General features: G+C 43.0%; 1 protein-coding gene across 2 annotated transcripts; it reads left to right on the forward strand.

The window, feature by feature from the left end:
* Window positions 1–29,926: 29,926 nt before the first annotated feature.
* Window positions 29,927–54,681, forward strand: LOC130090227 (tumor necrosis factor receptor superfamily member 11B-like). Of its 2 annotated transcripts, XM_056257712.1 has the most exons (5): window positions 29,930–30,042; window positions 40,252–40,615; window positions 43,148–43,363; window positions 52,602–52,826; window positions 53,968–54,681. In XM_056257712.1, the coding sequence occupies exons 1-5, from the start codon at window positions 29,932–29,934 to the stop codon at window positions 54,357–54,359; spliced, it is 1,308 nt and encodes a 435-aa protein (XP_056113687.1). In that variant the 5' UTR covers window positions 29,930–29,931; the 3' UTR covers window positions 54,360–54,681. The 2 variants fall into 2 exon arrangements, with proteins under 2 accessions (XP_056113688.1, XP_056113687.1); XM_056257713.1 differs by lacking the exon at window positions 52,602–52,826 and having other exon boundaries at window positions 29,927–30,042.
* The last annotated feature ends 17,408 nt before the right edge of the window (window positions 54,682–72,089 follow it).

Below are 72,089 nucleotides of genomic sequence, written 5' to 3' on the forward strand. Positions count from 1 at the left end.
GTAATGTCACGGTTCGCAGGTTCACTTGCTCATTCTGTGTGCAGATCAGTCACAGGTGAGTCCTATATGTTGTGTTTGTCATGTTCAGTGTCAGATCGTTGTTTCCCTGGTCCTGTTCGGGTCTCATGTTTGTTTGCAGTCTCGTTCTCAGTTCCTGTTCTCACGGATCCCTGCATCTCTCTGCCAGCCTGTTTGGACTGATTCAGTGGATTATCTGGTTCGTGTTGTTCTCACTCTGCTTCAGTGGATTATCTGGTTCGTGTCGTTCTCACTCTGCTTCAGTGGATTATCTGGTTCGTGTCAGTCTTACTGGTTTCCTGGACCACGCTTCACCCACTGCAGTCACCTACGCTGCCAAGGCTCTGTTGTCTGACCAAGGACTTCACCAACCTTCCTGTTTTGCTGTTCACTCAGTTAACTAATAAATACTTTTACTTGCATTTGGATCCTGTGATTCTTACCCTGACAAACAGAGATTGTTTTGGCTTTATAGCGATTTTTGAATAATGTTATTTCCAGCTAAAGTTAGTTTTGATTGATTCACTTCCAGCAAAATTATCATTTGTTATTACATTAGGGGCCACTAAGACGACGGCGTTCTCTCTAAACAGACTTTAAACGCGAACCTGTGACCTGATGGCGTTCACATGCGCATTAAAAATGGATTCTGTAGTTATATTCGTTTGAATATATGTGCGCAGGTTTGTAATTTCCCTACAAACCATGTCTAAACAAACTACTTGTCTTGCCTATACATTTGATAAAGAATTTTGTTTTATTTTATCACTTCGGGGTACGCCAACCGGATTTTCAACAACGTTTTATCTGTAGAGTGGGAAAGGGATCCTCCATAGGGAGAGGATAGTTGACACTTCAGCATTGCATTGTCATCGGGTCCAGGCGAATCTCCTTCGTCAGATCTGGATACGGCCTGGATCCAGCCGGCTGCGGGAAAACCTCTGGATAAACAAAGACACTAAAGTTAGCGTAGATGCCGTTCTTCTTATGATGTAACAAGTACATCAGGATTTAAGGGAAGTGTTCCCAGTTCCGGCTGACCTAATCTATGCAGCCTAACATTGAATTATAGAAGTCTATAATGTATTATGTGTATGCTAGGTCAAAGAGATGTGTTTTTAGTCTAGCTTTGAACTGACAGAGTGTGTCTGCTTCCCGGACAGTGGTAGGAAGACTGTTCCAAAGTTTTGGTGCTAAATAAAAGGATCTACCGCCAGCAGTCAATTTTGATATTCTAGGTATTATCAACTGGCCGGAATTTTGAGATCGCAATAGACATGAAGGTCTATAATGCTTTAAAAGCTCGCTCAAGTACTGCGGAGCTAAACCATTTAGTGCTTTGTAAGTAATCAACAATATTTTAAAATTTATACGATGTTTAATAGGGAGCCAATGCAGTGTTGACAGAACCGGGCTAATATGGTCATATTTCCTGGTTCTGGTAAGAACTCGAGCTGCTGCGTTTTGAACTAGCTGTAGTTTGTTTATTAAGCGTGCAGGGCAACCACCCAGTAGAGCATTACAATAATCTAATCTTGATGTCATGAACGCATGAACTAATTGTTCTGCATTTGTTAATGAGAGCATATGGCGTAATTTAGATATGTTTTTAAGATGGAAAAATGCAGTTTTACAGATACTAGACACGTGACTTTCAAATGAAAGATTGGTATCAAAGAGCACACCCAGGTTCCTAACCGACGACGAAGACTTAACAGAGCAGCCATCAAGCGTTAGACAGTATTCTAGGTTATTACATGTGGAAGTTTTTTGTCCAATAATTAGAATCTCTGTTTTTTCAGAATTTAGTAGTAGGAAATTACCAGTCATCCAATTTTTTATATCAGCTATGCATTCCGTTAATTTTGTGAATTGGTAAGTTTCGTTAGGTTTTGAAGAAATATACAGCTGAGTATCATCGGCATAACAGTGAAAACTAATTCCATGTTCCCTAATGATATCTCCTAATGGTAGCATGTACAGAGTGAACAGCAACGGTCCTAGTACTGAGCCTTGTGGTACGCCATACTGAACTTGTGATCGATAAGACATATCTTCATTTATTGCAACAAACTGATAGCGGTCAGATAAGTATGATTTAAACCATGCTAATGCAATTCCACTAATGCCAACATAATTTTCAAGTCTATTTAAAAGAATGTTGTGGTCAATAGTATCAAATGCAGCACTAAGATCAAGTAACACTAATAGAGAGATACAACCGCGATCGTATGATAAGAGCAAATCATTTGTGACTCTGATGAGAGCTGTCTCGGTACTATGGTACGGTCTGAATCCTGACTGAAAATCCTTGCAGATATAATTTCTTTCTAAAAAGGAACACAGTTGTGAGGATACTGCTTTTTCTAATATCTTTGATAGAAAAGGCAGATTCGAGATCGGCCTGTAATTAACTAATTTTGTATGATCAAGTTGCGGTTTTTTAACAAGTGGTTTTATCATAGCCAGCTTAAAGGTTTTTGGTACATATCAAAAAGACAAAGACGAATTAATGATAGTAAGAAGAGTATCTATGACATCTGGAAGCATCTCTTTCAGTAGCTTAGTCGGTATAGGGTCTAACATACAAGTTGTCAATTTAGATGAATTAACGAGTTTAGAAAATTCTTCCTCTCCTATGGCAACAAATGAATAAATTTTTTCCTCAGGGAGACTACAATGCACTGCCTGATGCGATACTGTGGTAGACGGTTGCATAGTTATAATTTTGTCCCTGATATTATCGATCTTATAAGTGAAGAAGTTCATAAAGTCATTACTGCTGTGTTGCTTGGACACTTCTGGGGTTGAAGCTTTATTTTTCATTAGTTTAGCCACTGTTTCAAATAAATACCTAGGATTATGTTTATTTTCTTCTAATAGGGTTGAAAAATAAGCAGATCTAGCAGCTTTTAAGGCCTCTCTGTAAGCAATCGAGCTCTCTTTCCATGAAATCCGAAATACCTCTAGTTTAGTTTTCTTCCAGTTGCGCTCCATTTTTCTGGCTGCTCTCTTAAGGGCCTGGGTGTGCTCGTTGTACCACGGCGTTGGACTATTTTCTTTAATCTTCTTTAAGCGCAACGGAGCAACTGCGTCTAAAGTGCTGGAAAAGAGAGAGTTAAAAGTTTCTGTTGCAATATCGAGTTCTTCTAAGCTATCTGGGATGCTGAGATGATGAAACTGATTAGGAAGATTATTGATAAAGCAATCTTTAGTGGCAGAAGTGATAGGTCTAACGTATTTATAACACGGAGTCGGCTTTGCAGCCTTGGCTAAATGTAATTTACATGAGACTAGATAATGATCTGAGATGTCATCGCTCTGCTGCAGAATTTTAACGGCATCAACATCTATTCCATGTGATAATATTAGATCTAGAGTATGATTACAACAATGAGTAGGTCCCGACACGTGTTGTCTAACTCCAATTGAGTTTACAATGTCTTTAAATGCCAATCCCAATTCATCTTTTTTATTATCTACATGTATATTAAAATCACCAACAATTAGTACTTTATCTGCAGCCAATACTAATTCTGATAGAAAGTCCGCAAATTCTTTGATAAAATCTTTATGGTGCCCTGGTGGCCTGTATATAGTAGCCAGCATAATTCTCACATGTGATTTATCGTTTACACTATATATTAGATTAGATTTCTTAGTGGTTTTGAAAATATTACTATAAATTACAGCAACACCTCCCCCTTTGCCTTTCAGATGAGGTTCATGTTTATAACTGTAATCTTGTGGGGTTGACTCATTTAAAGTAATATAATCGTTTGGTTTTAACCAGATTTCTGTCAAACACAGCACATCTAGATTATAATCTGAAATCATATCATTAACTATAAGTGATTTTGGAGTAAGGGATCGAATATTCAGCAACCCAAGCTTTATCATTTGCTCATCTGTATTATATCTGTTTTTTATTTGTTGAACATCAATTAAATTTTTAACCTTTTTTGGATTTCCAAATTCGGGGAACAGACACAGTCTCTATATGATGATATCTAGGTGAAAGAGGCTCTATGTGATGGGATTTATCTGACCTTGGTGACGTGAGGCCGCTAGCAGATGGTCGGTTTAGCCAGTCTGTCTGCTTCCTGACCTGAGCCCCAGATTGTCATGTTTTAGCTCTAAGACTATGAGCCAAATTACTAGAGAGAAGAGCAGCACCAGCCCAGGAGGGATGAATACCATCTCTTTTTAACAGGTCAGGCTTGCCCCAAAAACTTTTCCAATTGTCTATGAATTCTACATTATTACGCAGACACCACTCGGACAACCAACCATTAAGCGAACACAATCTACTAACCATCTCATCACTCCTTCGAACAGGAAGGGGGCCAGAGCAAATTACAGTGCCTGACATCGTACTTGCGAGTTCACACACCTCTTTAATATTAATTTTGGTGATCTCCGACTGGCGGAGTCGAACATCATTAGTGCCGACATGAATAATGATCTTAGAGAATTTACGATTAGCATTACCCAGCACTTTTAAATTTGCTTTGATGTCAGGCGCTCTGGCTCCCGGCAAACATGTAACTATGGTGGCTGGTGTCTCTATTTTCACGTTCCGTGTGATCGAATCACCAATTACCAGGAAACAATCAACAGAATTCTCAGTGGGTGTTTCACTGAGTGGGGCAAACCGATTTGTTATGGTAATCGGAACGGAAGAGTGTTTTTTTGATCCGTGACTAGAGCGGCGATCCCTAACTGTCACCCATCTGCCCTGCTGCACGGGCTCTACTTCAGCCGGAACCGAATCATGTAAAGAGTTCACTATGCTAGGCGCATCCAAAACACTATCTAAAGATCTAGCATTCTTACCATCCTCAATTAAAGTTTGGATGCGTGTCTCTAGTTCTGAAATCTTCTCCGTCAGCCTGACTGTCTCCTTGCATTTATCACATATAAATCCTATATTGCCATCGGAGAAGGCTATACTAAACATATGACACGTGACACAGGTGACAATAACAGGACAAGAAGACATTACTCACCGTGTTTGTTGACTGATTCTTACTTACCTGGACTTTATGAACTCAAAGGTGCGGGCGCGCAAGAGAAAATAAATAAATAAATGAGCGCACGGGTGGCACGTTAGCGAGTTACTAGCGTGCTGTGTTAACAATAACGGAAGCTAGAGATGTAAGGTTAATCTGAGATGTTGGGTAAGCTGTATTTAGTAGTATAAACAACTAGAAATGATAGTAAATGATGGTTCAAAGCATAAAGAAATACGAGGCTCAGGTGGAGCTTACAACCTCGAAGCAAACAAACACACAGCAGGCAGCGAGGCAGACAGGAGCAATCGATCAGCCAAGAAAATCAAGGATTGTCCAAGTACATCCAAGTACATTGGATGTTATACAATTTGCATGCATACTGTCACGGGAGGTGTATGCAGAGGAGGACGAGAAGTCGAATTTCCAATAACAATAAACTTTACTTATAATAATAAACTCAAAGGGTACAACAGGCAGAAGATAAACACTCTGGTAATAACAACTCGTAACAGACACCTTACATAAACGAGAACCGACCAAGACTAACTGAACAGAAGGAAACTAAATACAGATACCAATGAACAATAATGAGGTGAGGACAGGTGACACGGATGATGATGACAAAGAACAGGTTGGTGATTGAGGGAGTGAGTTCAGGTGTGGAGACAAGAAGGATTCTGGGAAGTGTAGTGAAGACGAAGACAGAATGGTGCAGACGACGACTGTGACACATACAAAATTTGTGGAAATTTTTTTTCAAGATGTATCCAGCCTATTTGAACAGGATTTGTTTCAAGGTATGACTGTGTACTCAAAATGTGCCTTTGACCTTTATTTATATTTTGGATTATATTGTTAACTATATTCTAAATAAACTACAAAACAATATATATACCGTATAAATTTATTTTGTCCTCACATTCTTTCTTGTAGTTCCCTCTCACATGCCTGACTGACAGGCTCATTACACGGCTCATTATACAGGTCATTGTCTTCTCAGGTGTGAATCACAGCATTATCCAGGATTATTCACTCCTCCACACATATTGCCTTTCTAAACAAAAAGTGTCTTACAAAATTTAAATCAATATATTGTTTTATGTGAACTGGTGAGTAGGCAGGATGATTTTCACATCATTTTGAAGCAAACACTCTAGGCTACAACATCCATTTGTCAAAGGTCTTGTGGACACATATTTAGTATGTGTTTTGTGGCCTTATTTCTGAGACTTACATTTATTTAATTTTTTTCAATAACCATGCATAAACGTTATTCTCTCAAAAATACAAAAATGTACATACTTGTTGCTCACATATTATGGTAGCCTTGTTTGTGCTGAATAGAGTGTAATGACACTTTTGCCATTAATATGTTTATAAGCAACTGAAAAAAGCACAAATGTGGGCATGTCAAAATATTTCAAGGGCCCCAAAAACAGATTGTACCCCTAAGGGTTAACAAAGTTCGGGAAGAGCACGTTCAAATCGTCATCAGCAATTACCACGTCTTTCCTATCAACTCGTCTATCCTGTCGACCTACTTTCGTCGACAGTTTTCAGCATCTGGCCCCGCCCTACGTTCCCAACATGTCCGAAATTGAGCTCTTCCCATCCAAAATCTTCTGTCCTTGAGGAATCTTCGCCACAATCCTCTGGCCTAAGGAGCGAATATCCTCCCCCTAGCACCGCCGCTGATACATGCATTCAGATCGCATGCAAAGTCACACACAGAATCATTAAGATCTTATTGTCAACGCTGTCCTGCAATTTATCAACAAATCAATTAGAAACTGAAAGTTATATAGCATATATGTGTTTCTGTTTTGAAGGTTTACCCACAGCTTCACTATTGGTAAAGACACGCCGCACAGACTGGTAGGACAAATTCATTCACACTAATGCATTCAAATAAATTTAAAGTCCCTGTAAAGACAATTCTAATAAAAAATTCTAAACACATTATAAATGTTAGAAATGTATTGCTAAAACATATTACAAAGACTGTGAACTGTGAAGTACTGAATTGTGGAGTTAGACCGTTAAACAGTTTTTCACCATTGCTATTTTCCGGATTTTTTGGGCGGGGCTAAAACGGGGCTCGATGACGCACTGGAGCCCCTGAGCTCGTGGACACACCCCCTACTTGATGACGCACTGAGGCCACTGAGGCTGGCTCCTTCCCTAACAATAGAGCACATTCGCATCAGTTTGGCGCTCAATCGCGAGTTACTGTCAGCACTATTAGTACAGCCTACAGTTTGCTCGCTAGCTATGCCTTCGACACGGAAATGCGTAGGCTACTACCTGGATGCGATCATGTACAAAACAGATCGATGTCTTTATTTTAATTTCCTAAAAACGATCACATCACATCCACACATCAAGGTGGATTCATTTTGTGAAGAGCCAATCTTGATGGAAAGCTGAGGATCACCACCAACACCCGCCTCTGTAGTGATCATTTTACACGGGATAGTTTTATAAACTTTCGTCGGAGACAACTGGGATTCACTGATAATCCGCTGTTACTGGTGAATGGGGCCGAACCGACTATCTCCTGCCTCGGCCTTCATCCTCCCGTCGCGAAAGCAGTATCATCACCTAATATCAGAGTCGGCAGCTTTCCCACGAGTGGGCGTGGTTTCAGCGCAGCCAGCAGACACGCCCCCAGCGTTTGAGAGCAGAGAATAATGCTCATTTTTTCAAGATTTTTATAGCTTATTTTATGTACTTGCCGGCTTTTTTATCATTCAAATTTGGCTGGGTGGCTAATAACACATTTTTCTGTGGTGTGACAAACTCAGAACACATACTTAATTTTGACTTTACAGGGACTTTAATCTTACCGTTCCACTTCATCTGTATCTGATTTTGAACAAACAGAAATCGGCAAGTAATGTACCCATAAAGTACCCATAGACGTATAACTGATGAAAATAAACTATGTTGAGGCTGGGTTCCTACACAGTTTGGAAAAGTATGGAATTTGTATTTGAGTAATTGTTTAGTGATCCTTTAGTGATTGTTGAACACAATTGAATTAATTCAAGGCACACATTTTATTATGCAAAGCTCTTTGTCTTTTACCATAAGGGAGTCTCTTTTGAACTTCACTGAATGTGTGCCACTCAAACTAGCAACAGATAAAGGAACAAACGATCATCTAAATCAGACTGTAGGGAACACTTTACAATAAGGTTCATTAGTTAACTACCTTAGTTAACATGAACTAAGAATGAACAATACTTAATCTTAGGTAATATTAATTTCAACATTCACTAATACATTATTAAAATCAAATGTTGTATTTGTTAACATTAGTTAATGCTCTGTGAACTAACATGAACAAATATTGAACAGCTGTATTTTTATTAACTAACATTAGCAAAGATTAACTAATATAGTTACAAATCTATTGCTCATTTTAATACATTAACTAATGTTAACTAATGAACCTTATTGTAAAGTGTTAACAACTGACTTTGCTGTTTGATGATCATCCAACATCAAACAATGAATACATTATCAAACTGAAATGTCAGAGGTGATTTTTTTTTTCTTCTTTTTCCTTGGCCTTGGCCTACAGCTCTAGCTGCGGACCCTAGTATGAGCCTGCCTCCATTAGCGGCGCAGGCCCAGATGGCCTATTTTCCACCCCAGACACTTTTCCAGCCATTTGTGTCTAATTTGCAGGTATGTATAGAATCGCCAATAACTAGGGCACTTTCAACAGGTTTCTCAGTGGGTGCGCCACTAAGTGGGGAGAACCTGTTTAATGTTTTGAACGGAATGAAACAGCTGTGTTTTGTCACGATGTATGATGTAGGATTTTGGAGTAGCGTAAGCTTTGACGTTATTTTAGTTTATAAAGTTTTAAATATGGATATTTTCTTCACAAACACATTGCTCCCCCGCCCGCCATCTCCCTTTGTTTATGATGGATGGATGCACTTTTTGGGGGCCTCAAAGTCAGGACCGCCATTCACTACCATTATAAAGCTTGGAAGAGCCAGAATAATTTTTTATATAAATCCAATTGTATTCATCTGAAAGAAGAAAGCCATATACACCTAGGCTTGAGGTTGAACTATCCCTTTAAGCTTACAGTTGGGAATTGATCTCAGTAAGTCTATTTTTCACCGCTCCCCAGCACAGAAATGTACTGATGGCAGCCAACTTTCAGTTAAAGTTCCTGTTCTTTTATTTATGGAATCAGTTATGGAAATCAATTGAGTTTTGAGGTACTCAATGTTATCAGTAAACTCATTCAATAGAGGAAGATCTCTATATCAATCTACAGTGTATGTAAATTAACTGGCTTTTTGGACTCACAGCTGCTCATGGTAAATCTGTTTACTTGTGTCAAATTTGCAAAATGGGGATACTTTAGGAATTAGTCAGAGTGCTGACAACTGAAAAAGCTCTGACAAGAGTTTTGCATGTGAATGGCAGAACACAGTTGAACATTATTTACCCCACCACAAGTAACACATATATTAGTCATTCAATATATGCTATTCTCCAAAAAGAGGTGTAGGTTAAAGGAGAACTCCGGCGCAAAATGAACCTTTGGTCTAATAAAACATTGGTACCTAGTCAACTGTTCTCTGAGATTTGTTTTCATGATAATCGAATGTAAAGAGTTTTATCTCTAAAAACTGTTTAGCGTATAACGCTAGTAATGGGGGCATATAATAAGTAAAAAGAAATCGCTAGTTTATACCACTAACAAGGCTCAAAATAGCCCCACACGAACACAGTAACATAATGAGGGTCCCTACATGCAAAACGAAGCATTGAGAACTTTGTAAGTGTACAGACCGTTTAATAAGAAGATAAAGATAAAGACAGTCCACTTCGTGTATACAGACAGGAGCCATCTTTGGAAAACAGTCTCGACTAATCAAACCACGAACGCCATTCATACAGTTCAGAAGTTCACTGAAATTCATACAGTTCAGCTCACTTAGCACGTCGTTCGTGGTTTGATTAGTCGAGACTGTTTTCCAAAGATGGCTCCTGTCTGTATACACGAAGTGGACTGTCTTTATCTTTATCTTCTTATTAAACGGTCTGTACACTTACAAATTTCTCAATGCTTCGTTTTGCATGTAGGGACCCTCATTATGTTACTGTGTTCGTGTGGGGCTATTTTGAGCCTTGTTAGTGTTATTAACTAGCGATTTCTTTTTACTTATTAAATGCCCCCATTACTAGCGTTATATGCTAAACAGTTTTTAGAGATAAAACTCTTTACATTCGATTATCATGAAAACAAATCTCAGAGAACGGTTGACTAGGTACCAATGTTTTATTAGACCAAAGGTTCATTTTGCGCCGGAGTTCTGCTTTAATGTTCCAGAATGATTTTTTGGTGAAAATGTCACCGGGGTGACAAAGGCAGGCGGAACCTTTTAATCACGGCCGGGTTTCCGAGGGGAGGGATTTCCGGTGTGGGACCCGGAAGACTCCAGTTCCGGAAAACTCCGAGCAGAGACGGAGGATGATTAGTTGATACAAAACAGGTGCGGGAGAGAATGATTGCGATCGCGATTGGGACGCGTTGTCAGTTGGGAAGGATAAAAGGACATTTCATCTTCAACAAAGGGAAGGAAGGAGAGAGGAATAGCGGCGGGAGATATTCGGGTGAATCTGGAGATGTGGAGATGCGGGGAGGAGAACTGTGGTGGATAAGAGATAAGTGCTGTTGATGTTTGGATTGAGAAATGAGAAATCTGGTGGAGGACGTGATGAGAGGATAAGTGCTGTTGATGTTTGGACTGTGATATGAGAAATCTGTTTGGAGGATGTGATGAGGCTGCATGAAGTGTAATTTTGTCTTTTTGGAGGAAGTTAAATGTCCCACGCTCCATTGGAAGAAGTCCAAGAGATTGTGAGAGGTGCAGTGGACCAGACCCCCTGTCTCCGCCCTAGTTTGTGAGTGACGAGACTTTGCAGTGTTGTTCATTAATGTAAACACGTGTGCAGATTTGTGCGAGTTGCAGTTGAGCACGAGTGGAAGTGTAATGCAGTGACATTGGGGAAGCGGTCCTGGCTGTGGAGACATCGTCCGCGACTCATTGGATGGAGACCATTGGAAGAAGTCATCTAGTGGTGAAATTCTCCTTTTCTCCTCTTTAATCGTTACGGGGCATTGTGAAGTGTTAGTTTGCTGTGGAATCCTCATCTCCTCTCTGTCTGAGCCCTGTGAATAGAGACAGCTTTGCTGTGGAATCCTCATCTTCTCTCTGTCTGAGCCCTGTGAATGGAGCTAGCTTTGCTGTGGAATCCTCATCTTCTCTCTCTGTCTGCCGGAGCCTTGTGAGTAGAACCAGCTTCGCTGTTGAATCCTCATCTTCTCTGTCTGAGCCCTGTGAATGGAACTAGCTTTGCTGTGGAAACCTCATCTTCTCTCTGTCTGAGCCCTGTGAATGGAACTAGCTTTGCTGTGGAAACCTCATCTTCTCTCTGTCCGAGCCCTGTGAATGGAGCTAGCTTTGCTGTGGAATCCTCATCTTCTCTCTCTGTCTGCCGGAGCCTTGTGAGTAGAACCAGCTTCGCTGTTGAATCCTCATCTTCTCTCTGTCTGAGCCCTGTGAATGGAACTAGCTTTGCTGTGGAAACCTCATCTTCTCTCTGTCTGAGCCCTGTGAATGGAACTAGCTTTGCTGTGGAAACCTCATCTTCTCTCTGTCTGAGCCCTGTGAATGGAGCTAGCTTTGCTGTGGAATCCTCATCTTCTCTCTCTGTCTGCCGGAGCCTTGTGAGTAGAACCAGCTTCGCTGTTGAATCCTCATCTTCTCTCTGTCTGAGCCCTGTGAATGGAACTAGCTTTGCTGTGGAAACCTCATCTTCTCTCTGTTTGCCTGAGCCCTGTGAATAGAGCCAGCTTCGCTGTAGAAACTTCATCCTCTCTCTCTCCGCCTGAGCCCTGTGCATAGAGCCAACTTTGCTGTTGAACCTTCATCTTCCCTCTGTCTGCCCGGGCCTTGTGAAGAGAGCCAGCCTTGCTGTCAAATCCTTATTCCTTTCCATCCATCTGGATCCTGTGAGTAAAGTCGTTATACTATTGCACGCCCACCTGTGTCCGCTGTCCGCCGGTGCCCTGGGAAGCGAGCCAGCTCTGTTGCTGATTCCGTACTCCTCTCCGTCCATCCGAATCCTGTGAAGAGAGAAACAGTTCTGCTGTGAATCCGAGAGAAACAGTTCCGCTGATAACTCTTACCGGTTCTCTGCCTGCCTGTGCCCTGAGAAGAGAGCCAGCTCTGTTGCTGATTCCGTACTCCTCTCCGTCCATCCGAATCCTGTGAAGAGAGAGACAGTTCTGCTGTGAATCCGAGCGAAACAGTTCTGCTGATAATTCTTACCTGTCCTCTTCCTGTCTGAGCCCCGAGAAGGGAGCCAGCTCTGTTGCTGATTCCGTATTCCTCTTCGTCATCCAAATCCTGTGAAGAGAGAGACAGGCCTGCGTTGAATGTGAGAGAAACAGTTCCGCTGATAATTCTTACCTGTTCTCTGCCTGTCTGAGCCCCGAGAAGAGAGCCAGTTCTGTGGCTGATTCCGTACTCTTCCCCGTCCATCCGAATCCTGGGAAGAGAGAGACAGTTCTGCTGTGAATTCCGAGAGAAACAGTTCCGCTGATAATTCTTACCTGTTCTCTGCCTGTCTGAGCCCCGAGAAGAGGGCCAGTTCTGTGGCTGATTCCGTACTCCTCTTCGTCATCCGAATCCTGTAACAAGAGAGACAGTTCTGCTGTGAATCCGAGAGGAACAGTTCCGCTGATAATTCTTACCTGTTCCTTGCCTGCCCGAGTCCTGAGAAGGACCAGTTATACGGCTGAAACCTCACCTTCCTCCAGTTGGCTTGAGGTTGTTTTTACTTAATTTATTCAATAAAGATTCTGTGTTTTTCTACATTACTTTGCCTCTGTGTCCTCTGTGGTGTTGGCTCCTCGCGGTGGTACGTGAGTCGGGGGCTGGGACGGCCGGTCATCTGGCGTCCACTCCTCCCCCGACCCGGTGACAAAAACAAACTTATTAACTGTAGATGGGCAGAAATTATGCTGTAGTATATAGACCACACACCACCTCAACACATGTAACAGTTTATGTCATAAATGTGCCATTAGTTAAAGTCATTGAACGGTTGAACAGTTTAGTTATAATCTTTTGGGGCTGTTTTACAGAAATTTCTTGTTTTAGTAATGTTCTATATCCTAAGTGAAATTGCCATGGTTACTGAACAGATAGGATATGATTATGAGTTAGGATGTTTCTGCAATACAGCCCCTGGTCCCTTGTTTGTTTTACTGACCTTTTACTGTAGTTTGTGTGGTCAGTAGTATAAAACCGAAAATACAGTAGCCTTCAATGATTCCAAAGCATTGTCATTTTATGAGTGTTTCGGTAAGGGCTTTGAAATGGTTTGTTGACTGGCCACATGGAAGCACTGATGGTTGACCTCTTAACACCCACATCATGTCTGGGTATATATTGGTGAAGAATTCCACAATGCTTCACCACAGGTCGGGCAGCCGATCCACGCGTCACTGATGGCGTTGAGAGCTACGTCTGTCTTATGCCGAGTTCAGACTGCACGATTTTAGCCCCGATTTTGGCTCGCCGACAGGTTTTGAGAAATCGCCGACAAATGCCCGAAATCACAGGCAAATCGGTGCTCGTTCACGCGAGTGACAATCACGCAGTGTGAATGAGCAAAGACGTGATCTGAGAGAATCACAGACGAGTCGCCGACGCCCGTGAGATATTTGGCATGCTAAATATCTGGACCTGTCGGCGATTCAAAATCCTGCTGTGTGAAAAGTGTTATGACTGAAAACTACATCGGCGATGACCGACAGCCAATGAGAGAGCAAGATACAGGACAGCAGGATGTTCGGGGAGGAGTTATAGACCAGAATATCAGTATTTTAATAGATAGCCCTTTACAATTATATCAAACAGAAACAAAGCACAAACATTTGCATGACCAGCAGCAACAGCAGGACATTTGCTAAATTATTTATTTACCCCCAACTCTCTTTGCACAGTCCTTGCTCCCCTCGTCTTCCCAACCATTTCCTCCTGCATAAACTGTTTATTTTTCTCATTTTCGCTACAAATCAGCGCACATACAATTTGGATCGCAATCTTCTTGTAGGCTATCATTTTTAATAACAAATTAAGTGTCGCGCGAGAACTCCGGTCTCACGCACGCGTGATCTTCCATTATTTCCCTATCACTTCTCGTGTTTGTTTGGTTGTGAAACGTAGTTTGCGGACCAGGCAGAAGTTGTCGGCGATTCTTTCTTTTGTAAAGTCATGCAGTGTGAAACCTCCTGTCGCCGATCCATCGTGCAGTGTGAACACAGCAGCAACTGAATGTTACCCCAGATAGTCATGCAGTGTGAAAACAACAGTGACCCGATTATTTTGAAAATCGTGCAGTCTGAACTCGGCATTAGACAACCTACATGCTGTGGTGTGTCTTCTCCCACAACCTTACGAGGTGTGGTCTATATTGGTCCAACTGTTGAAGTAATGAACCACCCACTTACGTCCGTTAAAAAAAAAAAAAGTTCTTAGGGTCTTTTGTGAACTTATAGCATAAAGCAGTCTCTGTCGAAAGCACAATGATAACTGTTTTCTGGAAATGGTGTTCAGATAATACAATAAGTTAAATAATTCGAACTCAGAATGATTCTCTAATCTTGAGGAAGACATTGTGGTTCTAAAAACAGTTTAAAATATTTCAAGACTGATTTAAAAAAAAAGTAAAATATTTGACTTTTGATTGAAAACATTTTAGGAAACAACTGAACACTGAAAAAATGAACTCATAAAATATCAGGGTAAAATTCAAAACCTGAGTTCGGTTGAAGGCGTAACCTGGAAAGGGGATGTGCCAGTGAAGACATCATGGGTGTGCTATCTGTGGGTAGAATCTCTCAGGAAACACTCTGGTGTGGTTACATGACCACACAAAATTTCAACATACTTTGTAGCTATGTCATAAAATAAGAACTGTTAAAGTACTTTACATGCAGCTGGTGTCTCTGTTGTCCTTTGTGACCTAAATGTCGCTTGGCAGGACTCTTTAATCTCTGAGCTGACTATCGAGGGTGTAAAGACCACAGTGAAAGAGGATCTTGGCAATACTCTAAAAGAATAAAAAGAGCCTATAATTGAAAAGTGCTTGTCAACATAAATTTGCAACTGGTTTATTTATTTTACTCAGTCAAGCCACCAAAGCAGTCTACTGTTAAAGGTCCCGGTTTAAAAGATTTTAAAGAATCAAAGATATTTATAAATAAGTAGTTTAGGATTTAAAAAAAAAAACCTGCCCTCCCATGAATTATAAAACAATGCTTCTTAATTCCGATTACAACACTCCTTCCTTAAGAATATGTGATAAAAAATGTTGTCAAAGAGTCTGCTTTATTGTGAATACAGTCACAGCTAAAGGGTTTACAAAAAAAACAGTATATTCATTATATAGCATAGCCTCTCTTACTGTTACAATGGGAAACACAGAGGCAGAGGATGAACTCAAGTATGGGGTTTTATTGGCAGGTGATGTCATAAACGAACAGTGCAGATGAATGAAAACAGTGTGAAAACAAACAATGAGTAAATAAAACTTAACTGAATTGTCTAGGGGGAAACAAATCTTGAGGCACATGAAAACTGATGAAGCAAAAATAAAACAGGAGAACAATAGTCAAAAAAATCAATCTTAGGGTAAATTTACACAACAACAATGTACTAAATATGAAAAAGAAAGTTTTGCGTACGAATGACAATGTTGTCAAAACAATCCCCGTTCACGATCCACAAAAATGACTAAAAACACTGTATTATGCATGCCAGGCCAGAAACACTACATGATAGACTGAACACGTAATACGCATGCACATGACGTAACCGTTTTCACAAATCAGATGAAACAGATGATTATGGTATAATTTTCAAAAACTCTTTAAAACATGTTTTCAAAAGTTTGTTTTCAGGCTTTTCATCTACATGTTAAAAACGTCTACATCTACATGTTTTTATTCCCTGAATAGAGTCCATAACCAAAGCCACTGGAAGGCAAGCCTGCAACCTTTATCCAAAAAAGTGTAACAGCTAAAGCTAATGTTCCGGCTTTGGCGGTACGCAGGGAAGGAGACAAGAGTCAAGAGTTCTCTTACGAGAGTATCTCTCGTACTGCGTAATATCTTACGCTATGGGGAAAACCTCTTTTCCTCGAGATATTGAAGCCAAAAATTATCCTTAATTTTGAATCAATGTAAAACGCGTTGCGACAGCATGCAGACATAGGCAAGACGGCTCGCGTGCCTATTGGCTGACCTGTGGCAACAGCAGCAGCCTATCGAGAGAAGCCCTGCGTGACGTGATACCCAATGGGGGTGCTTCGCGCCCATTTACGTCACGTCCCGCCAGAATAATCGTGGCCTTGGCCCATAGCTCGACAGGCTGATACAAACTGATTTTCATCTCTTCAGCGAAGCACTACTGCAACACTGGATCCAGAGTGAGAAGCCGCGCCGTCTGAGAAAAAGCCTTCTGCGGGACGAGCCTTCAAGCCTGAAGCCGCTGGCCTTCACCTCGCCGCCTTCAGCCGCCGTTCCTGCTACGCTTTCCGGTGTACTATATATCCTTTACTCTGCTCTGTGTGTGTGTGTTCGCCTCGCGACTCACACGTCTATACATCTAAAAGAGCCGCGTCTTTTTAAAGATGCCATCCTCCTGTGGCTCGTGCGAGCCCCACTCAGCGACGGGGACCGCCATGTGAAAATATGCATTTCCTGCCTGGGAGAGGATCATGCAGCTCTCGCGCTCGCCGATGGCGGCTGCCCTCACTGCCAGCTATTGCCTATGGTGACTCTGAGGACTCGCCTGGCATTCTTCTCCGAGACTGCACTTCCACCCGCTACAGTGCCGTGCCGTAAAAGCGCCGTACTCAGCGGGTCCCCGAGCCTTCTCCAGCCCGTGAAAGCTCGCCGGTTCGCCCGCCAGCTTCACCAGCTTCACTCGAGTCGCTCACTGACGGATAACGGCTGCCGCACGCCGCCGCTTCCACCATTAATGACGACGAGATAGCTGCATCTGTAGAGAAGGCCAGCTGCTCTATCCTGGTGTCGGACAGTGAGGATTGGGCGAGCTCTGTGGACCTCTCCCCCCCCTTCTGTCCGCGAGTCGTCAGGGAAACGGGCCAGCATCAAGACCGCGCGGCTAGCTTTCTTTACATTATAAGAAAGCTACCCCGCCCCCGCCCCCCGTGGGCGTGCGTCACCGGGAAAATGAGGAAAGAGTGTGTTTTTAGTCCCGCCGAGGCCGGACTCCATTTCTCAAACATTTCTCAGCTCCTCTTAGTTTGAGCGGCTGAAAATGTCAACATTGCAGCAATGAGCCTGTTGTATAACACGCACACCTGCAAACAAACGCCGAACTGTGATGACACTCTCTTATTTGCTCGAGCTAATGTCGTTCCCCCCCTGTGGCTCAGTGGCGGAACCCATAGCCTATGCGCGAGAGACCCGTGTTCGATCCCGGCTCTCGCAGCAGATAAAAATTTAGTCCAGACTTCCACCGAAACTTTTCGCTCGTTCAGTTCCAGAAAATGCGACTGCTCCAGTGTATTTAGCAGTAAACAAGCCGGTACCACGGCCCGCTTGCCTGCTCACAAATGCCGTTTCCACGGCGACCCAGAAAAATCATATAAGCATTGTATTTTCTGGTATTCCGGCCACAGCCGATGGTGTTATGAGTGTAATAAAATGCCCACAGCCCAGTGTTCATTTCTACACACAAACACAGCCCGCCACGATACAGGGCTCGCACAAATGAAAACGACGCATGTCAATTGTGCATTAAATGTAGTGAATGTGCCCACAACCCAGTGCCCAAAAACACTACACACTGCATGTACCACGGTTTCTGTAAAACGAAACTAACACAAGTCTTCCTAGCCTCCTAGGAAAACGACGGTGTTTCAGTCTCGCCGCGGCCAGACTTCCACCGAAACTTTTTGCTCATTCAGTTCCAGAAAATGCGACTGTTCCAGTGTATTTTGCAGTAAGCAAGCCGGTACCACGGCCCGCTTGCCTGCACACAAATGCCGTTTCCACGGTGACCCAGATAAATCACATAAGCAGTGTATTTTCTGGTATTCCGGCCACAGCCGATGGTGTTATGAGTGTAATAAAAATGCCCACAACCCAGTGCTCATTTCTACACACAAACACAGCCCGCAAAAATGCAGGGCTCGCACAAACAAAATCGCCTCATGTCGATTGTGCACTAAATGTGGTGAATGTGCCCACGTCTCAGTGCCCACAAACACTACACACCACATGTCCCACGGTTTCTGTAAAAACGAAACCAACACACATTCAGTCGGCACAAGCCGACGGTGTTCTCAGTGCAGTGAGTGTGCCCGCTGTCCTGCGCCCACATTCCCTCACAGACATGCTCAACCCCACGGGGAGCGACTCTCTTCACAATCTGTCATAGAGAAACCGAGCACGACCAGGCTGCCCGCCGTGATCGGCGCGCCCCCCGCCTCGCACACTGTAAACACAGTGTTTATGTCTCAGCACACCGAAGCTCTGCGGCCGCCGCTATGCCGCGGCCAGAGCCCGGTTTTCATTCTACCTCTAGCTATTCACGCAGATGCGTGGGCAAAGCTTCCCGGGGTATCAGAATGGGTGTTGAACACTATAAAAAGAGGCTATTCGCTACAGTTCGCTCGACGTCCCCGCCGTTACACGGCGCGAGTCGAAACCACAGTAGACAACGAAGTATCTCATCTACTTCGAGCCGAAATAGCGAAACTACTGAGCAAAGGGGCCATAGAGCCTTTATCTCAGGCTCAGAGCGAAGGGGGGCTATACAGCAGGTATTTTCTGGTACCGAAAAAAGACAGGGGTCTCAGACCCATTCTAGATCTACGACAGCTGAACAGAGTGCTTGTGAAGCGCCAGTTCAGAATGCTGACAACCAGGAAAATCCTCGCGCAAGTTCGCCAGGAAGACTGGTTTATGTCAATAGATCTGAAGGACGCCTATTTCCAATACAAATAGCGTCACGTCACAGGCGATTCTTGAGATTCGCCTTCGAGGGCCAGGCATATCAATACACAGTCCTACCGTTCGGCCTGAAGCACCCCGTACATTTACGAAGTGCATGGACGCGGCTCTCGCACCCCTGAGACTTCAGGGCATGCGAGTTTTGAACTACTTGGACGATTGGCTGATTCTAGCTCGATCACAATCAGAGCTCATAGAACACAGAACCACATTACTCGAGCATCTCGAGAATCTGGGTCTCACAGTCAATTGGGCGAAGAGTTCGCTGTTTCCCAGCCAGAAAATTTCTTTTCTGGGAACAGTGCTGGACTCGCTATCTATGATAGCACGTCTGTCGCCGGAGTGCGGATTGGACATTCAGCGTGCCGCAAGATCCTTCCGCCGCGGCACTATAGTCCCGCTCAAAAGGTTTCAGAAAATGCTGGGCCTCATGGCCTCAGCATCTTCGGTACTTCAGCTGGGCCTGCTTCGCATGCGCCCACTGCAGTTATGGCTGAAAGTGCGAGTTCCACCCCGGGCGTGGACCTCTTGTCTGTTTCGCCTCAGGGTCGACATGAAATGCGTTGCGGCTCTGGAACCTTGGAAAATAGCCGTACCAGTCAGGCGTGAGTCTGGGGACTCCCTCGAGTGTGATGGTGGTGTCCACGGACGCCTCCACCTCGGGATGGGGAGCGCTGCTCGAGGGCAGACCGTTCTTTGGCCAGTGGTCAGAACGGGAGAAGCTTCTACACATAAACTGTCTGGAAATGTTGGCAGTCGACAACGCGCTACGGCGCTTTTGTCCCCAGATAAAAGGCCACCACATCTTGGTCCGAACGGACAACATGTCAGTGGTGGCATACATAAATCGCCAGGGCGGCGTCAGGTCCCGAAACCTTTACAGGCTGACGGAACGCCTCCTGGTCTGGGCTCAGCACAACCTGCTTTCACTGAAAGCAGCGCATGTGCCTGGTCACCTGAATCTGGGACCAGACAGACTGTCCAGGGACAATGTCCCAGCAGGGGAATGGTCGCTGCACCCGCAGACGATCCAACTGCTGTGGGAGACATTCGGCAGAGCGCAGGTGGACCTGTTCGCGTCCCAAGAAAACGCTCACTGTCCGAACTTTTTCTCCAAGAGCAGGGATGCGCTGGCCCACGTATGGCCCCGCTGCCCCCTCTATGCTTTTCCCCCCGTTTCGCTCCTGCCTCAAGTGTTGGAACGAATCAGGGAAAACGGATGCCCAGTGCTGCTCGTGGCTCCGCTCTGGACGAACCAGATCTGGTTCTGGTTCCGGCTGACCAGCACTGCCCCGTGGCCTATACCGGTGAGGAGTATATCAATATCCTCTCTCAGGCAAAGGGCTCGATTTGGCATCCTCGCCCGGATTTATGGTCCCTACATGCGTGGGCCATCAACGGGTACCCGCTAACCTCCCGGAGGGAGTGTTAAACACGATCTCGCAGGCCAGAGCCCCGTCTACTAGACAGCTCTATTCCTCGAGATGGTCGGTGTTCTCTGCCTGGTGTCAAGCTCAAGGCTTTTCACCCGTAGACTGCGGGGTTACGGAAGTACTCTCCTTCCTTCAGGAGCTGCTGGATAAGGGCAGGACCCCTTCCACGCTCAAAGTGTACGTGGCGGCCATAGCGGCGTTTGCAAAACCGACGTCTGGCCAGTCACTGGGGAAAAACGACCTGGTCGTGCGATTCCTCAGGGGAGCTCGGAGGCTGAATCCTCCCAGACCCCCTTCAGTCCCTGTGTGGGACCTTTCTACGGTTTTGGAAGCCATGAAAGGTGCCCCATTCGAGCCAATCCATTTGTCAGACATCTGTCTTTCAAAACGGTGTTTCTTATGGCTCTCGCTTCAGTGAAGCGCATAGGGGACTTACAAGCGCTTTCAGTAAGCACGTCATGTATGGAGTTTGGGCCTAATGACTCAAAAGTCATACTCAAACCAAGGCACGGGTACGTCCCCAAATCCCTCAACACACCGTTCAGGGCCCAGGTTATTTCCCTGTGCGCCCTCCCGGTTCATGATGAGGAGGAGGATGCGAGCCTCCTCTGCCCTGTCAGGGCACTGAGAGCTTACGTGTCCCGCTCGTCTGTCTTCAGACAGACCGAGCAGCTCTTTGTTTTGTTTGGCGGACGCTCCAGGGGACTGGCCGCATCAAAACCGAGCCTATCCAGATGGATAGTCGATGCCAGAGCGCTGGCTTACACTTCTAAGGGCCTGTAGTGTCCTTTGGGTGTCAGAGCACACTCCACGAGAGGCGTGGCCTCGGCGTGGGCATGGTCGAGCGGGATTTCCTTACAAGATATCTGTATGGCGGCAGGCTGGGCCTCGCCGTCTACATTTATAAGGTTCTATAACCTAGAGTTTCCCGCCTTACAGGCCAAGCTGCTGTCGGTCTAGAATTCAGTACTATCTGCCCCGCTGCGCCGGCGCAGAATGCTGAGTTTTGCTTGTGTATCGTTCACTGATCGATAAAACAGCTCCATGGGTGTTGAATAACCCGTACTGTCACCCAGTTCAGGCTGAACACATTCACCTTGTCTGCATGAAATATTGCTAACATAACTAGCTCCTGTAGGATGCTATTTCATGGGGAATGATGCTTGCAGCCTCTCTTCTCCGACTCTCTGTGAGTCTATGGTGATTATGCACTATATGAGCTACTGCCCTTGGGACTTTGGTGTTGGATCCCAGTACGCACGGCGTGTTGCATTGTGTTCCCCATAGCGTAAGATATTACGCAGTACGAGAGATACTCTCGTAAGAGAACGTACTCGGTTACTAACGTAACCTCGGTTCTCTCTAGAGAGGGAACGAGTACTGCGTATCTTGCCGTGCATACAACAGCTCTGGTTCGCTTCAGCGATGAAAACCAGTTTGTATCAGCCTGTCGAGCTATATTTATAGGCCAAGGCCACGCCTATTCTGGCTGGACATGATGTAAATGGACGCGAAGCACCCCCATTGGGTATCACGTCACGCAGGGCCTCTCTCGATAGGCTGCTGCTGTTGCCACAGGTCAGCCAATAGGCACGCGAGCCGCCTTGCCTATGTCTGGATGCTGTCGCAATGCGTTTTACATTGATTCAAAATTAAGGATAATTTTTGGCTTCAATATCTCGAGGAAAAGAGGTTTTCCCCATAGCGTAAGATATTACGCAGTACTCGTTCCCTCTCTAGAGAGAACCGAGGTTACGTTAGTAACCGAGTAAGTTTTTTTAAATGGATATCAATGAAGGAGAGGCTTCACTAAACTGAATAAACAGCTTTTGTGAGGAAATAGCTTATTTAATGAATTGACAGTCTGTTTACTAATCTTTAACATGTTTTATACCAAACAATCTTTTAGTTGGGAACTGGATGTAGATTGTACCTTGATAAAAACTTCATTTTTTTAAGAGAAGGCAGAGTAGGGTGTCACATAACGTGATGTATATAAACTCGTACGATGAGGAATACTTCGAGGAGACAAGCTTTAATAACAAATAATCAGGAAACAGGCTTAACTCAGGAGAAATACATATATACATTGACGCTATCATTAACAAGAACCGACAAACACTAAGGGAGAACTGAAGGCTTATAAGCATGAACAAACAAAGGGAACTAATAAGTTGAATAACAAGACTCAGGTGAATTAAATTACTAATTTAACAGATTGAGGAAAACTAGGTCACAGGACAGAACCAAAAACACAATGAAGGGGGGAACATAGAACATACATGTTACAGCATACCTGTCAACACTCCCGTTTTTCCCGGGTTTCTCCCGTTTTTTAGCCCTATCTCCCGGACCCCTCCCGGTTTGTTATTTCTCCCGGGACACTCCCGTAATTTGCATGGCCCAAACTCCTTTTTGAATAATCGGACCAATATGTCGCCAGATCTTGTATTAAATGCATTATATTCACACAATTAGGGGTGTAACGGAACATGTGATCGTATTGAACCGTTTCGGTACGAGGCTTCCGGTTCGGTACGCATACAAACCGAACGATTCCTTGGACCATTTTTCCTGCCGACAAAATCCGCGACGGCGCGACCACCACAACGTTGCGCAACATCAAATGGCAAGCGTAATGAAAGCGGAACGAAACTGCGCTACTCATTATATTGTGCTTCACGGACCGTTTATCAGTTCGGACCAGCAACATCTGTGCAGCGCGAGCCGATCTTGATCAAGCGACACTGTTACTACACAGCGCTAAGAGATCCAGTGAAGAAAACATTTGAATTCGCCACTGAAGTAATAACATCGCTGCGAGATCTAGTGAGAAGCATTCAAATTTCTCCATTATTAACCGTAGATCTCTATTAGATCAAACAGCTCTGACGTGGAAACCAGGAGAAACATTGTGACGTGAATGATCTAGTTAGCTGCTATAGGCTTTAAGTCCACAGATCAGCAACATTCATGGATTTACTGTAGTAACACTAACTGTAAGCATGGAAGTTTGGCTGGAATAGTGAAATGCTTTCAAGTACTTCACACATCTTTTTCCAGCACTTCAAAACTCAAATATTATCTAAATATTATATAAATATAGGCCTATATTTAAATGTTATTTTTAATGTGATCAAAACAAATAATGTTTTGTTTTTAAAAACAAAACATTATTTGTTTTTTTTATAACGGAGGATAAACAGAGGACAGAGGCGGAGCCGGTGGGACAGAAGACGAAGGCGGAGCCGGGGGGAGGGCAGAGCCGGGGGGAGCCGAAAGTGCAGGAGCTACGATGTTTTCACCAAGGTGGAGCCGGAGGGACGAGGGAACCCGGTGAAGCCATATGGCCGATGGTTTCTGGTGGAGCCGAGGGAGGGAGGAGCTAGGGCGGAACCGATATGTTGACAGGTGGCCTGAGGACACTAAGCAGATCCTTGCTGCTTGTTGGAAATGCAGTGGGGCTGAAGGACACCAGTGAAGGTGGGAATGAGGAACAGGAGGGAGGTTGGGCGTGCAAACTGGAGATACAGGGGGCACTGGAGATTCAGGGGTGTTAGGTATCACCTCTCCAAAACCAGTCAATAAGGTCCTCCTCAAACAAATCCTTTAAATCATCAAAATGTCCTCCAGAGACCAAATCAGACTCACACACAGCGGCAGGAGTGTGGGTGGGACTATCCTCCGAACCCTTGAGTTCCATTAATACTCCCTCAATGACATATGGCGTTGCCGGCTCACGCACCTGGTGATACACTGTTAGGGGCGCAGTTTATCAACACCCACTCGACGAACTCGGCGAATGATATGATCCTCAATGACCCACACCAGGCAGGCGAGCCTTTGTGCGCGACATAGTGTAACATATGGAGAAGTCACTCTGCACCTCTGCAGGACTGTGAGCCAAATCTTCGACAGAATTTCGTCGGAGGTAAAATTTGATCGCATTAATCGGCTGTCGGTGAACATATCAAACTTACGATCAAAGACTTCAGATTTTAGCCAAGGATCTGAGGATTCTTTTAGGATTTGCAAAATTTGTCTCAGACTGCAAAATCGTGGTCAAAATCGCACAGTGTGCACCCGGCTTAAGTTCAGCAAAATCATCTGCTAAAGTCTATTGCAGATATAGATAACTATGCGTCTAACTACGGTTGCAGATGGACAGTCAACTTGCTCTCGAATGTTCACGGACTGGTGTTTTGACCGTTCCAATATGGCGGATGGCTTACGTATAGGGGCCCATTAAAAACAGCCACTAATGAGGCATCTATGTATATATATGGATTCAGCTGCTGGCGCCATCTTCTGGCGAAACGTGGGAATTCATTCGACTTACGATTTTCACAGTGCATCAAATGTACAATGGTCGGTTGTACACTTGTTATTCCGGTGCATTGAGGGAATGAGTGCACTCGATAACATCCACTATGGTTCGGACACCATTACAAATGGCTGTCCCCTCAAATAGTGCCCTATTTAAGGGTATAGGGGGCAATTTCGGACACAGCCGGGACATAATCCGAAACTAAACAGAGCAGGAAAACATGAACTAAAGGAAACAGAACAGAATAACAAATAAGAGTCCATAACCATGACATATAGTATAGCATAAATATAGTATATTTATAGATTAATATTAACTATAGATTAATAAATAAAAATTGTCCATTGTTAGTTCTTGGGACCTAATGCATTAACTAATGTGAACAAATTTAACTGAAAAGTGTTATCAAAATGTTCCCTTTTTTTGCTTAAAGCAACACCAAGTAACTTTTCCTCTGCGGTCGCCCTACAGGTTGGAAGCCGAATTGACCATTACTGCTGTCGTAAATAAATTAGCCTACCGCATCCTACTGTTGCACGCGCACGAACATGCGCTGTTTATCCATCACCGGCTTTGGAATCATACCCCAGCTACCCGGCTGTTAGGTATCTTACATGTAGTTGTAGTCTACTGTCGAGTACGCTCCACCTATCGGCAATTGTAACGCTTGCCGTAAAGCAAGTCAAATTTGTAGTTTTCTTATGTCTCACTCGGACTACTGATACGCGACCCGATCTGGCAATATTACATAGCGTGGATATATCCGATAAAGGACCGCAAAGCGGTGGCATAAGTGCATTTCACCATGTCACGACTTGATGAACCACTGAAACGATTTTGAAAACATTATTTTAAGGTAAAAAATATATCTTCTTCCGAGATGAAACTAAATTTGTTTTGATCTTTACAAAAAATCCTTTCACAAGGCATTCAAATTAAGAAAAAATAAGGATCATGGAGCTTGGACAGAGCTGGCTAGCTGGATGCGCTATAAGTCATGCCTTTATTATTTTTCCCTTTCAAAAGCTACACTCAAGGCTGCGCTTGATTTAAGCGCTATGGGAACTATTTTGTGCGTGACCAGCTGTGAATATATGTGTGCAACACGTCAATGGAATTGACTTTGAGCTTTTATAGCCTCAGTGACGTCATTGGAATGCGCGCACGTCAGAGGCTATAATTAGATGTGCCACAGATGCATGTGCAGGTATTTTGTCTTCAGACCATACTGTGATGTGTGTGTGCTTCTCTCAAAAACTCTCTGTTTCCTCTGATATGAGTTGGTTTTTGCTAGGCAGTGCCCAGAAAAATCTCTCTCTTTTTCCTCTACACTCTGTCTGACAAGTGAAAGAAAAAGAAACAAAAAGAAAATGAGGGATTTACAAAACAAACCGTGTGTGCCTCCGTGTTCACTTCCTATGGCTGAATCAGACACACACCAATGCTATGGAAGGCCTCAAGGTAGTCACGATGAGGATGCAAGATTCTTTTTAAAGAAGTGATAGCGAGCCAGTCCCCAGTCTTTACGAGGGGGAGCGCAACTCGCCACACTCTGCTTTTGAGCCCCCCTTTTGTTCTTCTTATTTTCTTTTCTTTTTTAAGCAGATCAGCCTGGTATGCCTGCAACACTGCCATAGTGTGCAGAGCAGCACCAGCCTGACCCCCACCAGCGTGGATGTTATTATACACGGCTTGGTGAGGAGTGCTGACTCCTTAAGTGACGATGAGCCCCAGAGAAGAGACAGTCCATGAGCGTCTCTTTGGACTGGCGCATCGGACTGGCGCAACCACACGCCCCTGCACCCACAATAGTATAATAAGTTGACGTCGAGGGCACACGCCTTGTTGGCTGAACAGAGTTTGGTTCTCGGAAATAATATCTCTCCTCGACGGCTCGCACTGGGCGATACCGAACAGGAGGACCTTCAGTCTCAAACGCAGGGGACAATATCCCCAGCCTGAGTTGGGGAAACTTCATGCTTGGCCCCGGAAGGGTACCAACTGAGGGACACTGGGTTTTCAGCTTATATCATAGAGACCATTCTCAGTGCTAGGGCTCCCTCCACTAGAGGAAGTTATGCCAATAAATGGGGTGTCTTTGAAAGGTGGTGCACTGCACGTAATGCAGATCCAGTTAACTGCCAGATTGCTTCAGTTCTGGACTTCCTGCAGAAAAAATTATCAGCAGGCATATGCCCCGCCACTCACAGGGTTTATGTGGCTGCTTTATCGGCTTACCACGCCTTGATTAAGGGGGGGGGGGCACTTGAGAAACATCCTCTGCTCGCCCGCTTCGTTCGTGGAGCCAGGCGGCTGAGGCCTCCCGTTAAAACCAAGATCCCTTCATGGGACTTAGCTATAGTCATGGAGGGTCTGGTTGAGACCCCGTTGGAACTTCTAGGGTTAGCGTCTGATAAACTTCTGATTTTTAAGATAGTTTTCTTATGGTTATTACTTCTTTAAAAAGAATCTTGCATTGTTATCCTGGCTACCTTGAGGCCTTCTGCCCTCCGCCGTTCACAACGCCGGATCAAGTGAGACTCAGTCCGTGCTCTTCAGCCCTATGTCCACCGCACTAGCCAGTGGCGTAAGTCAGAGCAACTATTTGTTTGTCATGGTGGCCGTAACAGAGGCGGCCGCCACAAAACAGACAATGTCACATTGGGTGAATCCCTCACCCAATATGAAATTGTCTGTTTTGTGGCGGCCGCCTCTATTGCCCTTGCCTATGAGATGCACGGTCAAGCTTCGCCAGTAGGCATCTGGGTTCAATCTACTAGGGGGGGCCACTTCTTCCCAAGCTTGGCGGGGGGTGCCGCCCTGTAGCATGTTTGTGATGCGGCAGGCTGGTCCTCTCCGCACACATTCATAAGATTTATAGTTTGGATGTTCATGCCACTCCAGGCTCTCACGTCCATGAGTCGACATCACAAGCTCATGTCTGAGACCTTCTTTGCGTTCTTGTGAGCACACACTACACAACCGTAAGGGGTCCAGACACCCACAGTGCGGTGGCGTGGGTATTCACGTTCCCATAACGCTTAAATCAAGTGCAGCATTGAGTGTAGCTTTTGAAAGGGAACGTCTCAGGTTACTTGACTGTAACCCTGTTCCCTCAAAAAGTAGTAACGAGATGCTGCGCTTTATTGCCGCACTGGGGATGTCCCATGACTGCTCTTCAGACAAAATTATACCTGCCGATGCATCTGTGGCACATCTAATTATAGCCTCTGACGTGCGCATCAATGACGTCACTGTCCGAGGCTATAAAAGCTCAAAGTCAATTCCATTGACGTGTTGCACACATATATTCACAGCTGGTCACGCACAAAAGCGTTCCCATAGCGCTTAAATCAAGCACATCATCTCGTTCCCGCTTTTTCAGGCAACAGGGTTACAGTCAAGTAACCCGAGACGTTTTTCCTGTTTGCTATTTCAAAGTCCTGTTACCGAAGTGTTGTGAACAACGACACAGAAGGTAAATGTAGATACAATGGGCATATGTCTCTTTCCAAATAAAATATATGTGTCTTTAAGTGTCTCTTTATGGAAGTCTTATTATATGTATGCTACTATATTAAAATAGACAAAAATATATTTGTCTTATTATATTGGGCTTCTCCTTCTCACTTTTAAATCTCTGCACGGCTTGGCTCCCCCCTATCTCTGTAACCTGCTCCACCCCTACACCCCGACTCACACTTTACGATCCTCTGACTCTAGCCTTCTCGTCGTCCCTCGGCATCGCCTTGCTTCAATGGGGGGCAGATCATTCAGTGTTGTTGCACCCAAAATGTGGAACTCTCTCTCCCTGATCACTCTGTTCTGTTAATACTATTTCTGAATTCAAATCCATGCTCAAAACTTACTTATTTTCTGAATGTCATAATTCTTAAGTTGGCCTGCATTTTTTTATATCTGAATGTATTCTGCTGGGTGCCGCCCCATCTACCCAATTTCTCATTTTCAGTACTTACACTCTCATCTACCTACTGTTGTTTTGTCTGCTGTCTTTGTCCATTGCCTTTATTGTTGCTTGTTTATTGTAAAGCGTCCTTGAGCCCTGGAAAGGCTCTATATAAATTAAACGTATTATTATTATTATTAAAGTGTCTCTTTATGAAAGTATTATTATATGTATGCTACTATATTAAAATAGACAAAATAAAGTGTCTCTTCTGCAATTGGACATACATTCAGTCATGTCTGCAACTTGACAAATATATTGTCAATATCATTAGGATTACATTTTAAATAAAAAAATTAATGGTCTATAAGTATTTTGGAGATCACAGTTTTTGCTAACTTATTATATTGGGCTTTATTAAAATTTATTAAACTATAATGAATTAATATGCTTTTTTTCTTTTTCTTTTTACTAAAAGTAAATTTATTGAACAATTTTCACAATCTTTAAACTTAGATCTTCAACGGATTTGCTCTCCTGTGGCTCCCTCTAGTGGATAACATTAGTATTATGGCCTTCATCTCTGAATCGCATTGATACAAATGGCTGATACTTTTTTTTTAATGATTACTTTATTACTGATAATATACCCATAACTCAAATTCACTGATTCGTGGTAGGCTACATTATTTCATGCTTTAACAGTTGAATTTTCCACTTCAATTTTAAGCTAAGCAGTAATGATACATTATTATATCACTTGTTAAATAGTTATTTGTAAATTACATTCAGTCTTGTATTACTAACAGTGTGATTCAGTTTGTTTGCGCGCAAACCAGCCGCCACTGCTCCTTATTAATAAATAACTTTAGAGTAAGAAAAAATCCAGACATTACAAACAGCAATTTTCATTCTGGTTGTATCTTTCCGGAACATAAAGGAGTTACTGGCATAAATAGCCTGAAATATCCCATCGTAGTTTGATCCATGCCCTTCACCACATTTCCCGAATAATCTAAAAATACGCAGTTTTTTCATACTGGCTTCATCAAAAGTGTACTTTCCGCAGGTAAAAATGATTCAAGCCAGAGAAACAGCCAGATGACGGACTGCAGTGCCACAAAGTGGGTGGGTACATTATGACCTTATCCCAAACTATAAGTGTGGAAACGATCTTGTCCGTGCGGACTTCTGCGAGACTTATGAGTGTGCTGAATATGCCTCCACTGACAGCAGTGAAATTACAGATGGTGAGTATGATGATACTCAGTGCCTGCGACACTTCAGTAAACCTTCTGCTTAGTTTGTGTTTTTTTTTTCTCAATACATGATGCTGTTGCTGTTTTACATAATATGAAACGATTATAAATTATGTTGAAAGCTATTAAATCGCGTTGTGGTTGATGCTTAACTAACGGACATTTTATGTTCTGTCAAGCAGCGCAGGTGAATGAACCTGCCAATCAATTGGTCTTTTCGCGCGAAATCTACAAAAACGTTCGCATTTGGTGAATCATATCGGCTTGTTTGTAGTCGAATCTTTTTTTTTTTTTTTTTGATGCCCCAGAATGCTGTCTATTTTGGCTACCTACTTGGTTTTGATACATTTATGTTGCTTTATTTACGCAGAATGCTTGGCTTCTCGTGTGCCAAATACATTGTGTATTGGAGTGTCCCTGAAGTAGGCTATTTGCATCAAGAACCCTGTAATGTGGCATCATATTTATTCTTTTAGTATTTTTTTTCCTAAAGGTGTTATAAAATAGTTGAAAATATTTCTGATAATATACATCTTACAGTAATTTGGAGTGTAATTAGTTAGGCCTACATATATTATTATTAGAGTATTATTATAATAGTATGTAATAATAATTATAACAGTATGTTATAATAATGTGGATATACAGTATTTATACTGTAATGGCATAATATTATAATAGTGGTTTTTGGATTTTTTTATTCATGAACTGTTAGTGGAGACAGGAAACGATGGAGACTGTGGTTATGAGTGAATATTACCCTACCCCTAAACATAAATCCTACTCATACCCTTAAAGCAAACGATAATCATTATAGGCACAAATATAAATCCCCTGATAGATTTGCAAAGCATCAGGTACACAATGAGTACACTGATCATATGCTTTCCATTTTAATGTTGGTGCACCTGATACAATGTTTGATCTGTATGGTTTCACTGTCCTTCACATTGTACTTTGTATTTTTGTACAGTTGTAGAGGTGTGCTTTGCATGTGTAGCTCTGGTTCTGAAACATTATTTGCATGAATGCATGTTTTGGAGATTATCAAACATCATTGGACTTTCCATGTCCCTTTTTTTACGAAGACGTTTTTTATGAGGCCATGTCGAATAATGAGGTACTAGAATAATGGTGGTTGAGCTGGGCTTTAGTATGGAAACTGTGAAGTTGTTATCAAGGAGAGGTTATCAGTTATCATGAAAGAGTCTGAACTTCCCTAAATGGTGTCTCTCTGTTCGGCTGTTGCTATTACCTTGAGGAGGTATAAAACTTGTTTTCACAGTTCATCTGTACAACAGGAGAGGCCATGATACATTAAATAAGTTATGAATATGATAACAGAATATAGTGTAGCTTATTCATAACTAGTAGTTCTAATCAAGCTGAAGGCCATTTTTAATGCTTGCTAGTGCGCGTCGATATATTTCTCAATGAACACAGCCAGCACCCTCAGGAGCTAACTGTGCATGCCTCGCAACCAAACAGTATCACACACCGATCGCTTGTCACCTCCCAAAGTTTTAACACGGGCAGGAAGACACATGCCTTCAGCTATGCTTATACTAACATTTCAAGTTCTTATGGGACAAACAACACCAAATAGGACAGACTGTTTGACACAGAGCCCTGGCTGAAGAGCTGACATTACTGTCTTGCTGGCTTCCCTTTGTAGCTTCCACGTTACGCCGTCACACATCACAAGGTGACACAGTTGCACACGTGCTTCAGACACAGTCCCGCTGAAAGCGTTCCCCAAAGTGTCATCATATGACGCAGCACGGGTTCCCTCGAAAGGGAAACGTTATGCTTGAGCATTCTGTCTTTTTAGGGTCGCATCTTGCGACACCCATGTCATGTTTTTGATTCGTTTACATGTCTTTGGTCCTTGTTGAGTTCATTTTTCATTTGAACAGCACCAGTGTTTTTTGGAAGCTGACCCCATCATTTCAGCTGTCTTGGTCTGCTTGTTTGGTGTCCACCAGGGTTCAGATGGTAGCTTTGACATTTATTCAAATGAAATGCACTAACAGAGAAATCGCACCAGGATTCATTTTAATCTAACGAAACATGCCAAGTGTGAACAACACACCCTAAAGGTGCAGTAAGCTGTTTCTGAAAAAACGCTGTTGAAAGTGTAATTGACCGAGCACCACAACAAACTTGTAGCCAATCAGCAGTAGGGGCCTATACACTCATGATGGGGTAGGAGAGAGAGTGAGAAAGAGGGAGGTTTGAAGAAAGACTGTTAAAAGAGATGGCTAAGAGACATTACAAAAGAGAAAAAAAATAGAGGAGTATCACTGTAAAAAGAAGGGTAATGATCAGGCAAGAGCTTTAGGACCCACGTTAATATTAGAAAAGCTTTCCAGCGCTGGAGAGACCTAAGCGGTAAGGCCTGAAAAAGGACGCCACGGTTGCTTTGTTCCTGCTTCATAAGTGAGTAACTGTGGCGAGCAGGACGAGGCCGAGTGACGTGAGAGCGGCGCGAGGCCGGTGGCGTGAGTGGTAATGAGCGACACCTGTGAGACGCACCGGTCTCGCATCTCTCACGGAGGAGCGGAGGCATAAAGGAGGAGCGACGACGGTGAAGATCGAGAGAGGAACAGGCCTTATTTTATGTTGTGTTTTGTTTCTGTGGCCAGCAGTCGTCCGTGAGGGGCTGCTGGTTTTACTTTCATTTTGTATTTGTTTATTTATTAAAATCATTGAACGTTCGCCGGTTCCCGCCTCCTTCTTCCCATAACAACGAACCCCGTTACATTGGTGCCGAAAACCCGGGAGGAAGGAGGGACACGCTGTCGGAGAGCCCTCGCTGCTGAGGGGGATCGCGGTGCTGAGGAGGTCGGGTAGCACGAGGGAGCCATGGCCGCCGATTGTTGCCCGAGGCGATGGTGCTGGAGCGATGTAATAGCAGGTGGGACAGGGACCTCGCTGCCGTGCTCCTGGGTCGAGGAGGGGTGCCTGCTGTCCGAGAGGGAGCGGAGGAGTCGCTCCCGTTCGCCGTGGGCCGGAGCCTGTTGCCGTCGGCCTTGATGGGGGCGGAGCAGGGAACGGAGGACTCGCTGCCGGCTGCCCTCGACCGGAGGAGCCATCGCCGTCCGCCAGGAGGCGGAGGAGTGTCGAACCTTTCCCCAACGGATGTCCAGTACCATCGCATGGCACCGCGAGTGAGTCTCTCAGCTGGCTGAGGACCGAGCGGCAGTGTGTCCGGGAACCGGACCATGATTTTTTTTTTTTCTCCTCTCTCCCCTCTCTCGTATCTGTCGCTCCTCATGCTTCCGTCTCCTGTTCTCTCGCCTCGTCTATCCATACCCCCAGGTGCCGCGGCCACCGTGATCGGTTCCCCCGGAGGGGGGGGAGTAGAGCGCAGTCTCGTGGGTACCCCCCGGCCTGCGAGGGGCGATGGGGGTATGTGGCGAGCAGGACGAGGCCGAGTGACGTGAGAGCGGCGCGAGGCCGGTGGCGTGAGTGGTAATGAGCGACACCTGTGAGACGCACCGGTCTCGCATCTCTCACGGAGGAGCGGAGGCATAAAGGAGGAGCGACGACAGTGAAGATAGAGAGAGGAACAGGCCTTATTTTATTTTGTGTTTTGTTTCTGTGGCCAGCAGTCGTCCGTGAGGGGCTGCTGGTTTTACTTTCATTTTGTATTTGTTTATTTATTAAAATCATTGAACGTTCGCCGGTTCCCGCCTCCTTCCCATAACAACGAACCCCGTTACAGTAACATTGGTTTTGAATGTGTGCTTCTTGCAACTAACAACGAATTCTTCCTTTTACTCATGTATCGTATGTTCATTTTTGGTTCTTTCTTGTTGTTCGTTCGTCATCGCTTTATTTTTCGCGAAGCTTTATTTTGCTTGTTTGGGTTGATTTCAAATATCAATCAAAAATAAATCACGCCACTGATATGACATATATAGAGAGGGAGAGGAGTATCTTTTATTACAGAAGATAATATTAGTGAAGAGATTAAAGGTGCTATATGTACTTTTAAGCGGCCTCTATCAGTGATGTTTCAGATTGCAACCAATTTTTACAAGAGCGCTCGTGCTCTTGCGCGTGCTCGAACACAAAAGCGAGCACTCATGGTACACGGCCACGCTGAGACTTTTTCAACACACCGGGGAAAGCATCACACAACATGCCGGAAACTCGTGTAAACTCCCACTGCAACGTTACAATAATAGGCTACTTTTATCAGCTTGACGTTGAACTAATGCTCCATTCTCTTACCATGATAACGTTACATTTGTGGTGTTATCTAGTATAAGGCATTTCACTAACTATTCGTGTATCTTTCACAATCAGCAATGTCAACATAGGTGAATGTATAATATGATAACGAAAACGGTTATAATATGATAACGAAACAATTTCAGTGTAACAGTAAGATCGTAGGAAGTAACATTACTGTACTGAACGTGTCTGGAAATGTGTATTATAAACAATATGATAGTAGTGGGATGAGTGACGTTAGACAGTAGATCTAGTACATAAAATAAAAGTTACATCCTAAAGCACGTACTTTTTGTTATCCTGGAACAGTCTTTTGTATTCATTTCATGTCTCATATATGTTGTAGTTTACCTTGCTATTTCATTACAGTTTACCATTATTTCAGCATATCTGAAAACTTGTAATTTATCACAATAAAAATAGCGGAGGTCTCTCCATAATTCAAACGCTCTGCCGATGTTGATCCGTGTTTTTCACACACTTTCTAATCTATTAGCTATGTAAGTGCAAAATTGAATGGGGACATTTAATATTCAACAATATTATTGATCTTCCTTACTTCAGGTGGACGATGATGCAATTTTCTTCTAGAAACAAACTTGTTGTATTATTTTCAGGTTATCACTGTGAAGCTGCTTTGATACAATCTGTATTGTAAAAAGCGATATATACATAAAGGTGACTTGACTTGACTGAATGGTCTTCCATCTTTGTTAGTCTGTCTTATTAGCCATCTTGTATCATACTTGAATCTTTTTGGATTCAAATCTTAATTTCAGTGTCCTGTTTTAGGCTTCCACTCTTAGAACAATGAGATTTCTCTGAGAGCCTTATGTCTGCCTGAGATAAATGTAGCTTACCTTGAAATTAAGCATTTGAATTCAGCACTGACTGAAGGTCACTGGTTTCTTTGTGAGTTTCCTTTAGATCATTTGAACGGTGTAATTACAACTTTCAAAGACTCCATGGTAGTATGTAATTTGGGTTAGAGTACTGTACACATCTTCGTCAAATGGCAACCTTGCTTAGAGCGCCAAAAGGCTAAAAGTTCACAACGTTTTCCACAGTTTCACTCTAATTCTGCAGCATTCACTATGCTAAAAAAATTGTTTAAGGACTTAATGATTTCCTCACTGAGATCCACCACCTGCTGTGTAGAACACAATTTATGGGTAGCTTGGCATCCTTTATCTCCTTCCCACCTCCCATACGGAAATCTAATATATGTACATATGTCCCTATATCCGAGCAGTGTTGTCATATATGTATATTATAATAAGGCAATATATTGTTATCACATATATATACATCCTCAGGATATATGAATATATAAGTTTATACCATGTATGAAATTCCAGTAGAATTATTATAAATACATATATTAGAATTGCAAGGCCATAAATGTGAACAATATATGGTAAATGGACTGCATTTATATAGCGCTTTCACAGACCCAATGGCCACCAAAGCGCTTTACAATTTTTTCTCAGATTCACCCATTCATACACCGACGGCAGTGTCAGCCATACAAGGCACCATCCAGCTCGTCGGGAGCAGCTGGGGTTAGGTGTCTTGCTCATGGACACCTTGACACTTGGTCAGGTGGAACCGGGGATTGAACCACCAACCTTCCGGTTTGTAGACAACCTACATGAACCACTGAGCCACTGCCGCCCCTAAAAATATATATTTATATATGCAAATTTATTCACAGAACATATATGCAAACATTCGGTATGCTTATATATGATTTTTTATAGGTTTATACCATACATCAAATACCCATAGTAAAATTAGTAGGCCTATATGTACATATATTAAAAAATTTTATATGATCAAATTTTATATGGTACTCTATGTTAAGACCATATATGTGAAACAATATAGGTCTCATTTATATATGTAAGTTTATTTAAAGGCACACTGTGGAATTTTTGGCCACTAGGGTGCGCTCGACCTGTAATTTTCACGTCTAGTGCCCCTAGAGGCCACAAGCGCCGCAGCATTGTCGCAAAAGTCAACAAACAGTCAACCTCCCGTGTCTTTATGTGAGTGCAGACGGCATTTGATTTGTATGTTGGAGAAAGTTAATCGATTCACTACTGACCAAAATAATAATATAAATATAAGATTAATAATATAAATCCTATAAAGAAAACAAATTGAATAAAAGTAGCATATGCAGAAAACAATGTCTGATCAGGTAAGTCGCATTGACAAGGGTTGCCCAATCCTGCTCCTGCCGATCGTCTGTCCTGCACAGTTCATCTCCAACCCTAATCAAACACACCTGATGCAAACAATTAACGTCTTCAGGATCTCTTTGCAATGGGTTGGAGATGAAATCGAGTAGTCAGGAAATCGTTTAACAAAACTGATATAACTCACTACATATTTCCGTTATTTGTAGTCTTCAGTTTGTTTTTCCTTTTACACAAATACAAACATATATGAGCTGAAAGGGAAAAAAAACATTTACATTTACATTTGTATACGGCAGTATGTTGTGACTTATATCAGTTTTGTTACACGAATTCGCAGTAAATATTACATTATATATACACTTTTATGCCGATGTTTATTTTAAACTCTCCCTTTTTCTTTTTTTGGTCTCCTCTGACAAAATCTTCGCTTTCTTCGCTTTCTTCCGAGTAGCTGTTGATTCAGCCATGACGACAACATACAGACGCCGGCAATCAAACGCGAGTTGAGCTCTCACGTTAGAATTTGAGGAAGTTGGGGTGGTGGGGGAAGTGACGTATGCCGTAAAGCGGTCGAATTTTGTAGTTCTTTTTGTGCTCGGGTTCCTACCCGAAACCCGAAGTTACATAGTGCTAGTAAAAGCGATACAGACACCTTCAGGCTTCGGCAGACGTGTCATTCAACCTATTGTAAGTCGATGTACCATCTCAATGGGTTTTGGTAATATATTATAAAGGTTGAAAAGTTCCACAGTGTGCCTTTAAGCAACAAATATGCAAACATTCAGTATGCTTATATAGAGATTTTAGATTTTGTTTTTCATTTAGTTTTCAATTGGATCGCATGGGTGATGGCAAAAGCCAAATACTCCAAATGTGTGACCCTAGAATCATCTCCACCTTTTGCCCCTCCAGAGACAGCCCTACCATGATCTTACTAATAGGCCTACTACAGCAGTTAAACTCTGGATTCTGTGCAAGAACTACGGTAAATGTTATTAGGGCAATTACAAGGGATAATTTAACAATAGAGCTTTAAAGCCTAGATCATATGGATTAAGGATGAAGCTTTTTCTCTTCAAATATGTTTTATGACCTTTGTAATAGTTATAATGAATTGTAATTGAAGTAAAATAATTTGGTAACACTTTACTTGAAGGGGTGTGCATAAGACTGACATGACTCCTTCATAATCATGACATGACACATGTCATGAATATGAAGGAGGTTTCATGCATGTTTATGACAACTGTCATTAAGTGTCATTCTCTCAATTATGACATTTTTAATGCAAATATGACATTGTTTGAGATGTCTTTGTTATGACAACTTGACATAAACCAATACATCAAAACCTGTCAGTGTCTTGGTAATGACAACTTGACATAAACCAATACATCATATATTGTCATAAATATGTTATAAACATGATATAGCAGATTAATTATCAAACTTAAGAAACCACTTTTCTTTATGGGTTAACATTACATTAAACTGTCATGTGGTTGGTTTTGACATTGGCTGTCATGAGGCCATTATAACTGTGTCATGAATATTTTTCTTGACCTCAACTACAGTGGTACAAATTTAATTTGTCATTAAAATGTTATAATGGCCTCATTACAGCCAATGTCAAACCCAACCACCTGACAGTTTAATGTAATGTTAACCCGTAAAGCTAAGTGGTTTCTTAAAGGTTCTCTAAGCGATCCTGGGTGACGTCACTTCTTGTTGACGTTCGAACTATTGTCAAACAAAACGGAGGCTAGCTAGACCCTCCCTCCTCCTCATCCGCACACTAACCCCCCAAACCACACCCCCAAACCCTTCTTGTCAGTCATTGGCTGGAACAGTTTGTTATGTTTCGTGGAGCGGGTCGCCGCAGTTTGTTTTTGTTGCTGTTTGTGGAGCCTGGGCTGTCTACAGAGATCGCGTTTCTTTACAGTGTGTTCAGGGGACAGGCAGCCAGCGGGTAGTGAGGAGATGTTTGCTGTATGTGACAAAAAATGTTTTGGCCTAAAAAACGCGTGACATCGCTTAGAATTAGGTGTTAACAAATGTTATTGTTGTTAAAAGGGATAGTTCACCCCAATAAAAGCATTTACTCAGACTATATAATTCCACACCTGTATGACTTTTTGTCTGTGGAAGATCATTTAAGATATGTCTGTTTTTTTTATTTTTCTCCATATAGAAGTCAAGGTTAACCAAAATGGTTTGGTTACCAACATTCTTCAAAATACATTCCTCAAAAAAAGGAATTTCATTATTTGTTTATGTCCTATTTTATTTATTCATTTATTTATTCCATTTATTTATTATTAAACGTCTGTGGCCGCACTTTTGGGCCGCATGCGCTGGATTTGTTGGTTTCGAGTTTCGCTTGGGCAGAACGCTTTGTTTATGTGTGTGTTGTTGTATTTTGTGTAGCATGCAGCTCCTGTTTATCATTGGCTGTGAACTTTTATGTTGTGTTCTGTGTAGCATGCAGATCATGTTCATCATCGGCGCTTTCATGATGTAGCACATGGCACCTGTTTATCATCAACTGGGTGCTTTCATGTGGTGTTGTGGACACTCAGTCAGTGAGAGCTCTTATTGGCTGCGTGTTCATCTGCTGAGCTGTCTATTGTCTTAACCCCGCCATTCTTGTTACCTGATTGTTGGTTCATTTGTCTCACCTGCTCTCCCTCGTTACACCCCTAATTTCCTTCCCTATTTATTCTCCTTGTTTTTTCAGTCCTGTTTTTTGTTGTGCATGTTTTCCCTGTAGGTGTTGCAGTGTACTGTTTTTTTACTGTCATGCTGTGACTTGCTTAGTGGTGGGCAGATCGAGGCTTCGTGGAACACTAAAACAGTTTGAAGCAAATGTGCCGTATTGTGTCGAGGCTTTGAAATAATCTGACACCTCTCTCCACGGTGACCCCTAGTGGTCAGAACAGAGTAAATGCAACAAAAACCCAGGCCAAACATGCATAAAAACACCATTTGCAATTTTATTTTAAGTAAAATCTTTCAAATGCTATTATCTAATCATCTAAATAGCAAGTGTCTATATGTTCTTTTATTAATTGTCAGGGTTTATTTTGTTTGTTTTATGGCTCAGCTAAACAGGCCAATATGTGACTATTAACTACCATTATTCATTTTAATGATACTAATGTCTAATTAAAACATCTACAAATGTACAAAACTGATCAGAGATCAGGTATAACCCACAGACACTTGTTCATAGGTTCTCAGTGACTCCTCATGTTAATGGGTTGACAGAGATCATCGCCCCCAGCGGTGAACCATTGAAATTTCGAAGTGTTTCAAAACAATTATAACGTAATGAGGCCTCGTTTACTGAAATCACTTGACTCTGGCAGGTTGACATATGTATGTATTTATTAATACATATACAGTGTATCAATAATTATTTATGAGACATATATGTCAAAATATGGATTATATAATATATCCCATATAAATATATATATGTTTATGTAAATATATGTAATCGTTCCAATTTCTAGTAGGTTATATATGTTTTTACTTTATATGAGCATATATTACATATATTGATATTTCATATTTGTGCATATATTACATTTCCGTATGGTCTCTCTCTCTCTCTCTCTCTCTCTCTCTCTCTCTCTCTCTCTCTCTCTCATGGCAGCAGTGTGAAGGTGAAATCCGCAAAATAACTTAGAAAACACTTCACATTCATACCAAAATGCAATCTCTAAACTGTATTTCCTATTTGTTTCCTTAGCTGTTTGCCATGTCTTTTGCATGGGCCTACCAAGAAATACCCAAGTACCAGCACCGAGACCCTCTGACCTCTAAGGTGCTGCTTTGTGAGCAGTGTCCACCTGGCATGGCCGTGGGACGCCACTGCAGGATGGAGGAACCCACCATTTGTGTCCCCTGCCCAGAAAAACACTTTGCGGAACAGTGGCATTGGGGAGACAGCTGTCAACATTGTACATCTGTTTGCAAAGAAAGGCAGATTGTACAAAGGGAATGTAACAGCACTCATGACAGGCTCTGTGAGTGTATACCTGGGTATCACCTGGTCGTAGAATTTTGTGTCCATCACACAGCTTGCTTACCTGGCTCTGGAGTCGCTGTACAGGGTACGTACACTCATTCTTTGTCAACAGTGTGCTAGAACAATATTTATGAATTCAAGACCATCGATGTTTGAACCAGTGTGTCTAAACGAGTAATTTAGCAATTTCACAGACTTGCCAGATGTAAGTTATGTATCAAGTTTCAAACATCTCATTCACCAAAATATTATGAAGAAGAAATGCTACACAACTTGCAAGGACTCCAACATTTCTGGCCTCTAGAAAAGCTTATTCAGCAAGGAGCCACTTTTATTTTAAATTAGCCAAGTGTGTCATTGCTTTTAAATGCCATTTTAAATATAATTATTGGGGAGCCTCAGTGGTTTTCAGTAAAACTCCACACTCAGCCAGTCAACTGACGCTGAATTAAACCCATAATGCATCCATATTCTTTATTTTACCATTTTTAATCCAGTATTCAGTATTCTTTGTTTCAAACCGGTTTCAAGGTTAAGAAAGCACATTCATTAGAAAGAAGTATACATTAGCAGTCGGCCAGTACCTCACTTAAGCTTTCTTGGCAGCTGGTGGAACATTTGGCAGCGTGCATGTGCTGTCAGGGTGCTATTTAATCATGCTGTTTGTTGTATCAGTGAGAAATTCACAGTGGCTGAATTCCAGCAGAGTAAGTGGAAGTAATCACTTCCCTGTTAGCAATGGAGAGTGTGAGTGACAGAGGTGTTCATTAAACAGAATAACACTGCTGGTTGTTTTCACATTGGCCACCCCACCCAGACTCCAGACTGAGTCTAATGAGGATGATCTGTTCATTCTCAGAATTTGTGTTCAATACCAGATGTTTTAATTTTGTCATTTATTTTTGTCTCTTTTTAATTAGGTCAAACATTATCCCTCAGTGTTCCGTTGTGAATTACTGAATTCCCAGCCCACATGCATCACTTTCTAAAACCTTAAATTAAAGAATATATTATGAATACTTGGTTTCTGTAACCAGTGAAGATGGCAAGATTTTGGCTCTGATTTATCTCCAAATATGGGTGATTCCATCATTAGCGTTTTTCATGGAAAATAATATAATTAATATTAAGGAAAAAAATTATTTTCCTTAAGCTTATCTCTTAGTTTGTTACAAATGTATATATTCATATATTTTTGTTTTCAATGTCTTTTAAATAAAAAGTATTGAACGAATTTTCTTCTTTTTTTTTTATGAAAAAAATATTAGTTGAGCAGTTCTACATTCACCATAAGATGGTGACAGAGGTCCTTAAACACTTGACTTTTTTTTGGAACATTTGTGATGTCCTCTTCTGGCTTATAGGCTATATGAGTTTTTTTTGATGAGCATACCCTTTACACCAAGTGTTACACTTGAGTACATAAATCAATTTGTGCTATGACAACAATGCAATCCCAAATTATGCAGCTTAATGGAGAGATTCGTTTTATTATTTTTATAACCGATCAAACATATTGGAATTTTTGCCTGGTGGATAAGACAATAAAATTACACACTCAAGACTTATCCAGAAGCCATAATATTATAGAGACTTGGATTGTTTTGACTTAGCCCTGTAAGCAACCTCCCACAACGCCCTAGTAACACCCTAGCAACAACACAAAATGCTAAAAGAAAAAAGAACATAAATGTGATCTTACTCAATAGTTCTGATGTAGATGGATTCTAAATAGAGGCATAATAGATGCCCAAACCGTTTTTTTGCCCCTAGACTACACGTTTTATGTTGAACCTATTAGATTGAGCAATATCACACATTATTGCTACTCTGAAAAAAAGTACAAATTAAAGTACAAATTATTGTACATTTGGCTTATTGTCACGTTTTTAATTTCTAATAAATAGTGTGAAATTAATGTTTTAAAGTTCTATGCACAGTTAAAGAATGAGACCCAAAAGTAAAAATCTAGTTCCTCAAAATTCCTTAGTTCCTTATTCACATAATTAAACTCCACTAATAGTTTCAGGGTGTTTTTTTTTCTTCATCTTAGTCATTTATAGATCTGACTCATTTTTGACCTATACATGTGAGTAGCTGGTTTCTTTTAGTCATGTGTGACGTGAATGACATTTGTCCAAGTGATGAATCCTAAACAATTCTTCATAAAACTCTCACTTCCTATACACCAGAGTACATGGGTGTTTAGCTTGAATAAAATGAGATTCCTTTCTCATCTTTTCACAGTGGGTATATCCATATGATTATACATTCTTAATATAAAGAATGTTGGAGAAAATGTGTGAGTTTTATCATTGAAAAAGCTTTAGTCATGTTTAAAATAGTAACAGTCCCGTATGCCATACTATAATACATATATATAATCACTATAATTACTTTCAATATAATATAATATAATAACAAAGTAGCACAAAATAGAATTTCAACAATGTAGTGGGCAGGATTGTTGATATAGTATGAATAAATATTCAGATGAATGCCATGAATGTGCCTGCTTTGCATAGAAGTAGACCTGGTTTTTGCTATTCAAAGTATTCTGTATTCTAAAATTACATATTGCAATTGTGCATTGAGAGTGTATGTACATGTCCTGCAGGCACACCAGAGAGGAACACAGTGTGTGAGAAGTGTCCCCAGGGTTATTTTTCCAGCACATCTTCATCCACTGAGCCGTGTATGCCCCACAGGGATTGCACTCAACTGGGCCTGAAGACTGTCAGACTTGGCACAACCACCCAGGACACACTGTGTGAATCCGAGAATAAAGAGTTCACCTTTGACTGCTCCCATCAGCACACAGAATGTCACACTGGTAAGTTTCATTAAACAATTCCAGCCCTTGTTTTATCATTGAAAAAGTTGTTTGCTTTGAAGATCTTTTGTGCCAATTTTGGTAAATAATGGACACATTTTTGAAGGAATAGCTGTGCTGATTCCTGGTGCATCCCTTGGAACTGCCCTTGCTGTGCCCAGTGATAGTGTATTGCCATGACCCCCTATGTACTGCTTACTGATTTCCGTTGGACCAGGGGAAGGGGTGTACAATCGTCAGTCCAGGGGGTAGGGGCTGACTGTTATATGAAACTGCGTTGATAGGGTTGCCATAGAAATGCATAATTCCGAGTCTGAGGATGCAAACAGATCCATAGAACGTCACAGGTTCTCATCTCATAATTACGATAATAAGCTCATTGTTTTGGTTCAGGAGAAAGAGTAAAAGGTGGCTGCTGTTTGTTTGCAGTGTTCGGTGACTCTAGCAATGTGTCTACAACTCTGCATAGCCTGATGGAACACGCTGATGACATGTGATGTCTGCGCAAGCAGGGTGTGCGGAGGTATGCAAACTCATAGGTTGTCAGGCAGGTAGGACATCCTATCATAGCATTTCGGACCAAATGCAATGATTGGACAAACATTTTTTGGTCCTAAGACTTCCATAGAAGATATATATATATATATATCTTCTATCTTCTTATATATATACAAACAAATAACACTTTAAATATTGATTGCTATTTGGATGTAAAGAGACTTTCAACCTCTGTAATAAAAATAAAAAACATGAAAATTTTTATGAAAACATTGCCTACCCTAGCTTTAAAAAAACAAAACAGCAAACACAATATAAACAAGCAACATGATTTTTTTTAGAGACTGAACTCTAAATATATAATGAATAACTCGATGTTCAGCTTCAACTATTGAGTCCAGGCTTTTGAAAACATCCGAAACACATGCTTGGAGAAAATATCACTCCTGATGGTAGTCAGAAAGATATGACAAAGGGTGTCAGTTTCTCTAAATCAGGCTTCTTGGTAATGTCACTACATGTGAGAGATTGTCACCATGCTCACATGGTACATCATTCTGATTAGAAGAGACAAAATGCCCACCTCACCAGCTTATTGGTGGAGAGGAGACAGAGTGATGAAGACAATCAGTGTATATGTGGATGTGGTGTTACATGATATTCCCTTAGAAAGAGGCAGAGCTGCTATGTCCATGTATTGTTCCCACAATGCTGAGCAATTTTATCGTTAATGCATCAATCGTTCAACAGAATGGTATGCGTGTGACATTCAATTCGAGGGGGAGGGCAGTTTGGAACAAGTATTATTACTGATGAGATTGTCTTTGGTGTCTATTTTCAGTGTGAATGGATTTATGTAGATGTAAAGGTGAAAATGTTTGCAACTCCGCACAATTGCGAGTGCTTCACGATCTGTTTGACAGAATCGTCTTTCAACATCAGTGAGAGCTCTACTAGCATAAGCAATGATGGACATCTGTGGTTCTGAAAGAGAATTGCACTCAGACCTACAGGGCTGGCATCGACTGTGAGCTCAGTGTCTTTTCTAGAATCAAAGTATGCCATCACTGTGCTGCGATTGCTGCGATATGTATGAGACCCATTTCTTTGAGTTGCTGGAATAGTGCAGTCAGGTTTAGTGTTGTCACGGTTCTGGAATTTCTAAATTCAATGATACCTTGAAAAATACCGATATTCAAAATAATTTTTTGATACCACTGAGAAAACTGTCATATATACTGCCATATTGTCAGGATTCCACCAGATTCACTCACTCCTCCCACTCGTTCACTGTCTCCCGACTTCTAATCATCATCACCTGCACCTCATCAGTTCACCTCCCTTTATATTCGACTCCTCTTCACACACTCATTGTCTGGTCTCGTCTCTACATGACCCACAGACTCTCATGCTACTTACCTGAGCTCCATCCGCCGATCACCATCAAGTTTCACACAGAAGTCCAGTCTTCAGTCTTCAGTCATCAGTCCATTCCCAGAGACTCTCCTTCAGCACCTGTAACAGAGACTGTGTTTATTCCTTCAGCTAAGTTCCATTCTGATTACCATATGTTGCATACTCACCATATCTCCGTCTGGTTCTGCAATCCTGTAAATAAACTCTATTTTACTTACCACCTGTCTGACTCCTGTTCCATCCGTGACAGAAGACCAGACCAACGAAATGCAGAATCCAGCGGAGCCTGTGGAGAATCCACCTCGCAATCCCTTTGCGGAACTAGTTCAGGCTGTTCGCCAGTCCTTACTTCCTTCTCCACCGGCTAATCCACCCACCGTTCCCGAAGATCTCCTTCACTCTGCGCGCCACCATTCACTTCCGCAAACATCCACTGCTTCATCAGCTGCCTCTGCGAGTCCCATGGCCCGACCAGCGACATTCAACGGAGAGGCGGAGGATTGCAGTGGTTTTTTGCTTCAGGTATCACTATATTTTCAAATGCAAGCACATCAATTCTCTAATGATTCAGCCCGAGTGGCGTTTATTATCTCCCTGCTGTCCGCCAGAGCTCTCCAGTGGGCCCAATCTCTCTGGAAATCGGATTCTCCTGCGGTTAAATCCCTTTCAAGCTTCATTCAGCATTTCAAGGAAGTGTTTGGTCAGACAGTTTCTGATCTCACCGTTCACGATCAACTCTACAACTTTTGTCAAGGAAAGTCTTCTGCGAGTACATATGCCCTTCATTTTCGCACGCTGGCGGCTTCTAGCGGCTGGAATGAAACAGCTTTAATGACAGCTTTTCGACATGGTCTCAATCCTAACATCTGTCAGCTGGTGGTTGTATATGAGGATTCCTTGGGAATCGAAAGTCTCATTCAGAAAACTATTCGAGTATCTCAACGCGGTTCAAAATCCACCTTGAACCGCACAACTGTTCATTTGTTAACCTCCCATGTATGTGTCTCAGCACAAGCCCTCCTCGACTGGGCAACTATTGACTGGCAGGGAACTTCATTTCCACTCAACTCCTACAAAAATTGAACGTCCGTAAACGCCGAAGTCACCAAGATCTCAGAGTTCAAACCATCCAGGGTAGACCGCTGGGCCAAGGTCGAATTCGACATCTCACCCCCACACTGACGCTCCGCAAGGGCTGCCTGCACTCGGAGGACATCTTTTTCATGGTGCTGGAGGAGTCCATTGCTGAGCTCATCCTGGGACGCCCTTGGATGGTCCAACACCAACCCACCATCGACTGGAAATCCGGGGAGGTCCTTCGCTGGGGAGAAGACTTCGGTTAAGAAGATCCAGAAAACCCCCTCTTCTTCATCTTCTGTGGGAAGATCCGAGTTTTCCGTTTGCTCCACATCCATTGAGAGTCCGGAAGTCCACCACCAGGTGAGATTCCTGCTGAGTACAGGGCGTTCCAGGACATGTTCAGCAAGCAGTTGGGGACCAAACTACTACCTCACCGGCCATGGCACTGCGCTATCGACCTGCTACCTGGAGCCACTCTGTCTAAAGGCCGCGTTTATCCTCTGTCCATCCCAGAGCAGAAGGCCATGGAGTAGTATGTGGAGGAAGCTCTTCAACAGGAGTTAATTCGACCATCTACGTTCCCTGCCGCTTCCAGCTTCTTTTTTGTGGCTAAGGACGGAGGCTTGAGGACATGCATTGATTATCGTCATCTCAACTCTCAAACTGTGAAGTTTAGTTATCCCCTTCCTCTGGTCCCAGCAGCACTGGAGCAGCTGCGTGGAGCCCGCATCTTTTCTAAGTTCGATCTACGCAGTGCGTACAAATTGATTCGTATTCGACGGGGTGATCAATGGAAGACGGCATTCGTCACGCCCTCAGGCCACTATGAGTATCGAGTCATGCCCTTCGGATTGTCCAACGCTCCAGCAGTCTTCCAGGGTTACATGAATGAGGTCTTCCGGGAATATCTCAACAGATTTGTGGTTGTCTATATCGACGATATTCTCATCTACTCCTCATCTCTCTCCGAGCATAAGCACCACGTCACACTAGTTTTGGAGAAACTGAGAGCTCATAAACTGTACCTGAAACTGGAAAAATGTGAGTTTCACACCACCACTGTGCAATTTCTGGGCTACATCATAGACCAACAGGGAGTCCAGATGGACCAGAGGAAGGTGGAAATTATCCGGAACTGGCCCCAGCCCTCTACTGTAAAGGATCTTCAACGATTCCTCGGGTTCGCCAATTTCTATAGAAGATTCATCAACTACAGTCACATCAGTTCTCCTCTGACCTCATCTCTAAAAGGCCGGCCCAAGTCTCTGTCCTTTCAACAACTAAAAGAAGCCTTCCTGACTGCTCCCATCTTGGTCCATCCTAACCCAGATATACCGTTTGTTGTTGAGGTGGATGCATCCTCAACAGGAGTTGGAGCGGTTCTCTCCCAGCGGCAGGGTGATCCTCCCAAACTCCATCCATGCGCCTTCTACTATAAGAAGCTGTCCCCGGCGGAGCGGAACTATGATATCGGGAATCGGGAGCTGCTCGCCATCAAGCTCGCTTTAGAAGAATGGCTGGAGGGAGCTAATCACCAGTTTGAGGTTATAACCGATCATCACAACCTGGAATACCTCAGAGAAACGAAAAGGCTAAATCTCCGTCAGGTTCGATGGGCTCTCTTCTTTACCCGCTTCGATTTTATCGTGTCATACCGACCTGGTAGCAAGAATTGTAAAGTGGATGCTCTCTCCCGTCTTCATCATTCTTCAACCGAAGATGCTCTACCTGAACCTATTCTCCCTCCAGCCATGATCGTCAGCCCGATCATCTGGGACATCGACGAGCAGATTTCCCAGGAGAACCTTCATCATCCCGCTCCGCCGGGAGGTCCAGAGGGGCGCGTCTTCGTACCTCTCCATCTTCGTGGACTCCGCTCATACCGTTCCGGGCTTTGGACATCCAGGTAGCAAGCGTACCCTCTCACTCCTCAGTAGCCGGTACTGGTGGCCGTCCATCTCACAGGATGTTTCCAGGTACGTCAGGGGATGCTCAGTCTGCGCCATTACCAACACCCCCAGAAGACTCCCGGAGGGTGAGCTTGTGCCACAACGACCGTGGTCCCACATTGTAATTGATTTCATGACAGACCTTCCCAGATCCAGTAACCACACTTGTGTCCTCGTCGTTGTGGATCGCTTTTCGAAGGCTTGCAAGCTGATCCCATTGCCTGGACTTCCAACCGTGTTTGAGGCCGCAGAGGCCCTCTTCAATCATGTCTTTCGAAACTTCAGCATCCCCGAGGACATAGTGTCGGACAGAGGTCCACAGTTCATTTCAAGGGTTTGGCAGGCGTTCTTCAGACTCCTCTGGGTTACTGTCAGCCTATCTTCTGGATACCACCCTCAGACAAATGGCCAGACTGAGCGGAAGATCCAGGAGATCGGACGCTATCTCAGGACCTATTGCCACCAGTACCAGGACAGCTGGAGCCGGTTCCTTCCCTGGGCAGAGTACGCCCAGAATTCCCTTCGGCAGTCCACCACTTGGCTCACCCCCTTTCAGTGTGTCCTAGGGTATCAACCTCCACTCTTCTCTTGGTCAGGTGAGCCCTCAGAGGTTCCAGCTGTCGACTACTGGTTCCATCAGATCGAGAGGGTATGGGACTCGGCTCACGTGCAACTCCAACAGGCAGTGCCACAAGAACCAAGCAGATCGTCGTCGTGCTGAACCTCCTCAGTACCAGCCTGGACAAAAGGTGTGGCTTTCGACCAGGGACATTTGCCTCCGCCTGCCCTGCCGTAAGCTGAGTCCTCGATACATTGGTCCTTTCACTGTGCAGAAGCAGCTGAACGAAGTCACATACAGGCTAAATCTTCCTACAGGATTTCACCATCTTTCCATGTTTCACTGTTGAAGCCCTTCATTGAACCTGTCACTTCTCCTCCCACAGAAACCGTCCCTGGTGACATACCTCCTCCTCCGGTTCCAGTCGAACAAGAACCCATCTATCGCGTCCGCACCATCATGGACTCACGCTGACGAGGTCCTCGTCTGGAATACCTGGTCGACTGGGAGGATTATGGTCCAGAGGAACGGTCGTGGGTTCCTCCAACACATTCTCATCCTTTGGCGTCATATAGGTGACGCCATATGACATTTCGTCAAAATCTTACGCACATGGCATCTTTTAGCGTCAATATAACACGCACTGTTTTGGGTAGGTTTAGGTCTGGGGTAGGGTACGGTTATGACGCCTTGGGATCTGCGTCTCATATTGACGCTAAAGGATGCCATGTGCGTCGGATTTAGACGAGCGTCACCTGTATGACGGCTTGGGTTCTGTGTCTCATATTGACGCTAAAGGATGCCATGTGCGTAAGATTTCGACGAAATGTCACAAGCGTCACATGTATGACGCCTTGGGATGAGAACGGGCTGGTTCCTCGCGATGACATCCTGGATCCAGCTCTCCTCACTCAGTTTCACGCCGACCATCCTGATCGCCCTGCTCCCAGGGGTCGTGGTAGACCTCGTCGCCGTCTTCGTCCCTCTTCTCAGGCGTCAAGAGCCGCCTCGGAGGAGGGGGGTACTGTCAGGATTCCACCAGATTCACTCACTCCTCCCACTCGTTCCCGAGTTCTAATCATCATCACCTGCACCTCATCAGTTCACCTCCCTTTATATTCGACTCCTCTTCACACACTCATTGTCTCATCTCTACATGACCCACAGACTCTCATGCTACTTACCTGCTACTTACCATCTGCTTGCATACTCACCATATCTCCGTCTGGTTCTGCAATCCTGTAAATAAACTCTATTTTACTTACCACCTGTCTGACTCCTGTTCCATCCGTGACACATATAGTTATTTTTATTATTATCATAATTTTTTTATAATTTGGGTAATTTTGTTGCAATAGCTTTCACACAGCACAGGGAGGCTTTTTTGAAACTCTGAACTCAATTTACAAAAAAGACAAGTGAACAGTTGGTAATAAAATAAGAACAAATAAATAAATACAATATAATGAAATGAACTTGGCTTTGTATTTTTCAGGTGGGTCTAATAGTATTACTACAGAAATTAATTAAAGTAATCAAATGTAAAATATAGGGCTGTTTTCGACTAAGGATTTTCATAGTCGAATCTGATTCGTTAGATTTTGCCGTAGTCGACTGATAGTCGAACCTTTTTTTTTTTTTTTTTTTTTTTTAGATAGCAGCTAGACGTTCGGTTGAATAACTGTTCGCCTGTTATAGGACAACTCGCTCTACGTTTATTTAAAATGAACAGCAAGACAACTAGAAGTGAATGTGCTTTCCATTAAATGAATCCTTAACAAAAAAAAAAAAAAACGTTGCAATGAACGTGCTTTGTTTTAAATAAATCACACACAGTAAATAAAACCTTAACAAAAAAACTTTGCAATGAACTTTGCAATTTAGACGCACAAACTGCGAGCCGGTGCGGTGAGACGTAGCCTACATGCTCGGGCAGATTTGGCTTGAAGTCGTTCATCCTCGGACGCGGCGTTGCGCGCGCTGTTACAAAAAAAGCTGTGCACACAGCCAAGCGAAATGGGGTCTTGCCGGTCTTGCGCACCCAACGCGTCATTTTTTGCCGTGCGCACCTTCGCGCTCGTGCGGACGCGTCGAGTATAAACAAGGCTTTACTCCGTGTCAGCGCGCGCTCTGATCGGTAAAGGTGCACAGACCTCTCCCGAATCATCTCCAGCACTCAGCCTTCGACGCACCACTAACTCCGCCTCCGCTTCCCTCGTAAGATGATATTAGTATTTAAACATTCTCTATGATAAAAAATGTGTGTAAAAAATATTTGAATAGCACGGTTTTGCCGGTTATAGAGTTCTAATGACGGTGTTCAACTATAACCGTCGGTCTCTCGGTTATATAATAACCGTCACACCCCTATTGGTTACATAACACTTCCCTACTATTCGACTATGAGGTTCACAGTCGAATCAGACCTCTCCGAATCGAATCGTCGAATCCTCGACTATTAGAAGTCAGCCCTAGTAAAATAACACTGGATAGTCTTCATTGTAAAAATTAAATACAGTTTAATGCTTACAATTAGTTACAAAAGTTATTCAGTCAAGAGCAGTGAGTGATTTTCTTGTTCTTTGATTAACATGATAACAGTATATTAGGCTGCTGTCACTTTAAGAGCTGCACAGATTTTTCATTCTCAATGCTGACAGCAGACCTCATTCCTGTGTTTACCTGAATACTCACCAAGACAGGCATTTTGATAATATGTTGTGTGTATTTGACCGTTTAAGTGCAATAAGCCATGAAAAAGAACTCCAGAGAACAGTTTGCGAGGCAGCTTTATGTGTGCTCCACTTATATAGATCAGTGGTGCACTTTTGGTATGAGAGTAAAACCTGGGGTTTCTAAAGGTGCTCTAAGCGATGTCGGGTGACGTCACTTCTTGTTGAAGTATTGTCAAACAAAACGGAGGCTAGCTAGACCCTCCCTCCACCTCATCCACGCACTAACCCCCCAAATACTTCTTGTCGGTTATTGGCTGTAACAGTTTGTTATGTTTCGTGGTGCGGGTTAGCCCAGTTTGTTTTTTTTGACGTTTGTGGAGCCTGGGGTGTCTGCAGAGGCCGCGTTTTTTTACAGTGTGTTCAGGGGACAGGCAGCTAGCGGATAGTGAGGAGATGTTTGCTGTATGTGAAAAAAAATGTTTGGCCTAAAAAACGCTTGACATCGCTTAGAGCACTTTTAAGGATATTATTCAAAAAAGGATATTAAGTTAAAAGAATGTCCCCCGTGTTTTTCAAGAAAATGCTTGGAGACACATTGAAAAAACAACATTTGCTGTTGTTTCTTTTATCCAGTCTACGCAGTATTTAAATCTTGTAAATAGTTAGTGAATGTCTTTATTTGTAGACCCTTTAAACATAAATGTAAATGTACATACATAATTGCAATCTTTTTTGTTTAGGTAACAAAACAATTATTATTGTAACTTGTAATATTACATTAGAAAATGTTACCTTTTAAATAAGGTATTCCCCTAAAAATTACAGCCATAAGACATGGGTGGAGTACAGTTTAAAGATGTGAATAGTCAAAGCTGCTCTCAACATGTTATTTATTAAAACATTAGAATCTATAGGCTAAAAGAGTACAGAGTAGCTGCAATACTGATATGGTTTGGTATCTGTTTCTATTTTGTTTCTGCAAAACCTTGTAATTTAGTTTGTGCTGTTATCAGGCTTCCATGTCCATAACATTCCCACACCTCTCTTTCATGACCTTCCAGAAATTACTCTATGTGAGGAAGCAATATTTCAGTTCCTTGCATCACCTCCTTTGGCCTCTTTCCCTGTGGAGCGTCTTTCTGAGAGCCTTCCAGGACGCAAAGTGGACTGGAAGAGTGTTGAAAGGCTGAAGAAAAGCTGCAGTCCTCAGCAGCAGGCATTACATCTGCTCCGTCTTTGGAGAGAACAAAATAAGGACCAAGATAAACTCCTCAGCATCATCCAAGGTCAGTTTGTTTTATATAGCAGAGACTTGGAGATTAAAAAAACAGAACTGAATTTAGCAAATATAGAGCCTTTCAATGTTAGACCATAAGTGGTCACCAGCATCGTTAGCATGGATACAAGTGGGAAAGTACAAGCATTAGCAATCCTAAAGGCTATTTTTTTGTCTTATGTTGTGGTAATATGGTTTACAGGTAATCCTAGTTCAAGAGATTTAAGTCATTGACACCCATGAAACTTCAGTCGATAAAAGGTCAAACAATTACTGTAAATGTAAATCTCCTTCAAACTACTAATCAACACTAATCATGTTTTGAGTTCAAATCCTAGCATTGAATATAAAATAGAATGTCTTCCGGAAAGTTTTGGATTCTTAATAAAAAGGAAAAAACACCAGATTTTTACTATCAATATTAGATCTTTGAATCTGTAAATGTTTTGATCTTTCAGCAGTGTAATTACAAAGGGATATTACCCAGTTATTGAGTACAATGAATGAATGAATGATTTCACACTTTTACATATTATGGGAAAACTACAAAAATGTACAAAATGTTTAGGGGAAGGTGGTTAGTTATATTTAGGTTAATACTTTATTTAAAATGTATATTGTCTAATGTAATGTTACAATAATAATTGTTTTGTTACCTAAACAAAAAAGATTCTACATTAAAACATTCAATTTTTGTCTAGATGAAGAGCTTTTATTGCACCTCCAACAATATTTTTTGACACACATTTGCATTTTGAAATTTTTTGAATGGACTTCATGTACAGACGTATGGAAAATAATACATATCCCTAGTTTAATAGAATTATATTTTTTTTAAAGAAAATTTGTAAGAAAGAGAAGTATTATTCAAGTTCAAGAACTTTAACAAAAATGCTTGATAAATTTATAGTACAGTCGTTTGATGTATGTAGATGAGAACTTGATGTTGTTTGTCCAGTTGCAATGCCTTAAGCTTTGTTGAAATGAATATCACATAATTTTTCTAATGCAAGGTGAACAATTTGTTTCAAGTTTTGTACTTCATCTACCAGCATTATATCAGTTACATACCTCTCTGATGTATTTTTTGAACTTCATTGCAAGGTACTTTAGGTTCATAGTACTAACATAATCCACCCATTTTCTTCTAGATGTAAACCACTGTGAGAGGAAGGTATCTCGCTGTGCCAGTGTAAAAAACCTCACTCTGGAAGACCTGTTGCTCTTGATGGACAGTTTACCTGGTGAGAAAGTGAGCGACAAGGATGTACGGGCTCTGGTTCACTCCTGTCCCTCACAACGTTACATTATACAGCTCCTCCACTTGTGGAAGATTCAGAATGGAGGTCAGGACCTGGCCAAGGCTTTATCTCACAGTCTTCGCAAACTACGTTCGAAAGGCGCCCGCCGTCCCCTTCTAAAAATTCTAAAGAGGATCAGTCGGATTATTAGCGTGTCATCCATACACCGTATGTATGAGAAGATGATTATCAACATGATCCAGGACAACACATGTTTCAAAACTAAACTGTACAATGACTAATTATACTGTATCGAAGGACAATACAAATAGAGTTATTTAAATGAAAAGAAATTGTACATAAATTTGGACAGGTGTGGGCTAAAAGGGGACAGAGTTGGGTTACTGATATGTTGTTAAGATGCTTTTTTTTTTCTTGTGGCCTGTTATTATTTTTTTATATTGGACTGAAACTTTGAGTTTTATTGCAAAATTGAAATATAAGCCAAGTGCTGGAGGAAAATCACCAAGGTTATTGCTTGACCTGCTAGGTCTCTGAAACGGAATGCTTTATTAAAGTTGTAAATAATGGAAATTGGTTATGAATGTATAATACAATAGAGAGCAGTTAAAAAAACATATTTATCAATGTCAGAAAACTGGACTCTAAAAATTATATACATAATTTGTTTGTAATTTATGGATAAGTGTGACTGTTTTGATATTGATGTTTACTACCACATATTCTCATAATCACAGTGATCTGATAAAAAAAAAAAAGCTTTTAGGCTCCTAAATATTATATAAATATGGCCACCTTAACCTTGTCTTTACTGATTGTGATGTATCTTTACATGATCTACTGTACATGTAAAGATAATAAGGGTAGATTTAATTTAGAACAATAGGAAATTAGCCTATTATTTATTTACCTTTAAAAATCTGTTTTTTTAATTATCAGATTTTTTTTTTGTTCTAATAAGATAAGTCAGCTCACACTAAAATTGTTAAATATGTTTTTCAGTCTAAAATGGCCCCAATTGTAATACAAGGGTTAACAGAAGTATCAGGTCTGCCAGGATGTTATAAAACACTTCTATTTACTGAGTCAACCCGATCTCATGGCAATTTCATACGTATTTTACGAGGTGGCTTATTCGTACGAATTCATACGACCTCATCCGTACAAATTCGTACGAATATTTGCTAAATCGTACATATTTTACGAGTTGCCCAATTCGTATGACCTACCCCTGACCCGCCCCTAAACCTATCCTTCATTTGGGCTTTAGACAAATCGTATGAATTCGTACGAGTGAGGTTGAAAGAATTCGTACGAATTAGCCACCTCGTAAAATACGTATGAAATTGCCATGAGATCCCACCTCAAGTGGGGCCAGATTGTCAGAGGCCTTGTGGATGCTGAAGACCCTTAGCCCACAGAGGGACCACTAGGGCCTAAGTCCCCTAATTACTATTTAGTCTATCTATTGTTAGCCTACTGAAACTTGTAAATGGTCTGGCATTTAATGTATTATAAGACTTTATCACTTGGGGACGTGGGGGTCTCGAGAGACAAGTGACCAGGGACCTTGCAAGACCATGTCCTGACACTGAAAACTTGTAATCATGACAAGCTTGTAAACTCTTTAATACTATTTGTGCTGAATCCAGTAGTCAAGGAAGCTATTAATGTAATCTTAATTGTAATTTAAGCTCTCCAACACCCTAGGATGTACTGTTTGATGGCCATTTCTCACTAGAACATGATAATACATAACATACCTTTTTTACTATCAGTGTAAATTTGCTTATTGTTTTTTCTATTAAATTAATTTTTTGTATTAATCACTCTTTGTATTGTATGTTGTTTGACTAAGTATTCACTCACGTTGCTTCTGCTCATATGGTATTCATTGAAAATATGCAGATATCATACAGAACAATATCTAAATATGGTAGGAAGAAGTTAGAGTGACCACTGGAACAAGGGGAATCCAACAGACATCTCTGTATAAACACCATTAGTGGAGGACATGACTGAGAATTATATGACATACATGAGAGAAAGAGCATGACATACAGTATAAAATTGGTCGTTTTGTTTTACAGGTCTTACTTTCCAAAACAAAGATAGGAGGTACATTGTTGGGGAGAATTCAGAAGTTCTCCTTTTAGATGACTGATGAGTTATGGATTAAACATTTTCACGTCTGATATTTACAATGGTCTCAACATAGCAATTATTTCCCATGAAAATACCAAAAAGTTTGAACATCTCTCTCCTCTTAGATCGTGCCTCCTGCCTTTGAATCCTATAAAGTTTGTCAAGTTGTATTTAACGTACCACTGATTTAAATTATGTGCTTGTGAAAATTTGGTAACATCACTTCTGTTCTGAATACCGTAATTATTCTTATATTTCACATTCACATATTCACATTTTGACGCTTTTATCCAAAGCGACTTACAATTGCTATATATGTCAGAGGTCGCACGCCTCTGGAGCAACTAGGGGTTAAGTGTCTTGCTCAGGGACACATTGGTGTCTCACAGTGGATTCGAACCCAGGTCTCTCACACCAAAGGCATGTGTCTTATCCACTGTGCCCACCCACCATTTCCTTTTCAGTTTGTCATTCCTCCCTTTTCCTCAAATACCAATTACATAACAGACTTCTTCCTAATGCACCAATGGACTGATTCCAACTTTAGATGGAAGTATGATACTGAAAATTATGGTAGTGTGTAATTGCATGATAGCTTTTTGAACCTATTTTCAATAGCAGACCTATCAGGTATGTGTCACTGCATGGTTGCAGCAGGGTAGAATAAAACAAAGGATTTAATCGCAGCAGTTCATTTATTTTCCAAAACTCTAAACCATAACAAACTTAGAATAAACACAACCAACATCATGATGAGAATGGACAATGAACTAACCAAAACACAGGGCTTAAATACACAAAGAAACTACAGGGTTCTCACTCTTTTTCAGCAATCATTTTCCAGGACATACAGCGGGAATAAAAGACAAGGATTACGCCCTAAAGTAATATATTGCTCTCTAAGTCTTTAAAAGGCATACAGTTTACTGCCATGACTTAACTATAAAATCAGTTTTTAATATGAACTCTTAATCAATCATACATTATGACTATGGAAGCTGGTTTATGCCACAGAATAAAAAATAAAAAAGGTAATTGCGACTTATTATTTCGCTATTCTGACTTTTTTTCTTACAATTGTGAGTTTACATAATTGTGATACAGATACTGTATGGGGCCCAATTTTAACGATCTGAGTGCATGGTATAAAGCTCACGGCGCAAGTGCACTTAGGGTGTCTGAATCCACTCTTGCTAATTTAATGAAGGGAAAAATGGTTGACGCTCCCGGCGCATTGTCTAATAGGGTCGTCCCTTCTCTTAATTATTAGTGGGTGTGTTTTGGGCGTAACTTCAGAGTCTCATCTCCCATTCCCTTTAAAAGCCAGTTGCGCTCGTGACATGGTGGATTTGCTATTTACATGACGGAATTTGCTAGCAGAAAGACTGAACGCTTCTCCAGAGAGGAATCCTTTTATTTTTAATATTTAAAAATGTTTGTGTGCTGCTGCCCTGTGTGTGATATAAGCACAGAGTGTGCGCGTTGTGGACCCGCCTATAGGCGCACATTACTAACATTATAAATAATAAATGTTAAAATGCCCCTTAAATAATAAAAAAAAATACTGTGCCATTGTAACAATGAGGCAAGGGCGAAGCGGAGAGAAAATCCACATGCAAGCACTACTTTAATAAAACAAACAGGTAGGGATGGCTGACGCGAAACAGACGTTCCGAAGCTTTGCGAGATCCCGAAGCGCAGATGATTCGAAACACTGATCCGAAGCGTGATTCAAAACACCCACATCACGTGACTACGGCTAAATGAAGCTTCTGAGTGTTTCAACAATAGACAGTATAAGAAGTGGACAGAGCCATCTCATTGGAACTCAGTTGAGACAGTTGAAGCCCATTTTTAGCGATTTTTGAGCACTTCCGTTCCTGACGCGCAGACTCAAACCGACTCAAACTAAGCTTGATGACGTGAGCAACCTGTCTGACAGACGTTAATCTTCTAGTAGCTGTGCGTGAAAATTGCCAACGTTAATCTTGCAGAGACGGGGAACTTGAGCAAAGAGTTCTTTGGCGTGAGTGAGCAGGAGTAAGTATTCCGTTGCTTTTATGGACTCATTATCTATGGGCTTTTCCCTTGACGGGACGTCCCCCCGATTGCCTGCGAGCTTCTCCTCCTGTCTGTACGGTAATTTCTGTACAGCGCGACAGAGAGTCGAGTGGTTATGACGCAATCGTTAGCCTATTTTTACAAAATCTGTTTCTACGGGGCCATAATGTAACATAGAAGGTAATGGAGCCCTTTATACATTGTCGTGTTTCTTTAGAAATAAATAATGGACAAATGGAGTCTTTAAACGCCTCAGATGTAAAGTTATTCGCTGTCAAAGTGACGCCAAAATGAATGGGAGTCAATGGAAATGCTAAGGCAAGTGAAGTTCTGCTACAACATGGCGGCACCCGGCCGGCTTCAACTTCCGGTCGATGGATTACCCCCTTGGTTTCAACAGGTGGCATGGTCCGCCGAGTCAGGGTTTGATTGATAGGTCGGTCGGGAACAGATCACACAATCACACATTATAAAAGTGAAGTCAACGTATTTTCACATCGTGGGTTTTTGTGAGCGGAATTTGGTTTTGAGATAGCAGATTTTTGGTGATATAGTGACATTTATAGTGCGATTTGTTTAGTTATATTTAGGCTTCCATTTAAATGTAGGCTACACATTGACTGAGAGACAGATAGAGTATAGTGACACATTAATAGATGCATAGATAGAAATATATATAGACAGATAGATTAATAGATAGATACATAGATTAATAGATAGATAGATAGATAGATAGATAGATAGATAGATAGATAGATAGATAGATAGATAGATAGATAGATAGATAGATAGATAGATAGATAGATAGATAGATAGATAGATAGATAGATAGATAGATAGATAGATAAAAATGGAGGCTCCACAGAAGAGATGCCATACATATGTGGTGTGGGAGCATTTCCATTTAGAAACCCCAAATAAAGTGAGATGTGTGTATTGTGATGGGCAGCTAGCCTACTGCAACAATACATCATCCATGATGCGCTATTTGAGAAGCACTCATCCTGCCATTCTGCAGGGTGCAGAGGATCCCCCCTAGGCCTGCTACTGACACTGCTGGGCCATCTAAGCAATGTATGCATTGTTTGAAATATAGGCTAATTATAATTGAAATATAATAACAAACTGTTGGGACACGGTGAATGTGATTTCACCAAGTACCACATGTTCCTGGATCAACATCTTTGTTGATCCTGGGTCAACTTTCCAATCAACCAATCAGATTTGAGGGACAAGTTTACAGTTTATGTCAAGTTTAGGCTTAGTGAAGTACTTCAACATCAGTGTTATTAACCTTTCATTACCCTCTGATTTTAGGGAAAAGTTATGGGTAGGGTTAGGTTTAGGGGTAGGGATTGGGTAAGGACTACATTTTGGGACAGGAATGTTGATCCAGGATCAACAAAATATGTTGATCCAGGACCATGTCTTACTTGGCAAAATCTCGGGGACCGTTGGGACACTGTTTAGAAAGTCCATAGGCCAAACCCTACCTAACGTCCCAATCACAACTGCCAATCAAGTTAAAAACAGCTTTACTGTGAATATAATATATGTTGTCAATATAACATATTTTGTGAATATACATTTACATATGTCTACATATCTACATATGAGTACCCAATCTACAGCCAAGATATAATTTTGTTTTTTCTAATTGTAGTAGTTCTACAATCCACTTTATCTTTCTCTGCACACTGAGCATAGATATTCATGACATAACTTTGTTTAGGAAGGTTTCCAAATAATGAACCAGTAGGCTACTTTCACAGTAGGCTACTATTTTTCCAATATATTTGTGCCGTCAGTTTAGGATTTGTTACTAATTACTGTTTTCATTTTCATTCAGAGCCACAAATGTCAACATCAGGCCCATCTTCATCATCAACACCAGTTGAAACACATTACAGTTTATGGGAACATTTTCATAATCGTATCCGTGAAACCCAGATGATACACAATGCTACAGCTGATGCCACAGTAGAAGTGAAAAAATACATCAATGATGCGTTTTTGCCCAGAACTCATGATCCCCTAGCTTACTGGAAAGAGAGAGCAGTAATCTTTCCTCATTTGTATGTCCTTGCTAAAAAATATCTTTGCATGCCAGCAACAAGTGTCCCTTGTGAGAGCATTTTTTCAAAGGCTGGAGAAATTATCTGAAAAAATAAAGAAGTAGGCTGAGTCTTTCGACAGCAGAGAAATTAATATTTTTGAATAAAAATCTATAAGAAAGTGAGACATTGTGGCTTGATTTCTTTTATTAATATTCATTTTTCATGAACAAAATAACATTATGCAATGTGAAGAGCCTACAGGTTACAAGCTTCACATATTAGAAAAATACAATAATATAAAATAAAATGTTTGAATGGCTCATTGTAAAGGTTGTTTCAGATCAACACCTGCAAGTGACCACTAGGTGTCGCCGTGGAGACGGGTGTCGGATTGATTCGAAGCCTCGAAACAATATGGCACATTTGCTTCAACTGTTTCATTGCTTCACGAAGCCTCGATCTGCCCACCACTACAAACAGGTAATCCAGGGCAAACAACGGAACACGGAACTAGGAATAGGAAACAGTTACAACGACCGACAACCAACAACTGAAGCACAGAGGTTTAAATACACAGGCAAACAAGCTAAACATAACAAGGGGGCGGGGCTAATTAGAAACACCTGGAGAGACTAATAAACATAACGGGGAACTGCTAACATGGGACAAGACAGGGAAACACAGATGTGAATCATGACAGCCATTGACTTTAGACCAGGTTTTTGTTGGTCAATGACTAACAATAATGCGCCTGAACAGACTCGTTCTCAGACCAGCAGCCCATGGGCGCACAAAAGGGCACAAATGCTTTGCTATTTAAACAACTATTCATGCAGGACGTGAAAATGAAAACTGCGTTGGGCTGAAGCTAGCAAAAAACACTTGCGTCGCATTGCGCCGGGTGTATGATAATAAAGTAAAGACATAAAGTCAAAATTGTGAGTTATATAGTCTGAATTGTGAGATATACCTCACAATTCTGAGAAAAAAAATATTTTTTCCCTCAGAATTGGACTTTATAACCAGTGTTCGAACTATACCATGTCCTTTGGGGGAGCCCACTTGTTTGTTTGGGGGGGTGTTCGTGCACTTGTGCGTGCCTTACCTTACCTTAACACAGAATGGATTTCAAGGACTTCTCGCAGATCAATGGCCTCCAACGTTTATATTTGTTCTACAAATCTTTGAGTTAACGCACTAAACATGATTGGAATTGGCACTGCAGCGCCACCACACCTTGATGCTCATGACAAGAATAGCATGTATAGTTATCTTTATTGAAGTGAATTAGGTGTAAATCGCCGTCATGCATGATTGAATGAATGATATTTTTGCTATTTTACACATAATAATCCACGATCACATTACACAAAACTGAAATTGCACGTCGAAATAAAACATTGTCAATATTTTTTGAGACCCCAAAATTTCCCGAATCACGTTTTCAGGGGAGCTCCCCCTAGATCCCCCGTAGTTCGCACCCAGTTTATAACTCGCAATTGCGAGTTTATATCTCCAATTCCAAGAAAAGTAGTAAGAATTGCAAGATAATAAACTTGCAATTGCAAGAAAAAAAGTGGTAACACTTTAGATTACAGCCCGGATAGTACTGCGTAATTAAGACGAATTTACAGTGTAACTTTTGGTAATTATAGTGTACCTATAAAGTACTTACATGTAAGTACTAACATAAGGGTACAATATGTAAAGTTTGGGGAATAAAAGGGTAACAACCAGGAGAACGTCTCGGTTACTATTGTAACCCTCGTTCCCTGAATGAGAGTGACAACGTAACGTGACAACGTAATTGGGATCACTTCAGGGAGCCCTATCAACTTCGAGTATCTACAGAACGAGCCAATGAGACGGCTGTGCAGCGATGGTCACCAACCGTGGCGATGGGACGTTACGTCTCCCGTTTCCTCCTTCAGGGAACGAGGGTTACAATAGTAACCGAGACGTTCCCTTTCAGTCGCTCACGTTCGACGTAACGTCGACGTGACAACGTAATTGGGATCCCATGGAAAACGCCACGGTTGCTGCCACATCCAGCACCCTATGCAGGACTCTCAGACCCCCAACTGGCTGGGGCGGAAGGCCTGCGTAGAGGGAGTTCGGACTGCTGTTCCGTTATAACCCACACAGTGGAACTCTTGGATAACACTGGGAAAGTGTGCCTTCCCAGGGGAGAGGGACGCTGCAGAAGCCACATCCTGCCCGAAGGGAGGTGACATGTGGAGAATACACATATGGACTGGCCGGTTAGGGGCAGTGCAACATATGGAATGTCACTGGGGTGGCTCCAGCCTGAGAAGGGGGAGGCTACACCGGACAGTGAAGGCAGAGCGGACTCTGCCAAGGGAAAGACACATGCTCACCGCGGGGAGCTGGTCATGGAAGAATACGCATATGGGATCGCCGCAGGGATCACCACATATGGAACCCAGCCTAGCACAAGTTACACAGCATACGAGCACTAGGCCTGGCATCAGACGCTCCGCAACGTCTGACTGCCGAAGGGGTGCGGAGGAACTCTACAGGGTTCGCCTAAGTGGGGAACTCGACTGGAGCAGAAAAGCGCACGTATCCGCTCCATGTGGAGGGGAGTGGCGCAGCAAGCCGACACTAGAGCGGAAACTTGCACTGGTTGAAGCGAGCACACAGGAAGAAACCGGCTCAACACGTAGGCTATAAAACCTAGCGAACGTGTTAGGTATCGCCCAGCCCGCAGCTCTACAGATGTCTGTCAGCGAGGCGCCATGTGCCAGCGCACAAGAAGAAGCGACGCTCCTAGTGGAGTGGGCTCTCAACCCGGGCGGGCAAAGCACGCCTTGGGCTTCGTAAGCCAAGGCGATGGCATCCACTATCCAGTGGGCCATCCTATGCTGAGGCTTTGCGTTCTGTCCACGTACAGGTGCAGAGCACGGCCGGGACAGAGAAAAGCCAGGGCTGGGTCTGCCTCCTCCGAAGGCAGCGCTTGCAGGTTCACCACCTGGTCCCGGAAGGGAGTGGTAGGAACCTTGGGCACGTATCCAGGCCGGGGTCTCAGGATCACGTGAGAGTTAGCCGGGCCGAGTTCTAGGCACGATTCGTCGACCGAAAATGCATGCAGGTCCCCTACCCTCTTGATGGAGGCCAATGCAACCAGGAGTACTGTTTTACCAGACAGAATTTTTAACTCAGCTGATTGCAAAGGCTCGAAGGGTGGTCTCTGAAGAGCCGAAAGGACCAGAGACAAATCCCAAGAGGGTATAGAGGGTGGGCGGGGAGGATTTAGTCTCCTCGCCCCCCTCAAGAATCTGACGATCAGGTCGTGCTTTCCCAATGACTTACCTTCAACTGCATCGTGATGTGCGGCGATAGCGGCAACATACACTTTAAGGGTGAAGGGAGACAGCCTTCGTTCCACTTTCGTGAAGACACGGGGCGATAGGGCTTTGTACTGATATGCCCGTCCCTCGAACGCAAAGCGAAGAAACGGTCTGTGTCGAGGGAGAATCGAGACATGAAAGTACGCGTCCTTCAGGTCGATCGCTGCAAACCAATCTTGGGGACGGATGCACTTGAAAATGCGTTTCTGCATAAGCATCTTGAACGGCAGCCTGTGAAGGGACGGGTTCAGGACATGCAGGTCCAAGATTGGTCGTAACCCACCGGCTTTCTTGGGTACAATGAAGTACGGGCTGTAGAAGCCGGTCTTCATATCGGCTGGAGGGACCGGCTCGATCGCGTCCTTCGCCAGTATGACAGCGATCTCCGCCCTGAGCACAGGGGCACTGTCCGCCAGAACACGAATGCCCCTGTAAGCTGGGGGGCGCCGGGCGAACTGAATCGCATAGCCGAGTCTGACAGTACGGATGAGCCAGCGAGACAGCCTGGGAAGCTCTAGACAGGCTCCCAGACACCGTGCAAGCGGGACCAGCGGCACTACAGACGTACCCGGGGTGGGGCAGCGCGGCGGAATGCAGGGACCTGACTCGGACGGCATAGCGGCCCGGAGTGGGGTCTGAGTGTGTGGTGCAACAGAATGAGTGTGCGGAGGCGTCAGTGCGTCTGGGACACAGCCACTGCTGCTCGCTGGCGATGAAAGAGGGGCTTGAGGGTGACAAGGCATAGCGTCGTCGACCGCCAAGCGCGCCCTCTTGGGACCCAGAGGTTTCAGAAATTGCTCTTTTATTGAAAATAAAATCACATTTTCAATAAAAGAGCAATTATTCTCGCCCAGTCGAGAGAGCAGTTGTGCGAACACAGGGACATGGTGCTCAGTCACCTCAGCCACCTAGGGCTTTGGGTCAACTGGGTAAAGAGCAAACTCACCCCCGGGTAGAGGATCTCTTTTCTCGGTATGGAGTTGGACTCGATCAACCTGACAGCACGCCTCACCGAGGCCCGCGTCCAGTCAGTGTTGAACTGCGTGAGCATGCTCAGACGCAGACCAGCGGCACCACTGAAACAGATTGCGGCACCACTTTTCAGATGCTCCTGGGGCATATGGCATCTGCAGCCGCGGTTACGCCGCTCGGATTGCTTCATATGAGGCGGAACACAAAGAAAAGGAAACAAAAGATTCTCCCCCCGGGCCCTCCACTGGGGGAAGGAGCGGTGCGTTCACCATCTCCTGAAGAGCAACTTGATCCACCTCTGGGTCCCCGTCTCAGGGTCGTTTGCACCTTCGCTTGCCTCCTGGTTTGGCAGCGGCCTGGATGGGCGTGGTCGACTTCCTGCGGATTGCTCCACGCTGAGGCCTGGATGGTGGCTGCTGCTGGGGCTTCGCGGGAGCGGAGGACGCCGCAGGAGGTCGACCTCAGCGATGAGCGGATGGAGGGGCTGTGGCCGGCGGACGGGTGGGAGCAGCATCGGCCCGCCGGGGCAGGATGTGTCGGATGGCCTCCGTCTGCTTCTGGGCGGTCGAGAACTGCTGGGCAAAGCTCTTGACCGCGTCGCCGAATAACCCAACCTGGGACAGAGGGGCATCCAGGAACCGATACTTATCGGTGTCCCTCATATCGGCTAGGTTGAGCCAGAGGTGGCGCTCCTGGACCACCAAGGTGGACATAGCCTGACCCACGGAACGTGGAGTTTCCTTCGTCGCCCGGAGAGCGAGGTCAGTTGCCACCCTCGTTCATGTCCATGAGCGCCTGGGCCTGGTGGACCTGCAGGAGCGCCATGGCATGAAGGGTGAAAGCAGCCTGTCCACAGGCCTTATAAGCCTTCGCCGAGAGACCGGACGAAAACTTACAGGCCTTGGACGGGAGGCGTGGATTACCCCGTCAAGAGGAAGCGGACGCTGGACACAGCTGCATCGCAACGGCACGCTCCACTGGCGGGATATCCACATACCCCTTAGCTGCTCCGCCGTCGAGGGTGGTGAGGAGGGAGGAGCCACCAGGACGGCTTCTGGCACTATACGGTGCCGTCCACGTCCTAGTGAGCTCCTCATGCACTTCTGGAAAGAATGGTACCGGGGCGGGGTGCTGAGAACCAGCACAGCCCGCCCCGAGAAACTAATCGTCCATCCGGGAAGGTTCGGGACGCGGTGGAGGGTTCCACGCAAGACCTTCTCGGCGGCCCGGGATAGCATAGCTGGAACCATTCTGGGTCGAACTCTAGCAACACTACACTCCCCGAAGTTGGCAACGCAGCCGAATCGTCATCTCCAGAGGCCTGAAGCTCCCCCTCCGATGCTGCGATAGACATCTGGTCATCAGGTGGAGCCCCAAAGGACACGGCTGGCCGTCCATGAGAAGAGCCAGCGCGTTCCTTTGGAGGCTCCAACGGCGGCAGCGCTTGTGAGGCGTGAGGGACCCACGGAGATTACCTGGACGGGGAAGCCCTCACGGTAATCCTCAGATCACCCTGGTCATGCACTGAAATAGGTCTATTCTGAGGATGCGAATAGACACTAGATCGGGGCATAGGCGAGGGGACTGCACCTCCCTTGAGGTAAGCGAGTCTAGATCTCAGCGCTGCCATAGTCATATTCCCGCAATGGAAACATGAACTATTCACAAAAGCTGCCTCAGCGTGCTGAATGCCCAAACACGAGAGGCAACTAATGTGGCCGTCTGCTGGCGCCAGGGAATGACCGCATTCCAGAAACGCACAAGCGGAATGACATCCTGAAAAGGACGCAGGGTCACACTTGTGTTGCTCTTTTAATGAATAATAAAAAACAGAAAAAATAAAAAAAACTCTTCAGTGCTGAAGCACCCAGGGATAGCCGCGGTGTAATCGGGGTACACACTCAAAGAGGATCGCCCACCGAGACCGACACACACACACACACACACAAGCAATGCTGTGAAAACAACAGTTGTGAGCTGTAAATGCTCGTGGCCACCGCTGATCGCGCCGTCACACCAGCACTGGGACAGAGTTCTTCCTCTGTCTTCAGAAAGTCTTCATTAGCAGCAGTCTGCAGATAACTCAGTCAAAACGAAAGCTCGGCTCCGAAGTGAAAGACAGTGTGTGCGTGCGCCCTCTTCCTGTTTATACCCGCGCTGCGGGGTGGGGCGCGTGACGCGTTTCACGCACGCCAACGTTCATTGGCTCGTTCTGTAGATACTCGAAGTTGATAGGGCTCCCTGAAGTGATCCCAATTACGTCGTCATGTCGACGTTACGTCGAACATGAGCGACTGAAAGGGAACTAAAAAAGGATTTATACTGTAAGTATTATATAACTAAGGGGTACTTATTCTACTATTATGATATAACAATTGTAGAGTTATGTGTATGTCCCCTTAAGGTCAGCCCCGCCTTCTATGATGGGTAACGGAGAGCAAGGTGGGAGAGCGGGCAGTTCAATAAACTAAGAGTATGGAGCAAGACGGTCTTTTGTGTTTTTGTCCATCTAAAACTACATGGTATCAGAAGTGGGATAAATATGGCCCAGGGGCTCCGTTGTATCGATCCGTTGGTCTTTGATGACAACATTGCCGATAACTGGAGAAAGTTTGAAAAGGAATGGCGCATCTACTGCTATGCAGGCCTGTCTGATAAATCAAAGAAAGTTCAAGCCTACACATTGCTAAACCTTGCGGTCCAGAAGCGGTTGACAAGTCTGAAACATTTGTGTATAATGACGGGAAAGACCATGAGGATCCAGAGGTACTTCTAACGAAATTCTCTGAATTGTGCTTACCCGCAAAAAACGTCATCATGGATAGACACGCGTTTAATACCGCTGTTCAACACCCAGGCGAATCTGTGCAAGCATACGTTTCCAATTTGAAAATACTGGCAAAGAAATGTGAATTCCGTATAGTGTGCGGTATAGAAAATGACACTGTTCGCAAACAGTTGCTCCGTGAAAAAAAACTCACCCTGGACTTGGCTGTTAGCATATGTTTGCTGCATGAACAATCTGAGAGAAGTCTGAAAGAGCTGAGAAAAGACACAGAGGTATGTGCTCTGCAAAAAACACGTTGCTCAAACTGTAATGGCCAACATTCTTCAGAAAAAAAACAAATGTTATGCATACAACAAACGCTGCAACAACTGTGGTAAACTAAACCACTTTGCGAGATGCTGCAGGTCAGCACCAACACAGCAACTAGGAACTAAAACGTTCTATCAGCCTAGAACCCAGCAAAGGGATAGAATACATGAGCTGGATGCGCAACCTGATGACAATATGCAGGACACTTTTTTCTGTGACCCTGTTGAGCTCACTAATCAGAAGGGTGAGATCTTCACAACTCTGAAATTAAAAAATGGAAATGGTCAACTGAAAGTAAAGGTTGATACAGGCGCCAAGTGTAATGTGATATCAAAACGAATGCTGAAAGGTTTGAATCACACCATCCCTACCAACATAGCAGAGAAAGTCAATCTGGTGGCTTATGGAGGGGAGACAATCGACACTGAGGGAACAACAGTGTTGCAGTGTGTCCGTGGGGAATTTAAATTTCATGTAGTGGATCGTAATGTAAAACCCCTACGGGATAGCATCGCTATGGGACTCATCCAATTGGGACCTGATGTACACATGCTCCATCATGAGGCACCGGAGGTACGTGAATACAGTGATCTTTTTGATTGTGATGTCATTGGCAGTCTGCCAGTTGTATATCATATGAGACTGGATAACACAGTGACCCCTGTAGTCTGTGCACCCCGTAAAATACCAATAGCCATGAAAGAAAAAGTAAAAGCAGAACTGAATCACATGACTGAGCTGGGTGTGATAACACCCGTAACTGAGGCAACGGAGTGGATATCAGCCATGGTTGCAGCCAAAAAAAAAGATGGGTCTGTAAGGATTTGCATAGACCCAGTTCATCTTAACAAAGCCCTCCTCAGACCACGGCACCCACTAAAAACAATTGAACAGATAATTGCAGATATGCCTGGTGCTAAAGTGTTTACCATTCTGGATGCTAAATGTGGGTTCTGGCAAATCCCCCTTGATGAAGCTTCATCCAAATTAACCACATTTATGTCCCCGTTTGGCTGTTACAGGTTCTTGAGGATGCCATATGGAATCTCAACAGGCAGTGAGCTCTTTCAAAGATCAATGGAGCAATTGTTTGCTGGAGAGCCGTGTGAAATTGTAGTTGACGACATTCTCATCTGGGGATGAGGAACATGATGATCGTTTGCGACAGGTACTGAACAAAATTCGTGCCATTAACCCTCTGGGGTCTGAGGTGTTTTTGGGGCCCTTGAGATGTTTTGACATGCCCTAACATTTGTTCTTATTTCAGTTACTTACAACATACCATTGGCCAACATATAATTATGCTGTATTCAGCACAAACTCTGCTACAATAATATGTGAGCAAAATGGATGTACATGTTTGCATTTTATAGAAAATAAATATTATGCGTGGTTAGTACGTTTTGGGGAAAAAAAATTCACCGCAATAAGGCCATTTAACAAATACTGAATAGTTGTCCACAAGACTTTTGAATTACTATTCTTGTAGGCTAGAATTTTTACTACAAAATGATGTGAAAATCATCCTGAACACACTTTCACAAACAACAATATATCAATTTAAATGTTGCAAGTTAGTTTTGGGGTCAGCACTGCTGTATGCGTGGGAGTGTTAATGGCTATGAATATTAATGAGATTCACACCAGGGTAGACAAAAGACACTCCCCCAATGGCTAATGCCCCATCAAGGTGCCGTGAAGGCAGCCTGAACAAAGAATGATGAACTAAGAATGATTCACTGATGAATAAAAAGAACAGCATTTATTCAAAATAGATATATGTCCTAACAATGTAAAGACATAAAGTCATTACTATCACTTAACACATCACAAGAAAAAAAAGACCAAACTTGTATTATAAAAAAGAAAAAAGCGTGAGCATGCTGATAACACAATCAAATAAACTAAAATCAATCACTAATTGCCATGGATAAAAATATTTTTTTTGTAATTTCACACAAGAATAGGTAGCCTACTTTTACATTATGACGATGTAAACACAATTAGGCTAAATTTCATCTGTAAAATATTACGTCTGTGCACTTACTCAGTATGATTCTCGATCGCACTGAGAACTGAACGACACCTGCGTGTCCCTCTGAGGTGCTGGCGAAGGAGAACGTGATGCAGCCACATTCCTAAGAAAAAAAAAAAAAAACTGTTAGCATACATTATCCAAAGTAAACTGATGGACAATTAATGGGTATGGATGCACAATGTATGTATATATCTGGGCCATGGGACGGAGAAATATCTGTTGATGGCCCATATAGCCCGCACACATTTAGTGATACACTCAATGAACGGATCGTTCGCGAACGACACATCACTACATTTCAAACATTTACACCTGTATTCAGTTATTTACGCATGATATAGTGTCATAGGCTAACCAAAACTGAACATTTAATTATATAAAAAATATTGTATTTAGAGCTCTTTTACCGGAGCCTGAAATGGAAGCTTTAGCGTTAAGTTCTGCCAGGAAGACTCAATTGCTACGTCACTTATTACCTTCTCATCTATCCAATCGTGTCTAATACTTGCGGTATAAAAGACCAGTACTTACACATGTTTGAGTTCGCAGATGCTGACGCTTTCATTCATGCTCTCGTTCAGTCGCCTTCATTCATGCTCTCGTTCAGTCGCCAGCCAACATGTTTCAGGACACGCATATTGTTTTACTATTATTGAGTTCAGACGATGGATATGTCCCGCCGTATCTCCTGCTACACTTCGAGGTTCCCGCGTTTAGTATGGTTTAGTGCCGCATCTCCCCGTATGCACAGTGGTCTTCGGAGAGTTTTTGATCAGCCAAGGTCTCTCATGAGAAGTTCTGCTCTCTAGGCCTAAAACACCCTGGGTAACCAGTTTTCATTTTCACGTCATCAAAAGCCTCAACAGCGTCAGCTCAGCCAGGATATTCCGGCAGGAAGAGAACTATGTCATCCTCAACAACTTGTCCAGCAAAATCACCGATCCACCGACATGAATCATCAACTCTGCAAGCCACGAGAGGCGATCTTCTCTCGCTGGTTCAAGTTCAAGCTCCACCTCCAAGGTTTTCAAGTCGGTTTTTCAGTTTTGGTTGGCGCTTCCACCAGCCACTGTTAATATATGTCCCCTCTATCATGATTAAACTTCATCCAGGTAAGTATTTCTCCGTTGCTTCCTACACCAGCGGCAGAATTCAAATTGGAGTCCACGGTGACGTGGCGTACGTGTTCATAATTACTACTGATCTGTACTACGACTGATGGGGCCGGATAGCTCGCCTTAAAGGGGAAATGTTCATAGCAAGTGTAAACAAGTTTCGCGTCACCGATATTCCACAGTACAGTGATCTAATAATATCAGCGTTGTCGATACCACGCTCTCGCGGGCAGTTTGCAAATACCCACAAACAACTGAGTAACTGGTTTAAAAATAAATAAATAAACCTGAGCTAAAGAGAGCAAGTTGTTTATTGGCTGTTATGCATTCTGTAGTGGATATCTCTACAATGGCAGTTAATTACATATTTACATAAGTGTTGTAATTTCACAAACAACTATTTTTAACATTTAGGCTACTTTAAAATCATATTATAAGTCCCTTAATGAAATTAGATCTACAATATTGGAAATGTGTACAATTGCTGTAATATTCAACCTTTCCTGGTGACTACTTAATCCACTGATATGTGTGATAGAAATATTTTATGTGATGGGTATTTCCACATTAATGTACAGAAAAATGCAGACTAAGGATGCTCCTGTCAAAGGCCACATATCCTTAGCAAAAACTGTTAACTCAGTAGAACTAACAGTCATATTAGTTTTATCAAGTCAACCAATCAAACAGAACTAATCAGTGAAGGAGCCTCGAGTGGCATTGTCTTTGCTCAACTGTATGATTTACATGTTCATGTATCTTTCTATTCAAGAGTCTCAACGTTTGTTGTGGCCAGCGATGAATGGGGCTATTTCTGCAAAGAACAACTTGGGAGCCATGTCAGGCATATGCTGCACATCTGAGAAAAGGATTCTACGCTCAAAAGACAACAGATCAAGTATCATTTAGGTAATGATAGTAGCTTCTTGACAGGACGCCGTCACCTTACTTCAGGTAAGTACCGTATTAAGAAGTCAGATTTAGCCGGTTTAAGAATTTCAAAAAAAAAAAAAAAAAAAAAAACACTAGACAAAGGGTGCACGTCCAATCTTAGATTCGGATATCTAGATCAGTAAAGGCTAGATGAATCTTCTAAGCTTACTCAAGGTTCGTTTCGTCCACTCTTCACAAAATCATCCTATAACGGTCGTTAGC

The sequence above is a fragment of the Rhinichthys klamathensis genome, unplaced genomic scaffold (genome assembly GCF_029890125.1).
Source record: "Rhinichthys klamathensis goyatoka isolate OS25496 unplaced genomic scaffold, OSU_Roscu_1.1 h1tg000006l_1, whole genome shotgun sequence".
Lineage (NCBI taxonomy): Eukaryota > Metazoa > Chordata > Actinopteri > Cypriniformes > Leuciscidae > Rhinichthys > Rhinichthys klamathensis.

Excerpts from the sequence above, each read along its gene's own strand:
- LOC130090227 (XM_056257712.1), top strand. The coding sequence starts at position 29,932 with ATGACCTTATCCCAAACTATAAGTGTGGAAACGATCTTGTCCGTGCGG. Across the intron at positions 30,043-40,251 it reads CAGCAGTGAAATTACAGATG|CTGTTTGCCATGTCTTTTGC; the intron begins GTGAGTATGATG and ends TTGTTTCCTTAG. Across the intron at positions 43,364-52,601 it reads GCACACAGAATGTCACACTG|AAATTACTCTATGTGAGGAA; the intron begins GTAAGTTTCATT and ends ATGACCTTCCAG.